Here is a 72,089-nt window from a genome sequence, read left to right as displayed (position 1 = left end):
CTTATTTGACATGGAGGTCATCAGAGGAAAGTGAGGCCATTAGGGTGGGCTCTACGACAACATGACTGGTGTCCTTACGAAAAGGAGAAATTCAGACGGAGACAGACGTGCATAGAGGGAAGACGATGTAAAGACACAAACCAAGGAGAGAGGCCTGGGACAGGTCCTCCCTCGCAGCCCTCGGAGGGAACCAGTGCTGCTGACACCTGCGTCTCAGACATCCAGCCTCCAGAGCTGTGAGACAGCACATTTCCATCCTGTAGGCCACCCAGCTGGTTAGAGCAGCCCTAGGAAACCCATGCACACGGCTTTCTCTCCCCCGAGACCAAGCAGGTCTGGGCCAGGGGAGCCAGTCTCCGTTCGAGCCCGTCTGATTCTGGGTGGGATTCCACAGGGGAGAGAGGGACATGGGCTCACCAAGGGCCACGCAGTGTTATTAGGGTCATAGGGGATCGAGTCCCTTGACCCCATATCTAAATGGAATAATGGGATGGACACAGCCTGTGTGTGTGTGTGTGTCTGTGTGTGTGTGATGGTTACCCAGAAGTGAGGGCCCAGCAGGAGCCCATGGCCTTGTTCAGGGAGGTGTACAGGTAGTATCATGACTTCCATGTTTCTGCCCCACAGGACAGTTCCTATTTATAATATATTTTTTAATTAAATTATTATTTTTGTGACAGTTCCTATTTAGCTTGGACTCCCGTCAGAAAGTAAACCTCCCTGCCAAAAAGTCAAATCCATATGTGCCCATAAAAATAAACCAATATAAAAAGATTCCCTGCCTTTACTTCAAATGGATAAAAGAAGTCTCAAGCCCTAATCGGTTTGGCTCAGTGGATAGAACGTCGGCCGGTGGACTCAAGGGTCCCAGGTTCGATTCCAGTCAAGAACATGTACCTTGGTTTTGGGCACATCCCCAGTAAGGAGTATGCAGGAGGCAGCTGATTGATGTTTCTCTCTCATCGATGTTTCTAACTCTCTATCTCTCTCCCTTCCTCTCTGTAAAAAAATCAATAATATATATTTAAAAAAAAAAAAAGAAGAAGTCTCAAAACTGTTATTCTCGAGAGCATTTAAGATCTCACTCCCCTGGCACATGTCATCAGTTTAGCTCAAATAAACTCATAAAAAATCAAAATATATTGACTAAGCTCCACGGAAGGAAAGGCTCCCCAGATGTAAAGGGCAGCTGTGTTAGCCGACGGCCATGATTGACATGATCCATTGCTTCTTTTAACTCTATTAAGAAAACTGATGGGCCCTACCTGGTTTGGCTCAGGGGATAGAGTTTCAGCTTTCGGAATGAAGGGTCCCGGGTTCAATTCCAATCAAGGGCACATGCCCAGGGGATTAAGCTGCAACCCAGGCATGTGCCCTTGATTGGATCTGCAGGAGACAGCTGATCAATGATTCTCTCTCATCATTGATGTTTCTATCTCTCTCTCCTTCTCCTCTAAAAATAAAAAAATATTAAAAAAAAAAATAAAACTGATGGCTTGGTTGTACATGAGTTTAACTAAAACAAAACAGAGAGACGTTGGATTTTTTTGTTAACGAGCTGGGTATTTATGAACGGAATTTAGGTAGATAGGAAGCCATCCAAAAGGCCCAACAGAACTGACTCTCTTATAAGGAGAGCTTCCTCCTCACTCCATAGAGTGTATCCATTCCTGGCTAGAGTTGCCAGAAAAAAATACAGGACCCTCAAGTCCAACTTGAATTTCAGATAAACAAGGAATATTTTGATTTCCCAAAATATATTTTCATATTTATATTTGATGTAAATATTGCATGGGGCGCACTCACACACTAAAACATAATTTGTTGTCTATCTGAAATTCACATTTCCCTCCGCATCCTTTTGTATGTGCTGCGTCTGGCAGCCCTGTTGTGCCTGGGACAGTGGCCGGAGGGGCTTGGGAGGCTGGGTCCTAGCCGATCCTTCAGACGGATGAACCCATTGAAATGGCAGGGCAGCCCCGGGGGCCGTGAAGAAGGCGCCAGTACTGACTGGGCGAGGGCCAAGGGGGCCTGGTCAGACTCGGGGTCGGTGAATCAGCGGGTGCCCGGGCCGCCCTGGCTCTAAGTGTCTGGGCCCGGTGAGCGGCAGAGGAGGGGGAAGGCGCCCCAGCCACACCCGCCAGGCAGCCGCCTGTCCTGTTCGCCGCCGGCCTGGTCCAGGCCCCCTCACGCCCCCTGGTGGTCACAACTGGAGACGCATCTGCCTCATTCAGTTCCAGGTTAGAATCCAGACACCGGGTCTGAGGGCTAGGACTTGGAGGAGAGGATGCGGGAGGGAGAGGGGTCCTGGGGGAACTAGTACTCACCTAAGACACCTCATTCACTATCTTCATGGACAAGAGAATCACAGGGATACACAGATGATGATGATGATAGATGACAGATAATAGATAGATAAATTGATAGATAGATAGATAGATAGATAGATAGATAGATGATAGATAGATAGATGATAGATAGATAGGTATAGGTAGATGATACCCTGTTTCCCCAAAACTAAGACAATGTTTTATATTAATTTTTTCTACCAAAGTTGCATTAGGTCTTATTTTCAGGGGATATCTTATCTTTCCATGCGCTAGGTCTTATTTTCAGAGGATGTCTTATTTTTGGGGAAACACGGTAGATGTAAAGGATAGACAGACAGATATAGGCTTAATAATCGGTTGTATAAATATAGATACAGCCCATTGATTCTGTTTCTCTGCAGAAACCTGAGTAACTCAGTAACCCTGGGGCCTGGGGCCCAACTCAGCCCAGACCCATCCTCCTCACTTACTCCAGAATCTGGCTCCGTCAATACAAACTCCTGTCTTGTCAGTCTTTCTTATCCAATACATGATTTCCTTCCACATAAGACACATTGCTGTTTCCTCCCATCTTAAAAAAAATAATAAAATCTTGATTTCAATGCTCATCCAGCTATCGCTAGGGTTTCTGGTCCTCTTTGCAGCAACATTCCTCTGAAGAGTTACCTATGCGATCTGTCTCCCAGTTCTCTCCTCCCGTTCTTTGTTTGCCTTTTTCTTGTGAAATGTAACACATATACAAAAAATAAAAAAATAAAAAAATAAAATAGGGGAGGAGCGTAAAAATAGAAGCAGGCAGCTTAATGATTTATCTCAAAAATACCTGTGCTACAACCATCCAGGTTGAGAAACAGCAGGTTAGCAAGAGCACAGAACCTTCTCCATGCCCCTCCCACTGCCTGCCCCTGTCTGCTCCAAAGGTAACCACCACCTTTTACAAAAATCACCTTCTGTCTTTATTGTTTTACCATCTAGGCATGCATTTCTAAAAAACAACAAGAAAACAAACAAAAAAACAAAACAAAAAGCAAAAAACAAACACTGTACTTTAATTTAACCTGTGTGGGGTTGTGTGTTTTTTTTTTAACTTAACTGGGATAACAAAAAACATTTTCTGTGGTTGGTTTATTTCACTGAATATTGTGTTGATAAAATCCACCCATGTTGACATACATAACTGCATTTCATTTATTTTCATTGCTTTATAGAATCGCATCCCAGCACTTGTTATCTAATTGCTGTGTAACAAATTATCCCAAAAGTTAGCAACTTAAAAATTACATTCATTTATTTTAATATATATTTTTATTGATTTCAGAAAGGAAGGGAGGAGAGATAGAAACATCAATGAGAAGAGAGAATCATTGATTGACTGCACACCCCACCCTGGGAATCAAGCCCGCAACCCCGAGCATGTGCCCTTACTGGGAATCGAACCTATTACCTCCTGGTTTATAGGTATATACTCAGCTACTGAACCATGCCAGCTGGGCAACACTGACATTTATTATATCACCTATACTCTGACAGTCAGGTGTCATTTGTGGCTTAGCTGCGTGTTCTGGCTTAGGATCTCTCATTGTAGTTGCAGTCAAGCTGTTGCCTGAGGTTGTCATCTCTGAAGATCTATCTAGGGCTGTAGAATCTACTTCCAAATTCACTCACACAGCTGTTCACAAGAAACTCGTTGCTCACCACATGGGCCACTCCATAGGGCTGCTCATGTCATAGAGTCCCCAGAGCCAATAGTCCAAGAGACAAAAAGAGAGAGCCCTCTCTCTTGTGACAGAGCTCCCCAGATGGAAGCTGCAATGCCTTTTGTATTTTACACTCACTTAATCTCAGAAGTGACACGCCATCCCTGGCTATCTGCGATTGATCACACAGACCTCCCTGGTCCAGTGTGGAAGGGAACCAGCCAAGGATGAGAGCACCAGGAGAAAGGGTTCATTGGAGACCATCTTGGAGGCTGCCAACCACACCCTTTGCATAAAGACAGAAGAAGGTATTTATCCATTGTCTTATCAGTCCACATTAGGTTGCTTCTAGTTTGGGGCTGTTATGAATACAACATCTGTGGACAGTATTGTACATGTCTATTGGTACACATGTGCATGCATTTCTGATGGATAAATACCTAGACGTGTCATTGCTAGGTCACTGACTATGCATTATGTCAACTTTAGTACCTAATGGCAAACTGTGTAACAAGTTAATATATAAATTGATAGCCCTCCCCGGAGTAGATGAAATTTCCAGAGGCTACGAATCCTCAGTACCATTTGGTATAGTCAATCTTTTCAACTTCTGCCACTCTGGTGAGCATGCAGTGATAACTCACTGTGATTTTAATTTGCATGTCCCTGATGAAGAACAAGCTTGAACAGCTTTTCATATTTTTTTTTTTTTTGCGGGGGGGGGGGGGGGGGGGCGGGCAGCTTAAGATATGTTTTGTGAAGTAGTAGACCTGGAAACACAGCAGTCAGATCCTCCTTCAAAGAAGTGGTCAGCGACAGCCTTAGGCAGCAGCTCCTTAGGGTCGGCCAGAGAACCACCTTGTTCAAGGTAACGCTGTTCCTAGGAGCCCCTGTCCCTTGCTCATGTCAGCCTGACACGGGGCATGTTAACAGCAGTATCACTCCTGAGCCACAGACTGGCCCAGACTTTGCTAGGCCTACATCAAAGTTCAACTCCTTCCTCGGCCCAATCCTGCTTCCTCCCCTCTTTGTTCAGAATTAATATCGTGCATCACAAACTCCTTCTCGGGGTCTGCTTCTGAATGACCCAGCCTATTGTTCATTTTCCTATCCAGTTGTCTTTTTTTTTTTTCTTCTTACCAATTTGTAGGTTATACTTAATATGGATTCAAGTGCTTTGTCAATTACATGTGTGGCAAATAGCTCCTGCTCTGGGGCTTGCCTTGCTCATTGCTTTATTATGTCTCTGAAAACCAGAAGCCCTTCATTTGGACGTAATTTAATTAATCACATTATTTTTTTTCCTTTTGAGACATGCCCTTTGTATCCTACTCTAAGCTCATGAAGAGATTGTCCTGTATTATATTCTAACGGCTTTTATTGTTTTGTCTTTTAAGCTTAGACTTACAAGCCACCTGGAATTAACTGTTGTGTAAGGCATGGGATGGGGCCATATGTCATTTCCCCCCAGATGGATACCCCATTGTCCCAGCACATTCTTCCCCCAACTGTTCTGTGTGCCAACGTGTCACATATATCAATATGTGCGTCTGTCCCCACGTGTGCGTTGGTTTCTGGATTCCCATTGGCCCCTTTGTCTGCTCTTGTCCCAACATCAGTCATAATTCCCATTCTCTTTCAAGCCCACCTGGAGTGGGAGTGGAGCTTTGTCTCCAGTTGTTCCACTAAAATTGCTCTTAGCAACACCTCCTCCTGGCAAATCCACTGGTCGATTCTCAGTTCCCAGATCGCTTGCCTTCTCAGCTGCAGGTAACACTTATACTCACTTCACGCTGTCACAGCGTCTTTTGGAACACCATTGGTTTTCCTCTGTGGGTGCAACTGGGAGTGCAATTCACTTCAAATCAGTTCTACACACACATACACACACACACACACACACACACACACACACACACACACTTAACTTCCCACAACAATTCTACCCAATGGAGATGTCTTACAGACTAAAACCCAGGAATTTTGTTACTGTCCCTACATTCCAGCTCTGCTGATACTAGACTGCGGAGCGGGGAGAGAGGCAGGCACTTGGTTCAATGGGATTGAAAGTACCTACTAGCAAAAGATTTCGTTCTCACTCTAAAAACTATTCTTTTTTTTTTTTTAAGCACACTAACACATTCACCACCTCGGTTTTGGTATGAGCAAACCGAAACGCCATCTGAAATGCACTGCGCTCGCAATGTCACTCCTGACATTTCGTGAGATACCCCGTCATTAAAAGTCAATGCCCTAGAGAAGGATGTGGGGGTTTCCGTGTGTAAAGAGATGATGCTCTGAATCCTAACACGACTGTCTCACTTCCAAGTCTCAAAAGCACTTCGCTGAAAAATCACATCAATCCTTATAATTTCCATGACAATAGGCCCAGATCAGTGTGCTGTGAAGAGGGCTGGGGGAGATGGGGCAAGATCCTCGGGATCCTGAGATGAGGAGGAAGTGCAGCATCTGAACCAAGAGTTGGGGGAGCTGCATCTTCACGACGCCAGGAAGGGTGTCTTGCCTCCCTTCAGCTCGGGACCCCTCCAGATGCTCCCCATCTCTCTCTCTCTAATGTGTCAAGAAGAGGAGTTGTAAGCTTTGGGAGAATTTGCAAAGTGAGGCACATCATAGCCAGTGGCTGGAGTCCCAAGGATGTGGCACAAAATAAATGAAGTTGGAGAAATTTGGGTGTGACTAGTAAAGGAAGCAGGCTACTTTTGCAAAGACACAGATGCAGACTGATGTAGAAATGAGAGAGGCTATTGTATTCCAGAAATATTAGTGAATATTACCTTGAGGATCTGCAATATGGCTTAGAGGTCGCGATTTTTATTTTTTTTTAATATATTTTATTGATTTCTTACAGAGAGGAAGAGAGAGTGATAGTTAGAAATATCGATGAGAGAGAATCATCAATCAGCTGCCTCTTGCACACCCCCTACCGGGGATATGCCCGCAACCAAGGTACATACCCTTGACTGGAATCAAACCTGGGACCTTCAATCCACAAGCCGATGCTCTGTCCACTGAGCCAAACCAATTTTGGCTCGAGGTCATGATTTTTAAAATCTCATTGAATTTTAGTCACATGCCTAATTGTTTATCAAAATATCAGCAAATTTGATTGTCTTCTCTATTCACCTGCATCATCTCTAAGTAAATAAATTAACACAGCTAGAAACAAATTTCCCCTCAGAGGATGGTCAGTTGCCAGCAAGACTGTTCAGAAAAAATATTTCAGAGGGTCCTCAATTATTTCAACCAATGGGGGTTCCAAACACTCCCTGGCTTGGCAGCGTCTCAGGAAGGACGGCGACTTTCCGACCAGGACTCAGACTCACTGGAGGCAGACAATCGGTTTGTTGGGAAGAGGGTGGAGGGTTGTTGTTTGGGGGAAGGACAGGCTTTGGGGTTGAGGTTTTGGGGAGAGATGCAGAGCAATAACAATAATCTTTTATGGTTACAATATACAACAGTGTTGACTTTTTAGACACCCTTTTTCCACTGTTATGCTGGACCAGTTTCAACTTGGAAAGTTCTGGGTATTTTTCAGTTGGTGAACTATCTTCATTTGTAATATAAAACTGTATTGACAACAAGGTAAAACATTCATAAGAGGCATTATTTTCCAGGACAATGACCTCGCTGGTCCTCATTTTCGCTAAAAAGAACTCACACCCTTTGAGAATAATAGCTTTGTAAATAGAGGTTCTATTTATTTTGAACACCAACTTTTGAGAGACAATTTCCCGTGGATAGCTCATGTTTCTGCACACAGCTTTGCCTGCAGATCCTTTAAAAGATTAGGTTTTTCTGAGCTCAAAATTCCTCAGCTGTGACACACACACACTGCATGTGCAGCACCCACCTGGACTAATCCACACACACACACCCCCATTGGAACCTGGGGACTAGAGGAGCAGATGGGGAATGAAGCTCCTCAACCTTCAGTGCCTCTGACCTGAGAGTCCCGTCTTCTGCCAGTGTCAATGGCCCTGCATTGGGTTAACTCATTAGCTTGCACAGTAAAAATCTCAAACCTCTCATAGCTCTTAAAAACATCCAAAAATTTAAATTTGTAGGAAAAAAAAAAAGATTTCTTTGTCCCACCTGACTTCCTACCTCTCTCAAGAAAACAATCTACGACAGTTCTGAGACAATGAACAAATATGGAGAGTCTCCTGTGGTTTGTGCAAAGGGACTTAATGTTTCCAGCCAGAAAACCGGGAAGTGAATTGAATGTATTAAAGGACACAAGTAGGAAATGGTTAGATAGGAATAACAGTTTAAAGGAAAAGGAAATAATCCCAGAATTCAGAAATATAAATTCACTAGAAAGCATGTCTTAATTGTGGTTCTTAGTCCCCAAAGTGCAAAGTGCAGGCATATCGCCCTCTACTGGAACCACACTTAGAACTACAGGTAACAATTTGCAATTGTTTTGTGGACTCTGTGACATCCATTGCTGCCATCAACCAGATTTAACCTCATGTAGCCAGACCTCGGAACCTTGGGCATTCAGAGGTGAGAGGAACATGGCTCTCTTTGCAGACCCAGCTTGACAGGATTTGCTGAACCACCTAGTGCTGAAGAGAGCGGATAGCCCTTACCACACTCACCTTTAATTTGTACCAATCACTGACTCTAGGGACCACTAACAGAGCTGCAGCCTTTGCTGGAAATCAACCCACCAGCCTTCTGCCCCCACCTGCCCCACTTCCATCCCATGGGCCCCTCCCCTCTTCCAGTAACCCCCATCACCAAACCGACTCAGTGCCATCTCCAGAAGCATCACTTTGATCCTGGGGCTACTGTAGGGCTTGACACAGTGAATGCCAACCCTTCAACTTCAGCCGAGTAGCACAACTGTGAACTCAAATGGTGATTTGCCAAAGGTCCAAACCTTAATTTTAGCTTAGATGTCACCCTACCAGTACTTTAAACACAGCGTTTCCAAATGTTTTTATCATGCATTGACATCAGAAGGAATATATAATACATCAATAAAATTTATTATTTATTTATAAATTATATAAGTGTACAATTGAACAATATATTGTGTACATTATAAAACACACAAAAATAGAAACTTTAAAGGATGAGATTAAATACAAATAGCCACTTGAACATTTCCCCAGTGGACTGACCATCCCATGCCCTGCAATGTGCACCCCCATCTGAGACCACCGCCCTCCAGCCTGCCAATGACCGCTGCATTTGGATTTTTAGCTCAGGTTACAAAAATGTACAAGATCACAGCTTTTACTTTATTTTTTAAGTTTTGCAAAATAGCCCTAGCATCAAGTTTCAATATGTGAAGATGCTTAATGCAAATTTCGTAAGATGTATTTGAATTAATCACAACACAGCTGGCAAAATGTCACATTATGGTTCACTGTTAGGCTGTTTCACTTTAAGGCAGAATATAATAGGGGATTTCAAAGAGTTGAGTACGAATATTTGGGAAGAAAAATGCTTTAAAGAAACACACACAAAAAAAGGTCAAGGATTTTCTTTCTTTTTTAAGCCAATAAATAGCTAGCACCTAAAAATATAACCCCTCTGCCTACAGTGGAAAGACTGAAGAAGAAAAAAAAGGAAAAAAAAAAAAAAGACATTCCAAACAGATATTAGCTAATGCTAAAGGATTAAAATAGATTGCCACACATCTGCTCCGATACTAGTGAGTCCTTAGGAACACAAATTCTTGCCCTGACTGGTTAGAGCTTTGTCCTACACACCAAGGTCGAGGGTTTGATCCCTGGTTACGGGATATACTGGAATCAACCAATGAATACATCAGTGGAATAACAAATCAATGTTTCTCTTTCTCTCTAAAATCAATCAATAAATAATGTTTTTAAAAAAAGAAAATATAAATTATCTTCTTTTCATAGCCCCAGTATCCAATCACAGACCCAGGAACACAGACACTCAGTAAACAGACAATGAATGACGATCAACAATCCTCAAAAACTATTTGAAGTGAATTACATTTGAAAGAAAAATTGTTTCTAAAGAACATTCCAGTATCTGGTTTTGGGTGGCTAAAGCAAATAACTGGGAAAAGATTGTGGTCAAGAATAATATGCTCAGCCCCGACTGAGTGGCTGTACACCAAAAAGGTTGTGGGTTTGATGCCTGATCAGGGCATATTCCGAGGCTACCAGTTAAAACCCTGAAAGGGGTTTGTACGGGAGCCAGCTGATTGATGTTTCTCTCTCAAATCAATGCACATATCCTGGGATGAGGAATAAGAATAATAATATGCTGAGCCTCATTACATTCAACACCTTCCTTCCCTTCCCCTCACTCTTCCTGCTCTGCTTCCTCCCAGGGCCTGAGCTTCCCACCACACTGACAGGCTGATCCTTCACCCCTCAGTGCAAGCAGGAGAAATATAACAGAATATTTGTTCTATACAACCTCATTCAATGTGCCCCTTCATTTTTAAAAATTGATCCAAAAATTTAAAGGACATGAACATCTGACTTTGAGATTGAGTTATACACAGAGGAGACAGCGTGGGGCCTCGAGTTTTATAATCCAAACATTTACAACTGCTAGACTTTTGTGGTTTCCTCCTGGGAGAGTTTAATAGGTACTTCACCAATTACAAAGATAAGAATATTATGCAACTTAATTTTGTAATGTTTCACTTTGTATACACACACTGAGTGCTTTCATCTGTAAGTTTATGTATCCTGATGACAAAAGGTCACTTTGACGGGAACTACACTCAATAAGGGTTTTCATTAGATTAAATGCAAACCAGGGTAAGTTTAAGTTGGTTCTTAAATCTCAGTCAAGAGAAAGAAAAATGGGAAGCAGTTTCCAGACTTGCTGGGAAGATGAGAACCATAACCCGAAGGCTCAAGCCTTTCATTACTGTGGTATGGACTCATTAGAGGAAAATGTACTTATTTTATTGGGAAGTACAAATACAGGGTGGGGCAAAAGCAGGTTTATAGCCGTGAGAACATGGAACAGAGTTATTGTTGTATTATTTATTAATTATTGCATTATTTTCCACATGAACAACTGTAAGCCTACTTTTGCCCCATCAGAAGGGCAAAGGAATACCGAGTGGTGGGTTGAGGTGATGATGCTGTTTTGGTAAGCACTGTGGGGAGTTACTGGGTTGTGAAATCATCCTTACTAGAGTCAAACAGAAAGAAGCCAGTTATTTAAATAAACTGATAAAGCCTCTTTAAGAGAAAATAGCCACTGGAATAGAAATCCCTTTCTCGGAAAGAATTTTTCAAGAGAACCATGACATACGCATGTTACGGTTTGGTGCGCTCGCTTTGCCTTCATGCCACAGGCCTTCTCTGGCCTCCCCTTCATTGCTCACTCCCTCCCACCCCACCAGCTGCCTCCCCTGACACCGGAGCTCCCCAGGAAAACCTGACTCAAAAAGAAACAAATCCTCAATGGCACTCCTGCCTGCCAAGGAAGGGTCTCACACCTTTTTCTTTAAAAAGAAAAACAGGTGATGGAAGTTCCAATGGGAAAGCTACTTTCACTGTATCTCAGTTTAGAACCCAAAATAACATTCATGTTTCTGGTAATTTTCAAGTTTTATTTCCAATTACTCAAGTAACAAAATACCAGTACTAATTCTGCATGAAAGTGGCAAACTTTTAAATACACAAGGTTGCAAATTAGTATCCTGATAGTACTTTGGCCTATGAAGATTTTTGATAGGAGAGTATTATTACAATCAGTACTGTAATATCAGGAACTTAAGCTGCCTCCATACCTAGTCATAAAAATATTCGTCTTCCTTCAACGATTCATCACATATATATTCATACTCTTTATAAGCACTCTCCTTCTAGGATGCAGTGTGAGAGGAAAAATCCTCCCATTCATGGTTTTTTCTATGGTCTATAGAAAGAGCAGTCACTTCAGCAGTAATGTACAATATTAAATTTTTAGTTAGAAAATAAAAGAATTATCCTATCATATCCTTTCTCTGGGAGTAAAAAGACACACACCATTACAAACGTAAAACGAGTCAAACTTCTATTTTATTGACAGGAGTCCAAAATGAATACAAAAAATGCCTCCTTTGCATTTATATATTTTTTTTCCTTAAAAGGCTTGTGATAGAATCAGGTAGATTAAAAGCTAAGAATGTGTTTCAGCTTTTATAATGAACCTTTTAAAAAAAGGTTTATTAACGTAAGTCACCACATCAGAGAACATATGGTCCCACATCATTTTTAGATCTATAGCTTACAAAAAGAACTAGATCCTGCATTGATCTGCTCAGAGGCTTAAAAATGTTTTAAGCCATTAAAAGCCATTTTTATAATCTGTCTGTTAACTCTGGGAAATTAAGAAAGGAAAATCCCAAAATGTAGCCCTCTATTTAATGTGGAATGTGAGCGAATGCCAACTTATGATGACAGCTAAAAATAAAAAGTTTAAAGCTATAAATGGAACTGTGATAAATAATCTTGTATCACTGCAAAATGTCAATAAATGAATGATAGTGCTTACCAAGATTAAAATTTGAGCAGATGTTACTTAAAACATAGTTGTGATGTTTATCATACTTTAATGTTTGCTAAAACTAAAACTGAACAAAGAAGTTGCTCATTTATAGACTGTTTTTCATGTACTTTTTCTTTTACTGGGACCATAAATTGATCAGATAATACATAGCCCACACTTCTGGACGTTACAACAAAGGGTTTATTATCGTTTGCAGATGAAGTAAATGCACCCTCCCATACTTGAAAGGCTTCACAAGCCTTACGCATTTTTCAGACTGTACCAAGGCACCAGCACTGCCTAAGTTATATTATGCACCCATTTCTAGGAAAGAATACCTCCCTCAACATCAGTTCTGCACTGTTTCTGGTTTATTATACACTTCCAAAACAGCAAAAATTTGCAAACATGTGCAAATATGGTCCATTTGTAGTCCTGCTTAGTCATCATCTTCCTCTTCTTCTTCCTCTTCCTCAAAGCTATCTTCAAAGCCCTCGCTGTCCTCCTGGTCTTCATCCCCCTCTATTGCTGTATCCCACTGTGGGTGATTTTCTGGCACAGGCTTAGCCTCATGAACTTCCAACTATAAAGAAGAATTAAATGTAGTCAACAGAAATGTTGATAGGCATAACTGGTAAAAAGAAATCTTTGACCAAAGCATTTATAAATAACTAGAAGCCCAATGCATGAATTCATGCACCACTGGGGTCCCTTGGCCTAGCCTGAGAGACAGGGCCAAACCAAGCTATTCAACATCCCCCAAGGGGTCTCGGATTGCAAGAGGGTATAGGCCTGGCCAAGGGACCCCACCGATGCATGATCAGAGCTGGAGAGGGACACAAGAAGTTGGCCAAACAGGGAGGGACCACAAGAGGACTCCAGGGCATGTCCAGCCCATCTCGCTCAATCCCAATCGACTGGACCCCAGCAGCAAGCTATCCTACCAGTCAAGAGCATCTGCCCCCTGGTGGTCAGTGTACATCATACTGACTGGTTGACAAGTCAACTATCTGCCCTCTGGTGGTCATAGATCATAGCCAGTGGTTGAGCAGCCTCAGCATATTATTAGCATATCACATTAAGATTGGTTGAATGGACCAATATATTTAACATATTAGGCTTTTATTATATAGGACTAGATTTTATGGTCATAGCTCTAAATTTGAAGTATTCATTTAGAACATTCATTCATCCCAAAAATAAGAAGGTAAGTCCACTAACATGTAAATGTAGTTAAATTTCTAACTGTTTGATAGTTTGATTTTATAAAAGCTATACTATTTATTCTGTGGCATGAAAGATTAATAATTGTGATTCCTGAGCAAGAACAATGCGTGATGTCTTCATGTTTTTTGCTGAGAGGAAAAAACTCAAATGTGACTTTCAAAGATGTATTTTGTAGCCGCCAGACTCATGAAGTTAAAGTCTACAGCCAATGGAAAGACATATGGTACCCTGTGGGAAAAGAAGCGTGCCTTTACTGGCTCCCTGTACTCTGGGACTCTAGTCCATATGAAATGATATGCAGCACAATCTTCCTAAGCCAACAGAATGCTTTCAAAAAAACCTGCAGTGAAATAGTAAAGACTAAGGGGAGTGTGGTTCAAATGACACTTACACAGAGTGTACGCTCTAAAATGCTAAAGAATAAATTACTTTCAAAATTAATAAACACCATTTTTATATAACAATTATGAATCATCAGAAAGGGAAACTAAGGAAACAATTCCATTTACAATTGCATAAAAAAATAAAAAAAAATAAAAAAACACCTAGGAATAAATTTAACCAAGGATGTAAAAGACCTGACTCAGAAAATTAATAAGAAACTAAAGATACAAATTAAGTGGAAGCATATACTATGTTCATAAATAGGAAGAATTAACATCATTAAAATGTCCATACAAAAAAAATCTATAGAATCAATGCAATTCCTATCAAGATATCAATGGCATATTTCACAGAACTAGAATATTCAAAAAATGGATATGGAACAGCTGTCCATGAGGAAACTCCTAGTGATGGAGTCTTTAAAGGGTAGCTTTTACTGTTCTGTTTATTCCTCACAATTGCTGTCACTTAGAAGTTGCCACTATGAGCTCTAAGTCTCTGTGCTAAATGTTTTACATACTTTATTTTGACAATGTTGAACTTTATCTGAGCAACCCAGTTGAGAAATTTCCCTTCTTTTGTGTTCTGGGAGATGGCTAAGTGTAAAGGATCTGCTGCCCTCTCAGAGCCAAGGTAGGACTATCTCCACCTCTCCTCATCACCTCCATAAAACTCAAGGATGACACCCTTGTGTATTGAGATCCCCTTCCTTTTGATAAAATGAGCATTTTCCCTATTACAGTAACCTAAATAACCTTTAAAACAAAGAAAATTAATAAACAGGCCAAGAGAATCTGCAGGAAAACACATACCATTTTTCTAAAGAAAACAGAACCCCTATAAAGTTACAGCACATTAAAAGGTATCACTTAAGTAATTTATAGTCAAGATTCTAAATTACTACAGTAAATAATATCTAACTTCTAAATCATTAACATCCCTTTAACTCATCAAATTCGGTTTATTACTGAAAAAATAGTCCATCAAATGTATCATATATAAAGTATGAGATGAACTCTTTTTCCATTACTCTAAATTTTAAAACTAGAAATGCTTCCCTAGTATATTAAGCACTTCTTCAAATAAACAACCACATTTACTGAAGAGTCACTATTCTTACCTTCAAAGGTTTTATCTGATCCAAACCCATATAGGAGTCTGATCTCAAAAACACTGTATACTGATAATTTCCAGGCTTGCCTGGTGCGGGAAACTTCAGTTCCACCTGGAAGAAAAATTAGCACTTAAAATCTGTATCTTGAGGAATGGAAAAAACACCACGGCACTCCTAAAATTCCTTCACCAGAGTATTTAATAGCTAGGTGTGTACTCACATGACAGCCTAAAAAATGCTACAAAAGTTCTAATAGCAAATATATATATACTTATGTCATACATTATATATACACTATATAAAAGGAAATAAAATTAGACAAATAGGGTTAATTTGTATCGCCATAATTTAAGAAAGTATATTTAAAGCAACAAAGTTCTTTGTTGACCATCACACCCTGACAACTTGAAGAAATGAAGTAGGTAGGATATAAAAGTAAAATTAATGAAATGCTGAAATAAAGACTTCACCAGAAAGGTAATAATTCTTGCCAAATTTACTTATTTCTAAGATAAATGTTGTAAAATAATAGAATATATAAATATATTGGTCCCTGCTGTTGGTTCCTAGCACAGAGCTCCTCAAATCCCTATAATTTACTAAGTGACAAGCATAGTAGGAATATCTTTTGTTCTAATATTTGCTCTCTGATCCTGGATCGTAAATCCCTTGGAATTTCCTGGGTGATCACAATGTTTTGTTCTAATGAGGTGACTTCTGGCGGACTCCTAGGTAAGAAGTGGTCACCGGAAAGACAAGCCATGATTAGAGAAGCTTGAAACTTTCAGTCCTCCACCCCATTCTCCAGAGAAGGGCTGGAAATGGAGTTAATGATCAATCACACATACATGATATGAAGCCTACATAAAAATTCCCAAACAAGAAGTTCAGAGACCTTCCGAGATTGTCAACACATGGAGGTGCTGGGAGAGTGTATACTCAGAAAGAGCTTGAAAGCTCCTTTCTTCCCACAAACCTTTCTTATGTAACTCTTGCATATGGACGTCCATTTATATTCTTTATCATATTTTTTTATAACAAAATGGTCCACGTGTTTCCTTGAGTTCTGTGAGCCATTCTGGAAAATTACTGAACCTAGGGAGGGAGTAATGCGACCCTGATTTTTAGCCATTTGGTGAGAAGTGCAGGTGACAACTTGGGACTTATGAGTGGCACCTGAAGTGGGAAAGTGGGGGGCAGCAGTCTTGTGGGACTGAGCTTAGCCTGTGAGATCTGACACTATCCAGCTAGATAGTGTCAGCATTTAGTTAAACTATAGGACACTTAGCAGCTATGACAAAGAATTGTTTGGTGTTGGGGGCAAACCAACACATCTGTGTCAGAAGTGTTGTGAGGTTGTTAGTAAAGTGATTGAGTAAAGTAGAAACACAGAAGTTGTGTTTTTCCTTTACAAATGCTCAATGCCTTAAAAGTCAAGAAGATATTTTATTTCCTATCAAATCATAAACTTCAAAAACAGAGTTACAAAGTCTTAGAAGTTTCAATTCTATTTGGACAAAGGAAGTATATTTAAAATAACATTTGGGATTTCTGGCTATCTGCCTCCAATCTCCAAAATTCAGATTTTGTAGGCAAGATTATATATGAAATGTGCCATCAAGCCCCAACTGGGTAGCTCAGTTGGTTAGAACATCATGAGGATACATCAAGGTTGTGGGTTCGATCTCTTGTTAGCGCACATACAAGAATCGACCAATGAATGCTTAAATAAATGAAACAACAAACTGATGTCTATGTCTCCCTTTCCCTCTCTCTCTCTAAAAATCTACTTAAAAATTATTTTTAAAATCTTTAACAATATGCCATTAATACAAACTAGAAAAATATGATGGGAGAATCTTTTATTTTTATTTTTTTATTGACCTCACAGTTAGGTCTTCCTAGCAACTAAAATACAAAAACCTAAAAAGAAAAATTATTCAATCTCATTATTTAAAAATTCCAAATAAATAAATGGGTAAGCAAATATGTATAATTTTGCTTGGTAAAAACAATCGTAAAAGTAAAACAAACTGGGGAGAAACATTTGCAATACATATAAAAAGAGCTGTTTTCATAACATTAAAAAAAAAATCTAAAACCAATTAAAAGACCAATAACCTGACAAAAAAGAATAGTCACAAACAGATACAAAATGAAATACAATTCAAACACCCTGATTTTCAATCTTCAGATTCACTCATTAAAACTACACTGAATACAACCAGCATAGTAAAAATTGATGCATGCAAGAATCATCAATGTATGTTGGAGAACAGGATAGTAACATGGTACCCAAGTATCACGCCCCCAGGTTAAAGAAAGGAAAAAAAAAAAAAATAGCTTTCACAAGAGAGAAAAACCTTAACTAAATGATCAACCATAATATCAGCAGTATGGGAAGTACTGATACATTTGTGCCCCTAATGTGATGCACTAAGATTACAGCATCTGAGTACTAGTATTTTGGCCAAAAATATTTAAAATGAATATAACCATGAGTAATTAATGAGACAAATTCAACGAAGGGATAGTATACAAAATGCCTTGTCTAAACTCTTCAAAAATATCAATGGCAAAAAAAACTGAAAAAGAAAAAGGCCAAGGAAGTGTTCTAAAGAAGAATGACAACCAAACATATTACATGATCCTTGACTATATCCTGAATTTAAAAACAAAACTAGCCCTAGCCCACGTGGTTCAGTAGTTAGAACTCCAGCCTGCATACCATAGGGCCTCAGGCTCAATTCCCAGTCAAGGGCATGTACCCGAGTTGCAGGTTTCATTCCAGACCCCAGTTAAGGTGTGTGCAGGAGGCAACCAATCAATGTGTCTTTCTCACATCGATGTTACTCTTTACTCTCTCTATTCCCTCTGCCCTCCCTTCTACTCTCTAAAAAGCAATGGAAAAATATTCTCACTCCATGGGTGAGGAGTAGAGGGGAAAAATGAAGAATAAAAAAGAAAAGCATTCCCAAGAGGTAAAACAGGTTCATCACAACATTGGCCAATGCTATATAATCAAAAATTCCACACTAAAAATCTAATCACCCATTCTTACATTTGTTTCAAGGAAAGGTATATATCTTAGCACTAATCCAATGAGAATAAAAAAAATCATACATTTTTGTACAATACAATGAAATCTAGAGAGAAGAAAAAGTATACATTCTTAGACACAGTGAAAACTTCCAAAAATAAGTTGAAAACAAGTTTTTTCAAAGACTGACCAAGTTGTCTACCTTAGCCATTCAAACTTTATACATTTTAAATGACCTTCCCTCAGTAGACATCAGAGAATAGTTTAAAATATCTTAAAATGCAATAAGCCAAATATGATAAACTGTTTTCTAAAAACAAGTTTTATGAAGCAGCATGATGATGAGATGCTGTACATTTATAAAAACTAAAATACTATTGTTGGATTGTTACCTCTTCTGTATCTTTTAGTGTACACACATGATATGGCATAGATATTAATGTCTGCTCCTTCCTATCTGCAATATAAAGCCACCACCATTCTTGTTTTTCCTGCAGAACAAAAAAAAAAGAATATAAATAATCAGAAAGAACTAGAGTTTTGCCTTGTTTCAATTAAGAGGCATTATCCTTATTTTATTCATTGCTGTACTGTACAAAATAGATGTATAACAAATATTTACTGAACAAAAAAATTTTTTATTATTCATTTGTAGATCTGCTCTCCAAAAGAATTATGTATCGAAGTTTGGGATTTCCAATGGCCCCTTATGCCCTATCAATGGGCCTCTGTATTAAAAACCCCTGATTAATCTTAAGAAAACTAAAAAAAGAAAATATTCTAAAAAAGGAAACAGTATAAACTATTACAAAAGCATCTAGCAAATAATCTTAGAAATCTCAGCTAATAATAAGCAAAAGTCAGAAAGTAGGAGTGAAAGAGACTTTGGCAACCAAATGAGAAATCAATAAATTGAAATACGTTACTCATAAGAGACCACCTTGAAATCTAAGAGTCTACTTATACCTTTCACTGCACATGACTTCATATTAATAAGTTCAGCATTTTTAGTGTACTTCATAAAAGATTAGGAACAGAAAAGGAACTGGGGGGGAAAAAAAACACCTGGCACCAGAAAGCATAGCAGGGACATCAGAGAGAACCAACAGAGATAGAAAAACTTAAAAAAAAAAAGGACGACAAAGCAGCCTGGAAGTACTGAACTCCAGTCTGCTCAGTTACCATCACTATATTACAGTACATCAGTGATTGTTTAGTCATCTGCTTAGGAAAGATATCTTTATAAAATAGCTTTAAACATTTTGGAGCCAACAATAAAATAAATTATAGAATATTCTAAATATATAACCAAAACAACAACAGACTATTCTAAATTCTCAATCATCCAAAGGAAGGCTAAAAAAATAACCTTTGACTAGTACTGAAGTATCATAGGAAAAATGTTTGTGTTTAAGCCAAAATCACTTGCACTTTCCATTTTATTTTAACCATGAGGCATTAAAATTAAAAGCTCTTTTGTTTAAATGATTTTAACAACAAAGTAATTCAACATTAGTAAGCAGAATAAATAAATCACAAGTACATGATTAACCCATCCTCAGCTTAACCTGAGGGTTAGGATGACCACAACAGGTAGATGTGTATGTATAAAGGTTTGTCTGTGTGTTCTGCACACACAAAGTGGGTAAAAACATAATTGCCTGAAAGTGGAGTGTTAATTCCTGGGCTTTGTGGGCCACAGAGTCTGTTTTAACTACTCAACTCTTCCATTGTAGCAGGACAAGAATGAACGTGGTTGTGTTCCAGTAAAACATTTAAAATAAAATTTCATTCACAAGAGTGGGAGGGAAGTAGATCTGTCTGCACACTGCAGTTTGTCAATTATATTTTAAAGCCACACAGACCTGAATTATTTCTTCTCTAACCATTGCCTTTCTCTTCTGTTAAATGATGAGTGCCTACCTCAGGCTGTGTAGTCAAGATGAACTGAGATTATACAAGTAAAATATGTTAGAATGTCTAGCATTAAGACTGCAATAAATAAGTTATGATTATTAATGAAGTGAAGTAAAGGCCTCTGTTATTTAGGTAGTTGTGACAATTCACTGTCAGAACATGCATGTAACATAAGAAGCACAGAGATATGTTCAAGAACATGCATTTCTTCTTTACTTCTCCACTTGGAGAATGCCTATCCAAGGCTACTTATTAAAACGAGACTCATTTCAGAATATTTATTAAGAAGTAAGGGAATGTCAATCTGTGGCAAGGCACCTGTGCCTAAACTCTGATGCTCAAGGTGAAAGTGGAAAAGATACTCTACTCAGAGTTATTTGCATCTTAAACAAAATTGTTGTATGTGATTCCCAACCATTCTTAACATATTAAATATAGGAAATGAGTTTCAATAACATGTAAGTCAATTACTAATATAAATCTTTCAGTGGGTAGTGTGGTAGTTAGGGTAGTTGGGTAGATACTTGGGAAGTAGACAGGTAAACATTAGAAAAGTCCTAAATAAATTTTATTTGATAAATGGTACTTTGAGGTGCTTAACATGCAGATGCAGATTAAATTGGGAAAAAGGTATTTTTACTGCTAAAATGTTCTAAGAAAGTGAAATGAATATTTTGCTTGTTAACTAAGCATGGTCTAAAATGAAACTGTTACAAGGATAAAAATTATGCAGCTTATAGAATCCCATGAAAAATGAATCACTGAGTGAATTTATTCACTTGATTTCAGGAGCCTTGTGGTTGGCAGACGACCAGTGCAATGGGAAAAATGCCCTAACAGTTCAGGACATGCCATGGATCAGCGTGCCCATTAAAATGGAATCCTGGGCTGACATCTCACCAAGCCATAAGAAAAGTCTGTCCGAGCGACAAGTTTATTACTTAGGAATTTGCTTTCAGCAGCCCCCAGCAACTCTGCATTGACATTCTAGAGCAGAAAGCAAAGTTAACATGCTTCTGCTGTTAATCACCTGCCAAACATGGTTGGTAAATCAAAGGCTCTGTGGCAAAGCTGTGAGGCAGTCTGTGGAACAGCCTTCATGACTGAGGCAACTAGTTCTTGACCTCAAGCCACAGACAGAATCATCCACAGCAGTGAAATGTCAAGCACATTTGAAAGGCAAATATAGCCTATTAAGGAGATCAAAAGTTGAGCAAGCCTCAAGCACAAAGTAAACAAGAACAAGGGAACAAGCTGCACTGCAATGACCTGTCCAGAGCCAGGGGCTCAGCCACACTCACAATTACTGACCTTTAGCTGGTCCCACAACTGCCAAAGACTGAGGCAATTACTGGGACCACAGCAAATCTAGTAGCTCCAGGTGGCCAGTAAAGGACTGACAGAGAAAGCCCATGAGAAAACTTTAAGAACCTTCATCCTACTTAAAACTTGATAGAAGCGAAAGATTTACAATAGCCACATAGTTAGAGCCAAAATTTGAATTTGTATTAGTAGCTGCCTGAACTGCTAATGAGAAATCATCATAAAGCACAACCCTTAGTAATCTGCACACATGCACAGTAAACCACAAAAATTCTTAAAAAGTTAACAATCCTGTTTTTAAATACAGAATTCATATAGAGATATATCCTTCATAGTTCAATACCCTGTCAGGGCATATGCCTGGGGTCCAGGTTTGATCCCCAATAGGAGGTGTGCAGGAGGTGGCCGATCAATGGTTCTCTCATCACTGATGTTTCTCTCTCTCTCTCCCTCTCCCATCCTCTCTCTGTAATCAATAAAAACATACCTAAAAAAAAGAAATATATGCCTCAGAAATGAGGCCTATCAAGAATAGACTGCATTTAGCACATCTGACTATTACCCACCACAAAAGGATAAATGGCAACTGAAAAATATATGAAGAGTAAGTGAATGGAGTAAGGAGCATTAGACCATGTGTAACTCACCTCAGGAAAGTAAAGACTATAAACAGGATGTGTTATCTTTGATTTGGTTTCCAGTAGAGCTCTCTCCTTTCGCTGTATACTTTGTTGTAATTCTTGCCACTCCTAGTAAAATAAAAATTAAATGAAATCAAGTATGTTTTCAATCATTTTGAGGAGCTTCCATCTTATTCTAAACTAGAGGCCCGGTGCATGAATTCATGCACAAGTGGTGTCTGGACATCTGCCCCAATCAGGGCCAAGATCGGGCCGGGCTGGCCGAGGAAAGGGCCACAGGGGGTTGGCTAGCCAGCTTCACCCCCTGGTTGAACTCCTGGTTGAGGGGACAATTTACATGTTAGCCTTTTATTACATAGGATTATTCCTGAAAACACTAACTACTGCTAAGTTCAATCAGACAAATCTGATCATTTCCATGCTCAAAACTTACAATACTATTTTTCATGCAACAAATCTAACCCATTTAGCTTTTGACTACAGTTCCGTTCACAATCTGGCCTGGCCCATCTCTACAGTCTCCTATCACTGCCTTCCCCCTGGCACTCTTTATTACAGTCATTTCAAACTACCTAGACTTCTCTGAACTCACAAAGCTACTTCACGTCTCCTACACCGTTTCCATTTTTGTTTTCCCCTTTCTCTACCTGGCAAATCCCTACTCGTTATTCTTTCAGGAGCATCTAAAGCCTAAAGTATGAGTCCCTGAATTTCACAAATTTCTCTCTGCTCTCTCCTTGCTGCTATAACTGCACCCTGCTCTAAATGTGCATAATCTCTTTTGCACTCTAATGTCTGTTTACCTGCCTTGCCCACTACCCTACTCTCATTCAAGGGCAGAAACTTTCACATTTGACTTTGCCCTCCTGTCATCTAATGTAGTGCTTGGAATATGACATAATAAATAATTATTTATTTGTATCATTTTTGTCAAGTAAATGAATGTATTTTTGGTCATCTGAAGAGACTCGAATCCTAAGAATTAACTCTTCTAACCTTTATAGACTCAGAAAGGAATATATAAACTCTTTCTCAAAGCAAGGCTAGGGATAATTTCTTTGCTAGGTTTTAATTTTCTGACCATCAGCTTAATTCCCTAAGTATGGCCCGTCCTGTGTTGTTCAGTGATTGAGTGTCGACCTGTGAACTAGGGGGTCACAGTTTGATTCCCTATCAGGGCACATGTTTGAGTTGCAGGCTCCGTCACCAGTGGGGGGCGTGCAGGAGGCAGCCCATCCTCTCTGATATCAATAAAAATATGTGTTTTTTAAAAAACAAAAAACAATCATCCTTATTTTTTTCCACCACTCCCAAGAGCAAATACATTATTTCCGTTACTTTTACCCTTGCCCTTTATTTTTGCCTTCAGGGAATCTCTTTTTCTCTCCTAAACCACTTATTTTAGATAAATGGCCAGATCAAAAAGAACAACACAAACATAAAGAAAACAGCTGATCTGTTAGAGATCATTTAAAGGCAACTTGTAATGACCATTATGTGTCCACCAAATATTCTTTCCTATTGTCCTCCCATAAATTAAGTGGAACTTAATGCCATGCCATGAGATTTTGTTTTCTGTTCTCTATAACCTCACAATCTTAATAAATTGCTTAGAAACTCCCCTTTCCTTAATGCCTAATATACCTCTTCAAATAAAGTGGCTTTCTATAAATGTTAGCATTTCCCTTAACCAACCTCTTGACTTTAGAGTTCACAGTAATGTTTCTTTACCCTAAACATTACATTGAACTTCTGAGAGACTCTTCCAAGTAAGCTACCTATTTTATAACCCACTTTTCTTTACTCACACTTGTAGTCATCTCCAGCACTGAAAATTGCTTTAAGAGAAAAAACTAAAGTCACTTCAGACTCAGATCCTAATCTACTTAGCAATCTAAGCTTTAAGAAAATTAGCCAGCTGGTATGGCTCAGCTGGTTGAGCATCATGCCACAGAAGGTCGCTGGTTCTATTCCTGGTCAGGGCACATGCCTGGGTTGCAAACTCAATCCCCAGTGTGGGGTGTGCAGGAGGCAGCCGAGATGTTTCTATCTATCCCTCTCCTTTTCTCTTTGATATCTTTATAATTCTGATCACTATTCCTCAAATACATTCCTACAAAACAATACAGGATTATAAAATATACTGGAAGCAAACTGACAAGTAAAGAAGCAAGCAAATAAACAATAACAAAAACCAAAATTATCATCTGAATTATAATTCCAATTATTTAAACCCCTAAGTCTTACTGCTTCATCATCTTTGTTTTGTTTTTCATCTTGCTCTCTATCAGAGTCTCTGTCACTACCATCCTCTTTTTCACTCTGGGAGTCTCTATTTTCTTCTTCTTCAGAATCACTGCCTTTGTCAGAAACTTCTTCTTCATCTTCCTTTACTGCAGCTTCCTAAAGGGAAAAAGCAAACACAAAAATCCTGAGTGTCTCAATGTCACTTATTTAAATTAGCTCAAAACACAATTTCACTACTTATAAAATTTTAGAGAATTATAAACATTCTTATTTATAAGTATGTGGGAGTCAGACTGAAAGGCTTTAACATTTGGCTTATCTATTGTTAGACATTTTATTCATTCTTCATACTTAGTAAAATAAAAATATTTTATTCCTATTTGCAAAGCATACCACCACAATGGCTAAGAAGGATCATACTTCAAAAACATATATTATGCAATATATTTATTTGAAGAGGGGAAATAGGAAGTTCATAGAAAAGTACTGTTTTAGTAGTTCAATATTATCTTCTATAACTGATAAAGTATCATGTAGTAAAAAAAGCTAATGTCCCAAACAAAATACTTACTAGTCTATTTCAAGAAGCAAAAGAAAGAACAGCAAAATTAAATGCAAAAAAGTAGAAATAAAACAGATTAGAAATCAATTAAAGAGGAAGCAGATATACAGAAGGGGAACCCAAACAAAACCAAGTTAGCTCTTTGAAAATATTAATAAAATTGATAGGTGGGAAGAGGGGGTGTGCTTAGAAGGGGGCAACGGGAAACTATGGGGGATATATGTAATATTTTCAATAATAAAAATTTTTTTAAAAAAGAAAAGACTTACAAAAAAAAATTTCCTTGGATAATCTGTAACATGAATAAGTCAAATACAGATAAACAAGAGTTGGCAATATATATCAGTGATAATTTTTTATTTTTCAAAAAGAAAGGAAAGTTCTCTTAAAAATAATAGTAAATAAATAAAATTGATAGGTGTTATTAGGCAAGACTGACCAGAGGGAAAAAAAGATAAAGAATACAAATTACCAATATTAGGAACAAGAGACATAACTACAGGTCAAAAAGACATTAAAAATAAAGGATATTATTAGCTTTATGTCAATAAAGTTGATAACTCAAGAAGAAATGGACAAATTCCTTGAAAAAACTATTTTTTCATAAAAACAGATTTAGGAATCCTAAACAAATATTATCAAATCCAGATAAATATTTTAAAAAGATACTATGTTATGACAAATGAGATTTGTTCCAGTAATGCAATGATGGCTTAAATTTTTTTAATACATCAATATAATTCACCATAATAACAGGAAGGAGAAAAATCATAAAATTGTCTCATTAGATGGAGTTTAAAAAGCATTTAATAAAGTTCAGTATCTGTTTATAAAAATTCTCAGCATGGGAAGAGAGGGGAACACTTTCTTAAACTGATAAAGAATTATCTACAAAAACCCTAGAGCTAATATCACACTTAATAGTGAAATAATGCTTGCTTTCTCCCCGAGATTGTAAGACATGGATAACCAACCATCTTCACATCTAATTAACATTATACTGAAAGTTCTAGCCAGTATATTAAGAGAAAAAGGAAGAGAATACAGATTTAAAAAGAAAAAAAAAAGCTAAACTATTTTTATTTCCAGGTGGCATAATTGTGTACGTAGAAAATCTTTTTAAAAACATCTACAAATGGTGAGAATTGTTGTCAATTCATCAAGACTCCTTAATATAAGGTCAATATTTAGAAAGCAACTATATTTCTATACATCAACAATTAAACATTGCAGAATAACTTTTTTAATGTTATGTGAAGCAATAGAACCAGAAAGCCTCAGATGCATCAGAGTAAATCTAATGAAAAATGTGCTATATCTCTGACACTGGCAGTTACTAAAAAACTGCTGAGAAAAATTAAGGAAGATCCAAATTAATAAAGTTAAACCATGATTATGAATAAAAAGACTCACTATTGTTAACAAGTGAATTCTCCACATATTAAATCATAGATTCAATGCAATAACAGTCTAAATCCCAGCAGCTTTGTGTGTGTGTGTGTGTGTGTGTGTGTGTGAAAATTGTTTCAGCTTAAAATGCAAAGGATCTAAATAGTCAAAAACATTTTGAAGAAGTGAAGAGTTTGAGGACTTATTAGGTCTAGTAATAATTAATGTCGTTTTCTAATACTTTAAATCGAATTTATTTAAACAATACAACAAAATTTTAATCAACAATATAGTTGCCGTTGTTTTCTACTACTTGTGCCCAACGCTCAGGAAGCATTTTAATCCCTCTGTTGTAAAATTCTTGTGATTTTGATGCAAAAAATTCGGTCAATGCATTTTTGAGGCATTCTTCATTATTAAATTTTTTTCCAAGAAGAAAGTTTTGCAAAGAACGAAACAAATGGTAATCGGAAGGGGCAATATCAGGAGAATATGCAGGTTGAGGGAGAACTTCCCATTCCAACTGGCGCAGTTTTTCAGCAGTGATTCTTGCAGTATGCGGTCGTGCGTTATCGTGGTGAAGAATTACGCTCTTCCGATTAATCAGCGCGGGTTCTTTTTCTCTTAAAGCTTGGGCTAACCTTTCCAATTGGGCACTATACACTGCACTTGTAATGGTTTGGTTAGATGGTAAAAGTTCATAATGAAGAATTCCTTTAAAATTCCACCAAACACACAACATAACTTTTTTCCCATGCAAGTCAGGTTTTGGCGTGGGCTGTGGAGCCTCACTTTTGTCCAACCATTGAGGCCGCCTTTTCAAATTAACATACAGTACCCATTCTTGCCGGGACCGGTTTGGCTCAGTGGACAGAGCGTCGGCTTGGGGACTGAAGGGTCCCGGGTTCGATTCCGGTCAAGGGCATGTACCTTGGTTGCGGGCATATCCCCAGTGGGGGGTGTGCAAGAGGCAGCTGATCGATGACACTCTCTCATCGATGTTTCTAACTTTCTATCTCTCTCCCTTCCTCTCTGTATAAAATCAATAAAATATATTTAAAAAAAAAAAAAAAAAAAAAAAAAAAAAAAAAAAAACATACAGTACCCATTCTTCATCTCCGGTAACAATTTGCTCTAAAAACAGCAAACGGTTTTGATGAGAGAGGAGCGAACTGCAAATTGTGACTCTTTGATTACGGTTGTCAACTCATGAGGAACCCATTTTCCAAACTTTTGGACTTTGCCAAGTACACGCAATTGATTGGAAATTGTTTTTTGTGAACAATTTAAAGTTGTCACAAGCTCTTGTTGGGTAATTTGAGGATTTTGCACCAAAAGAGCTTGAAGAGCTTCTTGATCAAAATTGGACACACGGCCTCGACCACTCTTGTCATCTAACAAAAAATTTCCCTCGCGAAATTTCTCAAACCAACGCTGGCATTTTGTGGCGCTAACTGCATCTTGACCAAGAGCACTACAGATGTTTTTTGCAGCCTCACTTGCTTTTCTTCCTAATTGGAACTCGTAAAGCATGCAGTGCCGAATATGCTCTTCATCCGCCATCTTCTTAGTCCTAGTTTTGCAACAAAAACCAAACCAAACACAAACTTTTTCAAGCAAAACTTGTTAATTGCACTTCACACATTCTGTAGATATCACGTGTTTGAAGGTTATGTCAATACAAGTCAACGCCAAGCAAGATTTTAAACGAATGTTTAAAAACGACATTAATTATTACTAGACCCGATACAATACCATATTTCAAGACTTAACATAAAGCCACCATAATTAATTAATTGATAGTGTGGCACTGGCACAAGAATAGACAAATAACTAATGAAATTATTTGAGAGTCCATAAATAGATCTGCACATACATTGTTACAACCCTTTGTTCTACAATAAATCACCATTGCAATTCAGACAAGAAAGGACGATCTTTTTAACAGATGGTGCTAGAATAACTGGTCCATAATCCTATCTCACTCTACTCACAAAAAATTAAGATGTATCACAGTGCTAAATATAACAAGTAAAATAATAATACTTTTAAAAGAGAACAAAGATGTTTCCATATTCTTTGGATAGGCAGAAATGTCTTAAACAAGACACAAAAGAACTAACCCTAAAAGACCGATGAAAATAGACTTCATTAGTTCTTAAGCTACCATGAAGGGTAAAAAATGACTAATATCTAGAATATAGAAAGGAATCCTACAAATCCATAAGAAGACAAACAACCCACTAGAAAAAGGATATCCAAAATGACCAGTAAGCATATGAACAGGTGCTCATTATCATTAATCAAATAAATACAAATATAATAAAAACCGCACACAAGGATACTACAACAGATCTACCACAGGTGGTTAAATTTTTTCAAAAGACTGGTAAAGCCAAATACTGGTGAGGATGTGAAAGAACTGGACTCATTATTTGCTGGCAGTAGCATAAAATGGTACAGCTTTGGAAGACAGGTTCTTTCAACGAGTTAAAACACACACCAATTTTATGGTCCAATAATTCCACCACTAGGTACATATCCAAGAAAAATGAATGCCCACAAAATGAAATGTATAAGAATAAGCATACCACCTTTATTCATAATAAGCAAATACAGAAACAATCAATATGTCTACCAACTAGAGAAGAGATAAATTGTAGTATATCCATGCAATGGAATAACACACAGATACATACATGAATGAACTACTGCTACACACAATACAAATGAGTATCACAACTATGATGTTAAATCAAAGCAACCAAACATAAGTCCACTTACATGAAGTTTAAGTATAGGCAAAACTGATCGATAGTAATAGAATAGGGGGGAAGAGTGCGGAGGTGGGTGGAAGGGTCATTGATTGAAAATGGGCACAAGGGAGCTTTCTAGGATGGTGGTTAAGATTTTATATCTTGATGTGGGTATCAGGAATACATACATATGTAAAATTTCAGGAGTTGCTCATATAAGATTTGAACATTTTAGTTTATACCTCAATAATTATATAATAACAATAATAAACTTACATTCCCAATGACTCCATTCGCTTGCTTTTGTTTCTGTTGCTTTGATTGTGATAAGGGAGGAATAGGTATAGGTTTTTTTTTTACAGTTTTCTTTTTTTTTGATTTAGTGGTTTTCTTGGGTCCTTTACTCTTCTGTTGCCATCCTCCTTTTGTCCTGTTCTTGTTAGGATCGCCTTGCTGTAAATCACATACACACTCAGAAATTATAGCTAGCAATAGCTTCATTTGGGAGTCATGATAATTTTTAAATGGGAATGGCTAAAGTAAAGTTTTCGTAAACTGAATGATTCTTCCACAGAAATGTAAATCAGTCAGAAAACTAAATAAAACATTTCTATCAACAGGAAAAAAAAACCTGAAGTTTTTACCACATCTTCTGCTGGCTGTTCCTCTGCAGCACAGATGGATTGCTCCTTTTCAAATACTTCCTAGAGGTAGCGAGAAGAAAAATATAATATGTCAACCTGCATTCATCTTTCAGATAAGCAAAACAATCTTTCAAAATATATTACCAGTAAGTTTTTAAACTGGTGACACTGGAGCAGAGGAAAGAACAGGAAAATTAGCAATCACTAAATAATACTTCATACATTACCTTCTGAAATATCTCACACATCTATCTGACTTGAATATTTTTTTAAAGTACACTGTACTGAAATTTATAAATGCAATGACTTAAGATATGTAAACTCATTATAAACTCAAAAATATTTTAGTTTAAATTTTCATTTTTATTCTAATAGTAATCAGACATGACTATTTTAATGTTATGAAAATTTTAATATATTACATTATTTTCCAACATGAAAACTTTATGAGACTACTAGTGATATTAGTTTATTCTTTGTCAGTGATACTGCTCATTGGGTCCATAACCAAGAAAATCCACATACCCTAAAGACATCCATCCACCATACAATCCATTTAGAATCAGTACATTTAGCATTTAAATTCCAGTAAGAATCTACATGAGATGACAAGTGATGTGGGTTGTATTTAATAAAGTCCTTGAAATTATTAAAGCTGACAATTGTTAGGCTCAAACTGTTTGCCTTATTTAGGGGTCTGCTTTTTAAACAAAGTTTATTGGAACACAATCAATGCCCATTTGTGAGTTCAGTAGTTGCTACAGAGACTACATAGGCTATATCACCAAAAATATTTACTAACGGGACCTTTATAGAAAGATTTGCCAACTTCTTATCTAATTCTATCATCTCTGGTTAATTTCATTTCTTCTCTTACTACTGGGTTCTAATAATTACTCTGAGGTACAGTTCACACAAAAACTGAACAATAAATACTTGAGACTTTCCTTCCTCCGAGGCAGACTTGTTTTTTCTTCTACCAATTACTCCAGGTTATCAACAACCCAAGGCCAATATTTTGTTTATTCTCAAGCTTGGAATTCCAAAGTATGTAGGTAGTATAAATTTGGATTCTAAAACCAATCCTGACCACTGGCTTAGTTTCCTCTTCTCCCAGAAGGCACCTCTTATCGAGAATATATAACACAAATACTTCCTTACCACTTGCTACTATAAAATCCACATATTTTGATTTGATATATACTACTACAAAAGATGATTCTCCTACCAGAGGTTTTAGACAGAGTTTAAATGCAGCAAATGTTTCCTACAGATGCTCACAGACCCCAGAGCAAAACAGGCTAAAATCTACCACTAGTTGAATAAACTGAGTTGAAATACTATAGTCTATTAAAAACAAATTACAACTAAAGTTATAACTTGGGTAGTAACATAAATGTAATAGAAAATGAGAAAAACAAGATGCAGGAAACATATAATATGATCAGATTTAATAAAAAAGAATGAGAAAAAATACTAGTGTATTTTTGAAATACACACGCTCGCACTGTAAAGATCCAAATAGTAAATACAAATGCAACCAATAAAGAAGCATATGAAAGGATAGGCACAAGACTGAATTCTGGTCATTGGAGACGAACAAGGGGTTTCCTGAGAAAAGTAAGTGAGAGAAGGGATCTGTGATAAAATATCACTTAAGCCCTGGCCAGTGACTCTCAAAGGTTAGAACATCAGCCTGCACACCAAGGGGTAGCAGGTTAAATTCCCAGTCAAAGGCATATACCTGGGTTGCAGGTTTAATCTCTGGCCCCGATCAGGGTGCCTGTAGGAGGCAACCAATAGATGTGTGTCTCTCACATTGTTGTTTCTCTCTCTCCCTCTCCCTCTCTCTCTCTCTCTCTCTCTCTCTCTCTCTCTCTCTCTCTCAAAATCAATGGGAAAAATATCCTCGGGTGAGGATTATAAAAAATACTTTAACTTTACAGATACTCATGCATTAGGATACCTAAAGGGGTGAACTTCAAAACCGATACTATCAGATGGGTAGGATTTTAGGTAATATTCACTTCTTCCTAAACTTCTTGCAGTGCCTGAACTTTTTCTCAGACAGCATGACTTTTTCACATGTAAAATCGAGTATTTTCATTATAATTTTTAAAAATTTTTATTTAAAAAATTTAAAGGGAATAAATTCTCTAAAGCAGCAGTCACCAACTGGTGGTCCGTGGACTACTGGTGGTCTGTGAGTTCCAAAAGGTTGGCGACTGCTGGTTTAAGAAAACCTTTGGAGCAGTGGTCGCCAGCCAGTAGTTGGCGGACCAGTAGTGGTCCAAAAGGTTGGCGACCACTGCTCTAAAGAATGGGCTGAAAAAGAATAGGTGACAAAATTCTCAACAATAATCAATAGTAAACTCTGTATAGCACTGAAAAATTCAAGAATTATACCCATATTACCGTTATTATGTTTTATAAGGAATTAAACCATCACATACATAATTAATTTATTTTCCAAAGTTTTCTTATGTGAAAACTAATATGAAAAACCAAGAGTTAATTTAATATTTCAAAACAGCTAACATAATTTGCAAAGTTAGATTTTGCTACTCAATAGATTTGATTTGAGAATATATAACTTAAAAAGAGAAATTAAGTGGAAAAACATTAACACATAACTTTTTTTTTCTTTTTTTATTATATTTATTAGGGTGATATAACATAACTTAAAGCATAAAAATACAAATAGATTACTTACTGCCATTGTTTGTCTTGTCAATTTAACCAACACTGTAACTAGGGATCCTACTGTGATGTTGTTGCTGTCTTCATCATCCAATACTGTAAGATGAAAGGAAAAATTTGAGTAAAAAATGAAAATTAAGCTTTATGTCAATATAAACAACAGAACTTAAATACCTACCCAAATGAAGTTGATACTTCAATATTTCAAATATGTTACATTTTAAACTTGCTCAAAAAAAATAATTTGACTGTCTACTTTGTATAAGGCTCCCCAATAGATGCCTTCAACAATGTGCTCATTTAAATCCTTGAACTAGCTCTATGATGGATTATTGTTACTTCTACTTTAAAGAAACTGAGGTTCAGAAATAAAGTAAAATGCTTAAGGTCACATAATGCCTAAACTGGTACTGCTACATTTCAAAGCCAGGTTTTTTTTAAAACAAAGTATAATGTGAGGACTACCATACCATAGCTTTCTCTCACAGTAATATTAAAAATAGTTATGTTACTCTACTGAATTGTGCAAACCTTGTAGTCACAAGATTTTACCAGTATGATCAGTGCCTGCCTATCAGGATAAATTAAAACTAGTATTATAAACCACATAAAAAGAATTAATTTTTAAGGGAAGAACTTCAAGATATTTAAAAATACAGTTTGCAATTTAATTTTTTATTTATTTTTTTATTTCAGAGAAGAAGGGAGAGGAAGGGAGGGAGGGACGGATAGAAACATCAATGATGAGAGAGAAACATCCATCAGCTCCCTCCTGCCCAACCCATACTAGGGATCGAGCCCCACCACCCGGCATGTGTCCTAACTGGACTCACAGCATAATGTTCTGCAGTGAGACAGAATAATCGTACCTTACACATCTAATAAAGAGTTTCTCCCATTGGCCCATGGAACAGAGAGCCACGGGTTTGATTCCTGGTTGAGGGCATGTACCTCAGCTGCAGGCTCGATTCCCAGCCTGGGTTAGGGTGGATGTGGGAGGCAACCAATCAATGTGTCTCTGTCACATCAATGTTTCTCTCTCTCCCATTCCTCCCTCTCTTTCACTCTCTCTAAAAATCAATGGAAAAATATCCTTGAGTGAAGATGAAAAAAAAAAATCTCTCCAACATTCATTTTTTTTAAAGCAGGATGTACTTTTTATCACACTTGATTATTATCAAAGAGTATCTCTTCAGTCTCAAACTAGATTAATAGCTTCTAATTAAATTATTATGGTCCTGAATGAAGCTTTATATTTTTAATGTTTGAAAAGTCATGGGCCCACAAGGAAATCTTAACACCCCCTCCCAATCAAAGCAGCACTAGTCTTCACTATATGTATCCTATATGCCAGCCAAATTGAAACCAGATTGCAATTTTGCTTCCTTTCTCAAACACCCAATCTTTGAGAGCCTTCTACCTCAATTCCAATTAGAATGTAAACTCAGTAAGGCAGAGGCTTTGTATTACCACTGCTTCCCCAGCACCCAGTAGTAGTGTTATTCAATATTTGTTGAGAGAATAAATATACTAAGTCTGTGCCATTCACTTAATACCCCATGATTCCTTATTTTAGCCCATGATTCCTTATTTTAATCCTATGTTTATGACCTATTTCCCCCAATCCTATATAATAAAAGTATAGTATGCAAACTGTCCCCTTGACCAGGAGTTTGTCCCAGGGCCGGCCAGGGGAAGGGAGGGAGGGAGTACCTGGCTGGCAGCCAGCAGCCGCTAGAGATTCCACCAATGCACCAATTTTGTGCACTGGGCCTCTAGTTAGACTAAAAGCCCTTTAAAGGCAGAAACCATTCCTAATGCATGTTTGTATTCTTGGCCCAAAAAGAATGTTACCACAACAGTAGCTTACTAAATGTCAAAGCTCAGAACAATGTCATAATGAAGGAATGGAGCAGATAATCTCTAATTCGGTAATTCCACTATATTATTCAGCTATTGAAATGGGAACAAACAAGGCAATCAGGTAGCTGAAATAAACAATCTCTATTTTTTTCACTCCAAGCAAACACAGAGTTTAAGTCAAGAAAAACACGTGCAATGTGGCACAGAATATGGTAATTTTCAAGGATTCATGAACATAAATAAGTTGGGGTTTTTAAATTAATTTTTGAACTAAGCAGCTATGTTTTTCACACTAATGGATACATTTTAAGTTTCTTTCATTACATCTGGAACTCTTTCATTTCCATTACAAGGATAAAACCAGGACTCTATTAGTGTTCTCAAAACTATAAAGTGTACATCATTTGCCATCATAGTAAATCTGACAGGTAAAAAGGAAATTAGACTCGGTAAGTCTAATTACAAGTTACATTATTAAATGAAGTATTTGGAGAATCCTGAGTCAAGCAAACAAGAGCCATTCTAACAAAAGGAAAGCAATATTCCACAAAGAAACCTCCCACTTACCCTGTGATTTTATATCCATAGTTATATGTGGAAAACTCCCAAGGACAGCCATAACCTCCTCATATTTTTCATCTTCTAGGAAGTGCAATAGATAGTGACGATCTGTTTCTTTTAAACTCACCAAATCCTGAATAGTCTTAATTTTGTACTGAATTTTAAAAAAAGAAAATCCTAAAGTCATAAAACTTTTCATAAAAGAAAACTATAAGCATGTTAACTAAAACACAATCCAAGAACTTGTAGAAAAATGTTAAGATTATATATACTTCAAAGCAGCAAATAACAGCTTTACAGCATTTCATGGCCTTTTGCTCCAAGGAAATTTAAATTTAGGATTTTTTTTATTACAGAGTTAATATAGGGTTATATTTTTTAATTAGAAAAAATAAAATTATAGGGGAAAATTAGTATTCATATAGAATCTTGACCCACAAGAACTGTCATTTCATGTGCTGTTTTTTTACCTTTATTCAATTTTAATGCTAAGAATATGACTTTACCTCCAAGCACAGCTGTATCCTATGGAATATTCTCATTTTTTGTTATTGCCTAAATATAGTTATCTGTTATTACAGTAATATCTATCTTATCTAAATGAATACATAGGAGAGTGTTCTTTAATTTTCAAGTATTTGGTGTTAGTTATTAATTTTTATTTTCACAGACATGGATTAGATCACGAGGTATGTGAAATGCCTGCTTTTGGATTCTGAAATCTTCAATTGAAACCTAAAATGTGACAGAATTTATAAGCATAATAACACAATTACTTAAAAGGAGAACTCTAATGCAAATTTCTAATATATATTAGTTTTACCTTACTATACTATCAATCTAATATCCATCTTCTGCCTACTTTGTCTAATGCAAAGTAATCTTTAAAATGTACAAAATTAAGATTTTGTTCAGTATTTTCTTGTGTTTCCTCAAGTTTTTCATTTATCTTAAGATTTATTATCATGTCTTTACTATAAACCATGTTTTCTAAATAAGAATTATCTTGCTCAGCTTGTGTGTCTCAATGATTTAGCGTTGACTTATGAACCAGGAGTTCATGGTCAGGGCACATGCCCAGGTTTCGGGCTCAATCCCCAGTAGAGGGTGTGCAGTAGGCAGCCAATCAATGCTTCTCTCTCATCACTGATGTTTCTATCTCTCTCTCCCTATTTCTTCCTCTCTGAAATCAATAAATATATTTAAAATACATATATATGTACATGTTTTTAAAGCATTATCTTCATTTGATCTACTTATTTTTTAATATTTACTCTGTTCATACTAAACTAATAAACCACTGTCAACATTTAACCCACAAATAAAATTATTAGAAAGTATACAGTGCATTTTTACTTAGTGCATTTATTTTTAGTAATGTAATATAAAGAACAATGTGTTAACTGCTAAAAATGCACCATCCCTTACTAAAATCACTTACACTAGTAAGATATTAAACAGCTGGGGGAATAAGAACACATGTAACACCTTAATCAATAAAGAATTTTTTTAAAAAAGATATTAAGCAGCTACCTAACAGAACCACTTAAGGGAGTTTTAGAATGTTTAAGATATTTTAAATCTAAGAAATTAATAGTAACAATTTCTAGAAAACTTTCATTCATGTTATCTTTAAGTGACATGACTAACTGCTTAAAACTGGTGTTTTAAAGTACCAAAGAATTACCTTTTTATGATTAGAAACCCTTCTAAGATTGTCCTCTTCAATATGAGGGAGCTGCAGAAGGGGAGACTTAAACTGCTGAAGGCCTTGCACAGCCATCTGAGAAAGCTTCATGCAGTTTTCTAGGGATGCCAAAGTTGGAGCACGGAACTCCCTTTCTTAGAAAGAATAGGAGGAAAAGAAAAGACAGAGCTGGACTTTTTACATGTTCAGGAGCATACAATTTATGACAAACACAAGATTCTCATGACTATCTCTAGCCCCTCAAATTTTAGAATCAGTATTGATTTTCCTTTAAAAGTTATTGGATAAAATACTACACACACACACACACACACACACACACACACACACACGTCAAATGCATATTATCTAGCAACAACCATTGATTTAATAGAAAAATCCTTTACATTACCTCCAAATACAGCAAATTAATCAGTATCAAAAACATACTAACACCATGTCAATAACTGATATCCATAATAACAAATAATAACCACTACCTCCTTTTTTAAGGCTTCTCTCTCTCCCTTCCTATTTCTGACCACAAACTCCCTCATTCTTTTTCCCTTCATGCAAAAAAAGCAGTACATATCAGATAAATCATCATTACATCACTTAAAGAATTATTTTAAACTCATTGTTAAAATACCGAATAACCTAACTTTAACAAAATCAGAAGGATATTTTAAAACTTTGCAAACAGCTGAAACCGGTTTGGCTCAGTGGATAGAGCGTCGGTCTGCGGACTGAAAGGTCCCAGGTTCGATTCCGGTCAAGGGCATGTATGTATATTGGTTGCGGGCACATCCCCGGTAGGGGGTGTGCAAGAGGCAGCTGGTCGATGTTTCTCATCGACGTTTCTAGCTCTCTATCCCTCTCTCCTCCTCTCTGTAAAAAAATCAATAAAACATATATTTAAAAAATAATAATAATAAATAAATAAATAAATAAAACTTTGCAAACAATAAATAACAATAAAACATAAAAAAAAGTTTCAAATTTAAACAAAGTTGTGATAAACACTTTACATAGTGGAAAATATAAGGGGGAAAAATAAGAAAAACCATAAATAAATGTGGGAAAGTTCATTTAATTTATAGACAGAATTACGGTAAGTACCCATAAAATCTTAAAACTATGAAGAATAATCTGCATATGCTTGCAAGAAAAAGTACGACATAATTAATTACATCTCCTCCTCACCTTCACGGCTCCGGGCCATTATTATTAGTTGGCAGATTACATTAACCATTTCTTGAAGTAGAGCAGGGCATTTTTTCAGCATAAATTGCTGATCTGCAAAACAATAAAAAACCTGAAAAATCATTCTATCTTTATAATTAAAACATCTTTATCACCTATAGTCCAACACTGATACAAATTTAAGGTATTCTACGAATATTTCCCATAACTTCAGAATTTTACAGGTTGAACCCAATAGTACCTACTCAATATATTATCACCATCAGTCAGAAAACCCTAACTCAGCTTAGAGGTTTCAAAGGCTAAATTTTAATATTATGGTATTAGTCTTTATCAATCAACTCCCTACCCAGTTAATCTTTAGCTTAATCTTACTATATTTAAGAACTTTAAGAATTTTGTTCTTGTGCATTAAAGTTTCTATATGTAGAATTATGATAAATCCAAAGGCTAAGATTGAGAATAAATGCAGAGAGAAAGAGGAGGAATGAGGGGGGGACACTTTCATTTATCCTATATAAACCTAATATGCAAACAGACTGAACAGTGTAATGACCAGTGGCTATGATATGCACTGACCATCAGGGAGCAGATGCTCACACAGGAGCTACCCCCAGCCCAGAGACCTCTACCTGCAACAGCTGCAGGGGGTGGGGCCAGTAAGTGGGTGGGGCCAGGCCAGCCAAGGCGGGTGCTAGCAGGGGCCCTCCCAATCACCCAGCCAGTCACTCTGCAGAAGATGATTGGCAGCATCAGTGGAGGGCGGAGCCAATGAGCAGGCAGCATCAGGGCAGCCAAGGTGTGTCCCCTCCCCCCATCATCCCGCTGGTCACCCCACAGATTGGCCCTAATCACTGGCCAGGCCTAGGGATCCTATCCATGCATGACTATCGTGCACTAGACTTCTAGTACTGCATATAAGAGTTAACCATTAAGATCATCCATTGGATTAATACTCAACATAAAAAACTTTTGTTCCCTACTTCTTAGGTATTTTGTAAAAATGAAGATGGTTTCATATCTGTACAAAACATTAGAAACATAATTATTATTTAAATTGCAACTCTAATAACAATGCTTAAATAGTGCTCCATCATTCCATCATAAGTAAACTATCCTATCACCAATCACTGAACATCAACTGGCCTTGTTTTCAGAGGCATTTGATTGCATTACTGGCTTAAAAGAGTCATTCAGAAAGAACATATATTCCCTGAGAATAACTTTCTTTTAAAACTTCAACTGAAATGATACAAGTAAAAAAGAAATGACACTCTAGTCCATGACAGCCCTGGAAACACAACTGTTTCAATCTATTGCTTTTCTTTTAAATAGAATAGATGGCTTCAAGTACTTATGAAGTTTTAACTAGAGATTAAACATTTTTTTGGTAACCATGCCTAAAGAGTGGTGGGTGGAGTATGGAGTTGAGATATTTGTTGTGAAATCGATGTTTTTCTCACCCCCTCCCTGCAAAACCTTACAAAATCTTTTTTTTTTTTAAGTCATTAGGAATTATTACAGTCTGCAACTGACTAAACATTTCTCATAAGAGTATTCTCTCACTTTCACATTTTAACATTTGCTATAACATCTGACTTACTTAAACCTTCAAAGTATTTATAGTTATTATGCAGCATATAGATTTCTTTTTAAAAAGCCCTTGAACAATTATTTGAGCAAAAAAATAACAGTGACTAAAACAGTGCACCATGAAGTCTAATTAAATCCACATATCACTAAAACCCTGCAGAGAGTAGAATCACAAATACCTTCTTCAAGGGTCTCAGGAATTTTCATTCTAGCAAGATGACATAGTAAAAGAACTCTCGCCTTCAGGCTATATGGACATGTAAGTGGAGGTTCATTCTTCTTTAAATTAATGCTGCCAATTTCTCTGATTAGCTAGAGTAAATAAAATAATTATTCAAAAATACACATCTAAAAAAATCATTAACTTTAATATGTAAATAAATATTGCCTATCAGGGGATGTTGGCGATAGGACTAACCTGAGGTATTAGAATATTGTCTGTTGGTCTGCTTGTGGCATCTTTATTATACTGAGGATCAAATTCAGAGGCTCCAGCCAAAACCATGATAAGACCTAAGGAAACAAAAGAAATATGAAGGTAAGTACACATATTTGTTCACCTATTAATTTTCCTGCCATGATATCTCATTAATCCTAGGGTGAGGCAATTTTCCAACCACACACAATGCTTAAAAGCCGCGTGAACTCCACTACTAACAAGTATTAATTTATTCCATAAAATAGCCTCACTTTTTAAAAAATGCACAATGTTACCTATAGCAAGTGAATAAAAATATAAATCAAGGGCCCCAAAGCAACTAGATGCATTAAAATCACTTCAAATAATACCTGTTTCTATACCTAAACATGTGTTCCACAGAAATTTTCTATAGAGCATTAAATATTTCATGTGATATTAATGAACATTATGTGAAAAAAAGGGGGCTCTATGGTTAAATAAAATATGGCTGAGAAACTGAGTTAAAAAAAAGTTATAGGTTTCTTTGCTTTATAACTTCTCAGAGTTCAATTAACTAAAATATACTGTCATTTACAGAAACATCTATTGTATTATAGAACTCTGGAGGGTTTGGGGTAATAGTGTTCCTTGAAATACACATGATTTGCAACCTCATACAGGGTGGGGCAAAAGTAGGTTTACTGTTGTGAGTAGGTGGAACATTATTAATTATTGTATTTTCCATGCAAACAACTATAAACCTACTTTTGCCCTATCCGTATATTAGCATTATTCTTGTTAGCATTATATACAAGCTCTTTCATGACTGGCACTAGAGTTATGAATCTCACCTTACAGCAGAAAACACATGCAACGTGTACATAAAAAGCAGTACAACACAGAGGTTAAGCATAAAACCCTAGAGTTTCCGCTTCTTAGCTAAATGTCCTAAATAATAGTCTTCACCTCTATGGACCCTAGACCCTAGCTTCTTCACATGAGCCTGACCCAAAAATAAACACAGTAATATGTGAACTATTAACCTTACTACCTCCAAATTTTTTCATGAAATTGTTCCTAAGATGGCCGTATAAACGGTGCCAATGATAAAGTCACAAAAGATATATAACCAAACCCACCAGCTAAATAATGCTTTTTTTAAAAAAATATATATTTTATTGATATTTCACAGAGAGGAGGAAGGGAGAGAGATAGAGAGTTAGAAACGTTGATGAGAGAGAAACATCGACCAGCGGCCTCTTGCACACCCCCTACCGGGGAGGTGCCCGCAACCAATGTACATGCCCTTGACAGGAATCGAACCCGGCACCTTTCAGTCCGCAGACCAACGCTCTACCACTGAGCCAAACCGGCTTCGGCTAAATAATGCTTTTTAACAGAACTAATTGTATAAGTTTAAATACCACCCTCAGAAATGAAACAGAAATAAGATCACTGATGCAAAAACAAATTAAAATAGATAAAACATGAAACATCGACATAAGGAAATAGTTCTATATTAATATTTCAAGCCAGCATAAGGAAGAGTGGCATGTGTGCATAACAGAGAGTAATGTTCACCTGCTCCTCAGAAATAAAAGATCTGCTCTGTGATTAGATTCAGGAATATAATCACACAGTCACATGAGGAGTCTCTTTCTGATTATCAAGAACAGACAGTAAAATGGCAAACCCAAAATACAGAAAAGTCCACTTAGGTTTGAAACAAACTAACAAACAAAAAATGCATTTTCCAGTGAGGCACAATTTAAAACTTTTATCTCCTTTTTCCTTTTTAAGAAGGGGAAGCAGGATGCCTATGACTTCTGCATAGCAGTGATTGTGAAAGACAGCACTACATATTGCAGGGATAAAATTTACAATGTTAATTTTATGAGATCACAGAAAGTATTTTGAATAGTATTTCTTTTTTTTTCTTTTTTTTTTAATATAAGAAACTAGAGGCCAGGTGCATGAAATTCATGCACTCAAGCGGGGGAGGGGTCCCCTCAGCCCGGCCTACGTCCTCTTGCAGTGCGGGAAATGTCCCATGGGAAGCAGGCTAAGCCATCAGTCGGACATCCTTAGTGCTGCCTGGGAGGCGGAAGAAGTTCCCACCACTGCTGATGCTGCGCTCACCAGCCATTAGCCCAGCTTCTGGCTGAGCAGAACGCCCCTGTGCACTGACGACCAAAGGGCAGCTCCTGCATTGAGCATCTACCCCCCGGTGGACAGTGCACATCACAGCAACCGGTTGTTCTGCAGTTCAGTCAATTTGCATATTAGCCTTTTATTATATAGGATTATTATATAGGACTAGAGGCCCAGTGCACAAAATTCGTGCATTGGGGGGTGTCCTCAGCCCAGCCTGCACCCTCGTCAACCTGGGACCCCTTAGGGGATGTCTAACTGCTGGTTTAGGCCCGATCCCTAAACCAGCAGTTGGGCATTCCTATCACAATCCAGGACTACTGGCTCCTAACCGCTCACCGGCCTGCCAGCCTGATCACCCCCTAACCACTCCCCTGCCAGGCTGATCGACGCCTAAATGCTCCCCTACCAGCCTGATTGCCCCTGACTGCCTTCCCTTGCCAGCCCAGGAACCCCCAACTGCCCTCCCCTGCCAGCCAGGTAGCCCCCAACTGCTGTCCTCTGCTGACCCAGTCGCCTCCAACTGCCCTCTCCTGCCAGCCTGGTCACCCCTAACTATCCTCCCCTACAGGCCCGGTTGTCCCCAATTGCCCTTCACTGCTAATCTGGTTGCCCCTAACTGCCCTCCCCTGCTGGCCTCATCACCCCCAAATGCCCTCCTCTGCCAACCTGGTGACTCCCAACTGCCCTTCCCTGCAGGCCTGGTTGCCCCCAACTGCCCTCCCTTGCTGGCCTGGTCATTCCTAACTGCCCTCCCCTGCCAACCATCTTGTGTGACCATCTTTAACCACATGGGGGTGGCCGCGTGGGGGGTGGGGGTCAATTTGCATATTACCTCTTTTTTTATATAGAATTTTAAAGTAAGACTCTGAGAATGAACTATCCTGACAGTTTTCTTTCAACACATCCAAGATCTCTACTTATTTTATTATAATTAATACAGGATAATGTAATGGTTTATGGCTCAGAAACAAGATTGCCTGGGTTCGATGCTGACTCTGTCATCTACTGTTCATCCTTGGGTTCAGTTTCCTCATCTATAAAATGTGCTTAGAAACAGCACACACTTACAGAGGCACAGCAAATACTAAATGAGTTAATACATGCCTGGCACTTAACAAATACTCAAAAAAATGTTAGCTGGTATTATTACAAAATTAGTCCACAAGAAGCTTTAACATAAAATTTCTAAGAAAAAAAAATACATATATAGCAGAATAGATGGAAATAATAGCAATAGATCAAGAAATGTGGTAAGATGTTAACATTTCCTCCAGCTTTAGGTACACGAACTAAATATCTATAAATATAAAATAGAATTTCTCCAGTAGAATGTATATCAATTCCACATAAGTGACTCAGAAAATAATCTACTGTCATGGTTACTTAAATTTACTTACGTTTCATATCCATATTTCGGGTTTTATAAACAAAATATGTATAAATCTGTGTGGTGCGTATTAGAATCTGGTCTCCACTATAGCGTATTGAGCGATACCACCAAGATCCCTAAAACACAAATAAAATTAAATAAGAAATAAAGCATAAAAATTATAATGAATGCTAGTTTAATAAGGAATATGTTTGTGGTCAAATTTTCTAAATGCTCATAAATCAATAAAAACTCCTCAGCTTTAGAATACCCTCAATACATATTTTAAATTAGCTATTTTGCAAACATTTATACTGCCTGATGACTACCTCACTACAATTATACCATTAAGACATTTAATTTTTAGCTCGGAATTGTTTGAAGACAAAATAGAAATAAACCAACCCACTACTATAAAATATAAGCTGGTTCCTGATACATAGTATGTCTTTAATAAATAAATGAAGAAGCAATTTTACTATTTTAATTCACATTATTCTACACAATTTTATCTCACACAAAAATCCTATGAAGGCACACAGGATAATTATTAGCCTCACATAGGACTCAAGAACTATAAGAGCAAATAAAACACCAGACATAAAAGTAATAAACAGTAAAATCATAAACTTTATGGTATCTACATATTGAAGTACCATATGGAGCCGTTTTAAAAATGAGATCGCTCTAAATCTCATGCCCCTAATATTTAAAGCAAAAATATCATAGAACAATACATATATTTTGTAATGTGTGTACAGAAAAATACAGGCTGGGGCAAAAGTAGATTTATAGATGTTTGTATGGAAAATAATACAATTAATAAATAATAAATCAAGAATAAATTATGTTACTGTAAACCTACTTTTGCCTGACACTGTATTTAAAAGGGAAGTCACCAAACTTAAGTAGCGATTATCTCTAACAGAGAAATGGAGGGAGGTAGTGAAGGAAGACTCATTTTAAACTCTATAAATAGTACTGTAGTATTATCAGTTGTGTCTAACTTTTGAATTGGGAGAAAATATACTTTAGCATACTCAAGTGATGTCACCTTCAGAAGAACTTTAAAATATAGTTGAATATAAGATTCTTAGAATTCAAGGATCAATGGATTATATTCTAATACAAATTACAATCTAATAAGGAGACTCCAAAGCATACCAACAATTCCCTTTCCAAAAATATGTTCATAAAAAAGAGCTAGAACTTACCACAACAACTGGAAGGATGACCATGAATGCCAATCCATATACAAGTAAAACCTAGAATTAAAGAGAAAAAAATTATGGTCTTCATCAGGCAAATTATAATATCCATGAATACTTATTTTGAGGAGGCAAAATAAGTGCCTTACATGGAGGAGGCACTATTAAAAGCACTCCTCGTGAATTATTTTGCTTAATTCTTATTTTCAAGTCCTCTGAGGAAGGTACCATATTATTTTCCTTTTGCAGATAACCTGCAGCATATATATGTTTCATAGCTTGTCCTAGGTCACACAGCTAGTAAGTAGGTGGGAACCAGGATTGGCATTCCACCTGCAGAAACTGTTCTTTGCCACTACAATAAATTACCTTTTCATTTGTCTATAGAAAACACCAGCAAAACAGAAATTATATTTCCCTTCCAGTCAAGTACTTATATATCCACAACTTGACAACAGATTAATGCCTTGGAAATAAATAATAATAGAACCCTGTTTGGTTCTTTTGTCTATATATTGAGGAGTAACTTCATAATGTTCTGTTTGAAGTCTATTGGCCTCAGATTTTTCTCCTACTGCTTGATCCCTAATCTCGTAGCTAACTATGTTTCTCTTCTTTAGTATTCCCAGAATAAGCCTAAGCATGATAAACATACTTACATACAGCAATTATATATCATTGAAAAAAACAAATGTTAATATGCCATAAAATAACATTAAATAGCCATTTCAAAACAAATTACAGACTACATGGATTTTGGTTTTTATTACTTCAAAGATAGCTCCTAGATAATTATTTTCAAGAAATCATCTGTTTCTAAACAATAGGAATTCCTGACATTTTAGAGTTCAGCATCTATGGGATTGAAGTCATATCCTACGACCTCCTGAAGTCCCATATGGAATATATACCACTAATGTAGCATATATTATAATTAATTTAACCTGGGTAAATGTGAAATGAAGGGTAATTTAACACTGAGTACAACTTGGGATAAACACAGAGACCATAAAAAAAGAGTAGTTCCAGGACCTCAGTTAAGGCAGCGGCATAGATAAAGGCAGTATTTGAATCCTCCAACTAAACTACAGAATAACCATCATTCAGAACCACCTAAAATCTAGCTGAATCGAAGTCCTAAAACTAGGGACTTAAAGAAGCTACATAGAGACTGGTTAGAGGGGCCGAAACTTGAAATGGGCTAGTCCCACACCCACGTGTGCTAGACAAAAATCAGGACTATCTCAGCCTTGGTGGTCTCCCTAAGGAGCAAGGAATCTCAGCCCCATACCAGGTCCCCCAGCCCAAGTTTCCAATGTCAGGAGGATAAGTCTCCCATAACTTCTGTCTGTAAAAAATAGTGGGGATTATGGTTGAGTGATAATGAGGGCCACTGGAGTCCCATGCAGTTCCTCTTAAAGGGCCTGCACATGGATTTATGTGGACTCACTCCCTCAGAGCTCCAGCAGCCCAAAAGGCACCAGGGACATACAGGGAGGAACTGAATTACCTGGCATCAGAGCAAAAGCTGGAGGAACAGAGAAATGTGTTGGCCAAAGCCACTGTTCTTTTTCTGAGACCCCCTCCAACCTCAAAGAGCCAGCAAGTGGGTGTCATATCTGAATCTCCATCACCTGGCTCACACTGTTCACCATACTCTGATAATTGCCTAAGACCCCATTCCACCCAACTTGAGGGCCCACCCAAGCTGTTTCCAGTGGTTTTTTCCACACAAACTGCCTTTCTTGGCACCTGCTACAGACTTTCCTAAAATCTCTCAAACAAGCAGCATCTGGTCTTAGCATGTCCCTAGCACTAGTGGCAGCTGGCCTTGGTTTGCAGCATGGCCTCTCCTGGGCACCTCCAAACTTAGCACAAGGAGGACAATTTCTTCCTTCTTTTCAGTTGGGTCAAATTTCTAAGCTTTCTAAATCTGTTTTCTGGCTAATGAAAAGAAAACAGGATTCCACTGAGTCTCTTATCTACCTACTCCAGGACTTCTGTGAGGATCAAATGAGATAAGGCCTGGAAAAATGCTTCACAGACATTTGGTTAAAGTATAAAATGTTTCCACCTGGCTATAAAGCAAGTCGTGTTCCTAAGCTGAAAAAACTCCAAGAGGGCTAGTCACTAGGGAGAGGAAGCCAGATGTTGCTACATGACATTATTACCCAGCGCCCATAGCCACCGATTCCGGGCCGGGCTGGGCTATGGGTCGCATTTTGCACCATGGGGTCTCAGAAGCGTCAACTGCAATTTGGTGGGGTGTAGCTCCAGCGTGGTGGCAAGGCCCGTGTCACACTTGGTAGAAGCCAAGTGTTGCTTTGTGGGCACCAGGTCCAAGGTGTCATTTCTCTGTAAATGGCCAGTGCATATCACGACAGCTCCTGCATTGAGCAGCTGCCTCCTGGTGGTCAGTGCACATCATAGCGACTGGTCAGAGGGACATTTAGTATATTAGCCTTTTATATAGAGAGATATTAAAGGGTCTTCTTTAAGGAGGGATAAAAAAGATTAAAAATATGAACAATAAATTGGCAATTAATGCATACCTATCAACAACTGGATATAAAAACCAAAATAAGCGAACAAGCAGAACAGAAATAGACTCATAGATGCAGAGAATATTTTGACGGCTGCCAGATAGGAAGGGGTTGACGGAATGGGTGAAAAAGGTGAAGGGATTAAGAAGTACAAATGGGTTGTTACAGAATAATCATGGGGATGTAAAGCACAGCACAGGGAATATAGTCAATAGTATCCTAATAACTCTAACGTCAGATTGGTATGAGTTTTACTGGATGAGGTCTAAGTTATATGTCTAATCACTGGGTGTACACTTGAAACTAGTATAATATTGTATGTCAACTGAACCGGAATATAAAAAAATGATTAATGGTAAATAAAACTTAAAAAGCAGTAGTTCCTCAGACCAAGGGTATGACTTGATCTGAAACTACCTCCAAAAGAAAATCACAACTTTGTTGTAAGACTACATTTAGAACACACTACCCCAAACCAGCAACCTAACCATGGGAAAGAATTCTTTTCTCCATCACATAAAAAGTTTCATAATACACAGTTAAATTAAAAATAGCATTCCAGTATTTCATTGTAATAGCTCTCTTTATGTCAAACATATTATAATGTGATTTAAATAGACTCACCAAAATTGAATTTTTCTGGTCAACTATCCAAGCTGGCAGGGCTATTCCGAAGCTTGTGGCTAAAATAGAAAGAACATTTCTGTATTTCCAGAATTTATATCCCAAAATTCTGACTCTCATCCCCATCCCCCCTTCCAAAAAAAAAAAAATCATCTTATTACATGTGTTCTCATAACACAAATTAATGGAAATAGTCTATATCTGAAACTAAATCTTTCCAGAAAGGAAAAAAAAAATTGCAAAGTACATGAATTTCTTCCTTAAAAATATCTAAATCCTTTTATATTTCCTGAGTTTATGTAAACACTGTGAATATGTGAGAAAATAAAGTCAGAAAAGAAAATGTTTTTGTCACTCAATTTTTATAAACTACTAACTGGAAATATGAATAACAGTGACTACTCTTCTCATCAAATCAATCTAAGTTTTATCTTCCAAACTATTCTCAAGAAAGAAAAATAAAGTTAAAAATGAATTAAAGGGAACTCATTTTACATCCCTGTGGATGTGATTTTTCTACTAGTAAACTAAGATAATCAAAATATTTTTTCTATCTAATTAATATTTTACTAATATATACCATATCCCCAGTATTTTTTAATAATTATTTACCCCACCTTGAGGTCCATCTGGATTTCCAAACTCTTCCCAATTTTTCCGGGACTCTTCATCAGTTAAACTAGCATCAAAAGAACAAAGTTTAATAGTTAGAAAGCCCCACCTGAAAAAAGTACTCATATATACTATAGAGAGCATCTGGGAAGGCACATGAGCATTTCTTTAATTATTGTCAGCTGAATCCAGTGGCGTTGGCAGAGTCCTGGAAACATGCTTTGCCAAAAGGCAGGAGTGTTGTCAGCTGGACCATCAGCCCCCCGTGCCAGGGGGGTAGGTTTTGTTATTTAAATCCAGCCAAGCACCAGGAATGAATAAGACTCAGGCCCACCCAAGAATGCACATAATCTCCTTTGTCTTGACTTTTAGTAAAAGTTCCTGTTTCTTTGCTGTGTAAAATAAACACACTGTATTGACTCTGTCCCTTTCCCTGTCAAAGGACAGTGGTCCCACCTGGCCCCAGCTTTTTCCTTCTATCTCTGTGTCTGTCTTTCTTTCATTTTCTCAATCCCCAGCAGACCCTACTCAGGAACCAGACCGCTCTCTAGCTGCGTTGGAGGCGGAAAAGAGAAATATCCACATATACAAATTCCATTAACCAACCAACTAATTTTTTAAAGATATTAATTTCAGAGATTCAAGAAAGCCTCTTTAAATCAGAAAAACAGGAAAGCAGGAAATTCTGGATTAACAGAAAATGTCAACTATTGAGCCTTGATACTAATTCCTGGTTCCCCATGGGTCTTCAAGTTTAGCTACTTTAAGCCAGGAAGTGAAACTTTAAAAGCGAAAACATTTTCTGTGAGAAGGCAAGGAGGATTATAGGTGTCTTTTTTTTTCTTATATGCTCATACACTTCCAAAATTTCTTCAATGAGCATGCTCACACTTCAATAATAATATAACCTATTTTCTAAATATAAAATTAATTCATAATAATCCCTCAAAACTGGTACCATATTCTCAACAACAAAAAAAAGAAAAAGAAAAGAAAAACACCTATAAAACTCCATTGCTGTGAAAAAGGTCATTTGCACTGTGCTGAGATCACAATTTTCTTCCTAAACCAGGCAATATGAAGTGACAGTGAATATATTTTTTAACACCTAAATATAAATATTACCTATGACCTGGGCTATAACTAAAGGCACAGAGTGAGAGTGGTTTTATTCCAGGTCCCAGCATAGATGGTAAGAAAACATTAAAATAAAAATTTATTTCCTTCAAACACTTCACAATGTTGTTAAGGGGAGAAGGCAGAAATGCACCAAAAAATAATAATAATTATTATTAATAATAAAATAAGAAAGGCTTTCTTGTAGATTAGTTGGCAAAAGATTGTTTATGTCCAAATCCAATTTTGGTCATATTTCTATTTCCCAGAATATATGTACTTAAGATACAATGTAAGTTCTATTCAACCACATTCCAAGTTGAAAGAGAGAATGCAAAAGTACCTTTATAAAATGGCAAAAATTTCAACCATTTGAAAAATATTTTAAAACTTATCAATTTGATAATTTATAAAAATAAGTATCTTGACATCTCTAATCCTTATTTAACTGTATCTCTACTTTACACTAATTGAACTAAGGTCACAGTAAAATACAGGAGCCAATGGAAAGCATAATTAGAGAGATTTCAAGTTAATAAGAAAATGTATGCTAAGATTCTTTTCTGTTGAGGGATGTTTCTCAGGAGTTTGCACTATTTTCCTTGTACAACTGTACACCCCACCCAAAGCTTCAACTATTATTTCTCTCAATATTCTGACTTCTAACTAGATTCTTTTCCACAAAATAATTCTCTCGGTCCCTTCTGCCTTTCTGTTGATGGCAGCACAATAAACTGCTCTGTTCTCTATATGATGCCCTCAGATTTTGCAAAATAAAGCACAACTCACAACATAGAAGCACTTGATTTTTAACCTGCAACCATACCTGATTGTAATTCTATTAACTCATTCACTAAATCAATTTGTACAACCACTGTGTGATAGGCGCCAAGCTGGATACTCAAATGAAAGGATTCACCAACTTTTCAAAAACTCAGGATTTCTTTGCCATTTACTAGTGCTTTAGTATACCATTCCTAAAACTTAAAGTACTTAAAATCTAGGTGATTTATTAATTCATATATAAGTTTAAACAAGTCCAATAATCCTATACAATAGAGCACATGTGTCAAACACAAGGCCCGCGGGCCAAATCCATCCCGCCAGGCCTTGCAATGAGGCCCGCACCGCGCTGTCATCACTGCACTCCGCTGCGTTTCCATCACAATGACAGTTTATGACTGTTCAGTAAACCATTCGGCCCGCGATTTAGGCTGGATTTTAGATTTTGGCCCCTTCTCTGATTGAGTTCGACACCCCTACAATAGAGGTAATACACAAATTGACCATCACAACCTTGCATCACAAGATGGCCACCCCCACATCCTCACAAGATGGGCACCCTCATGTCATCACAAGATGGCTTCCCCCACATCAACATAATATGGCCACCAGAAGATGGCCACCCCCATACTGTCACAAGATGGCTGGCAGGAGAGGGCAGTTGGGAGTGACCAGGCCTACAGAGGAGGACAGTTGGGGGTGACCAGGCCTGCAGAGGAGGGCAATTGGGGACAATAGGGCCAGGAAGAGAGCAGCTCCAGGCCAGAGCGAAAAGGCAGCTCTGGCCGGAGCAAAGGCAGTTCCGGCAGCCAGGGGAAGAAAGGACCATTCTTGCAGAATCTTTGTGCATTGGGCCTCGTGTGTGTGTGTGTGTGTGTGTGTGTGTGTGTGTGTGTGTGTGTGATTCTGTATACAATTGCAAGGACCCCAGATTATAAACCTGATCTAGAGGATGCTTTCACTAAATTATATATTCGTGACCCTGACTTGGCTATGTAAATCTAAGTTACATACTCATGTGTACAAACACATGAAAAAATATTTTTAAAAATTGAAATAGCTTGAAGGTTACATCTCTGCTGCCCACTTGTTAGAAAGTAGCTTGAGCCTAGGTTTTATACCTGAAAGTCAAACCCCAACTGTATCAGAAGAACCAGAAAATTGAATAGTTGCTGAAACCGGTTTGGCTCAGTGGATAGAGCGTCAGACTGCAGACCGAAAGGTCCCAGGTTCGATTCCGGTCAAGGGCATGTACATTGGTTGCGGGCACATCCCCAGTGAGGGGTGTGCAGGAGGCAGCTGGTCGATGTATCTCTCTCATCAATGTTTCTAGCTCTCTATCTCTCTCCTTTCCTCTCTGTGAAAAATCAATAAAATATATATTTTTTTAAAAGAAAATTGAATAGTTGATCTAACTCCTCAAAAATAACCAGACCTCCTTTTTTCCTCTAAGTTAAAAATCTGATATGAAGAAATAGGAATGACCCAACCAGTTTATTATAATGGGCAGAAAAGGAAGAGAAAATATCCTGAATAACCAAAGCAAATTCTAAAAAGCTTTAGAGGTCAAAAGCTGTTTGAGTTACATTTAGGCTGCTAGAGTTACACATAAGATGGGAGCTTCAATTAAATCATTCAGAACTTATATTTAGTAAAATGTGCAATTTTATCAAATCTAGTTATACTAGTACAAGTCACAGATCTCAAAGTCTGGGTCCCATAATCATTTACTTCTCAATTTGTGTGATATAGACCATCAACTAAGACATCTTACGTACATACAAAACATTCTATATCTCGATCATGTAACTGAGTTAAAATGAAAGGCTACATTATATTCTTCTGTACTTTTTAGAAAAGTGATACATCCTAAAGAGTCAGATTTCCAGTAACCTCAGAACAAACTTGTAAATTTGAACATGTTACAATGCCTGAACACTAGGACAGAAAAAAATAACTGGACTAAAATTAGAACTACCAATTAAGTAACATTGTCTATCTGATTTCCTCTGAAATCTTCAGTTCTTCTTAAATTACCTGAAAACAGCAACTAAAGTACTGCAATACTTGTACAATTAGAGTAAATTCTTGGAGACACATTAAAAGGGGGGGGGAAAGAAGACACCATTAGAAAGACAGTAATTTGAAAGGCATCAGCTATACAGAAAAAAAAAAAAGTGGTATGGATTTCAGATGCTCCTGAATTACAAAATCATATTCATTTAGATAATAAGCAATCCACAGGAAAGGGAGAAGAGGAGACACAGTCACTGTATTTTTATTAAAAACATAATAAGATAGTTATTTCCCCAACTTTTGTCATTCAGTTTGTTATTATATCTAAGTATCCTATTATTACTTATATTTTTAAATTAACTCACAAATTTATCATTAAATCCTCAAATAACAAACATCTTGTTTGTTTTATTCTTTAACTCAACATAAGAGCGATGTAGAGATATACCTATCACAAATCCTAAAGAATCTAGCTAGCCTTTATTTCTTGTAATAGTAATGCTCAAGGAATAACTACTTCTAATTTATATACTCTATCCTGTTTCCCCAATATTAAACTGGTCTTGTAAAGAATTTAAATGAGACAAGCTACACTGCCAAAACAAGAGAAATGGATCTTGCCTAATTAGAAAAAAAAAAAAATTAGAAATGAAAATGGTAATAAATATATCCTCTTCTAATTAGGATGAGGATGCTTAGAAAAAGCTCAATTAACATCACTAAATCTAACCAACTTCATATGGCAAATACTCTACCCTAAGTTACTTAAATTAAGGTTTTAGTTAGATGACCATTTTAGGTCTGCCAGGCAGTTCTAGAAATGACAGACTCTGCATGTGAGGTCAACATTTAATAAAAGTGTATGACAACTATTTTACTTCCTATTTTATTCAAATAGAAAACTATCTTTACCAGTCTTAAAAATATGTAATGAGTCCTATGATACTTACGCTGCATAAGCTTTTGCTATCCTCATGAACATAACTTCATCACCCCCTTTATCTGGATGATATTTAAGTGACAGCAAACGATATTGTTTCTTAATTTCTGTTACTGTTGCTCCCTAAAAGGAAAAGGTTTATTTTAGTAAAAATAAGCACAATGCTCTAACAAAACCCATCCCATTTTGAACTCAATTTTCAGAAAGAGAAAATGAATATTTATCCTATATATTTTGTGCCATAAATTCCACCCCATGTACTTTTTAAATAAAAATATACTTATTTTGTCCAATATATTTATTTTATTGAGCACCTAGGCACTGATGATATGAGAAAGAAACCATGAACCTCACAGGTTTGAACTATACAAGTCCATTTATTTATACATGGATTTTTTTTTTTTTATATTCACAGATTTCGCATCATGGAATCAATTAACCGCAGACTGAAAATCCTGTGATGTGAAGGACTAGAGTCCAAAGCTATACTAGAATTTTTGACCAGGCAAGAGCAGAACCTCAACCCCCTGCTGTCAGGCATCAACTGTAATGATGTACTTAAATAAAATAAAAGTATAGTCACATTTAAATATCAAAGAATTGCCCTGACTGGTTTGGCTCAGTGGATAGAGCATTGGCCTGCAGACTGAAGGGTCCCAGATTCGATCCCAGTCAAGGGCATGTACCGATGTTTCTAACTCTACCCCTTTCCCTTTCTCTCTTTAAAAAATCAATAAAATATATTTAAAAATAAATAAACATCAAAGAATGATCACTATAAATTAAGTCTGGCTGAAAAAGACCTCCAATCAAAGCTTAACTTACTAAGAAATAATCTAAAGCACATGTGTCAAACACAAGGCCCACGGGCCAAATCCGTCCCGCCAGGCCTTGCAATGTGGCCCGCACCGCGCTGTCATCACTGCACTCCGCTGCGTTTCCATCACAATGACAGTTTATGACTGTTCAGTAAACCATTCGGCCCGCAATTTAGGCTGGATTTTAGATTTTGGCCCCTTCTCTGATTGAGTTTGACACCCCTAATCTAAAGAATATCTAGTTTTATCTGTTTGTCAATATTTTAAAATTAAGTAATTACTTAATAAGCTTACTTTAGTCATTTCCTGTTAGACTCACTTTCTATTAATAAGTTTTTCAAGACTCTCATGGCATCAAATTGCCCCCAAACATTTTAATTTTTAAAACTTCTTGATGACCATAATCATTACAATGAAAGAAAAACAAATTCTAGGAATATTTTCTTCTAACAAAGCAGAAAACCAGAAGATAAACACATTCCTTACTTTGTATTATATGATTCTCGGGGTTAAGTCATCTACTGAGCAGAGACTTGAAATAAAAGAATTGGTTTGGGGGAAACATTGGAAAGAGCACTAGATTTAGCTAGACTACTAAGAAGTTATGGGGCCCTGGCTGGTTTTGGCTCAGTGGATAGAACGTGGTCTGCAGACAGAAAGGTCTCAGGTTTGATTCTGATCAGGGGCACATGCCTGGGTTGCAGGCTCGATCCCCAGTGGGGGGCATTCGGGAGGCACTGATTGGTGATTCTCTATCATTGATGTTTCTCTCTCTCTCCCTTCCTCTCTGAAATTAATAAAAATATATTTAAAAAAAGAAGTTATGGGATCCAGGACAAATTACAAATTTTCCAGGTCTCATTTTCACCATCAGGAAAAAAGACTAGCTGACCTCTAGCATTGATTTCAGTTCTAACTTTCCACTGGGATACCTAAAGACTAATTTTCTGGGTCACCCAAGGTTAATGTGAATTTCTATGACAATGATACCAGTTCTTTAAAATATATAATGTTAACACTCTATCTTAGTGTCAACTAACACAGGGACATAAGATTTTAATCATCCAACCAACATATATAAATTTCCTGGTTTTAATTTTGCATTAAACCCATCTTATACATGTCTTTTAAAAATATACCCACTCACTAACTTTCCATTTGATATTCAAATATTCTTACATTTTAGTAATTATAAATCAATTCTTAATAGGGTGGCAATCATCTGTAGCTTAAAAAACATATGTACATTAGAATAATAATGGATTAAATAAGTCATTTTAATAAAAATTTTAACTGATCAGTTTTATTTTTAGGCACAGTCTAATTTCTTTTAGAACGTGGACTTACAGTGTTTTCATGGGATCATTAAACTAATGTGCATTATATAAAAACTAGAGGCCCAGTGCATGAAATTCATGCATGGAGAGGGGTGTCCCTCAGTGCTCCCTCTCCAATCTGCTGGCTCCCACTGCTTGCCTGCCTGATCATCCCCTAACCACTCCCCTGCCAGCCTAACTGATGCCTAACTGCTCCCCTGCCAGCCCGATTGCACCTAACTGCCCTCCCCTGCCAGCCTGGTTCCCCTCACAATTGCTCTTCTCTGCAGGCCTGGGTCCCCAACAACTACCTTTCCCTGCAGGCCTGGTCGCCCCAACTTCCCTCCTCTGCCAACCTGGTCACCCCTAACTGCCCACCCCTGCCAGCTTGATCGTCCCCAACTGCCCTCCTTTGCAGGCCTGGTCCCTCCCAACTATTCTTCCCTGATGGCTATCTTGTGGCAGCCATCTTGTGTGTTGAAGTGACAGTCAATTTTCATATTACTCTTTTATTAGATAGCATACTACTTACAGGATCCAAATTTAATACTTCATAAGGATTGTATTCCTGATATTCTCGGTCAGTTTTGGAAACTTTGTACGCAAGGAATAAAAATAATGCCCATCCTGCAAGCAGAATTATTTTCCTGTTTAGAAAAAAGATAAGTGAAAGTATAAATAAATACACCTATATGGTTTTCCTTTAAGAGTCATTATGGCAAGATCAAGGCATAAAACAATCTAAAGTGGTCTCATATCACTATGCCACTGACTCAAATTCTAAACTCCAGTTATTTTTCACCTTTGAATTCTCTAGAATATTGTATAATGCCTGGCATTTCATATTCTCAATTACTACTTGCAAAACTATAGTAATTCTGCAATTACTATAATAATTCTGCAATTACTAATAATAAACTTATTAGTTTATTGGACTATTACATTCAATGAAAATATATTAATATTCAAGAATTCAGTAAACCATTTAATGTAAAAGAGAATTGTTTTGACCTTACAATAACACTTTTAGAAAGGCAAACTACAGAAATTAATGGGCCAATTGTGCAAAGATGAATAAATAGCCATGTTTATAATAGTAAAACTCTGGAAACAATTTAAGTGTCCTTTTATAGGAAACTAATTAAATAAACAAAGATAGAACTACACAATGGAACATTTTTTAGCCAATAAAGATATAAAAAAGATGTACATACTAGTTTTTAAAAAGATATAAAGTAACATTTAATTTGGGGAAAAAAACTAATTTATTCTCTCCAATATGTTCTGTTTAGTAAAAATATTTTAAAGATTATCACCTGTGTTGGAGAGACTAAAGAAAAAAGGAACTCTCACACACTCTATACTCTGAAGGAATATGTAGCAATAAGGTATCAAAAGACCTAAAGAAGTATATATTGTAGTAACACTTTTAACTATCCATCTACTTTACTTCAAGAAACTTAAAAGGAAATAAACTAGAATTACATATATAAAGTATAAAAGGGTGGCTACAGATATAAATAACAGCAGAAAACATATATGCACATAAATGTCTATCAACAGAGTACTAGACAAATAAATTAATATTATATCCATACAGTGAAACACTACCTGGCCACTAAAAATTTGTGCACTTTAAGATTATCTACCTTGTGTTATTAAATTTAAAAAAACCAGCAACACAAAGCTGTATGTACATGTAATATAATCCTATTTTTGTAAATAAGTTTATTGTAAATAAAAATATAGAAAGGTAAATAATCTTAATAGTGGTTGTCTTTAAGTGAAGAAATTGAAAGATTTATGAAATATCACTACCTGTTGCACTGAATAGAAATTTTTAAACAAAAACAAAAGAATCATAGGAGGTTTAAACAAAAAAAATTGGGGCGGCCTGTCTTCAAAGACAAAGAAAATGTCCCATTTCTATTGTTAGGAACCTAGCTTTGGAATGAGACTCTAGAATCTAGTTCCAACCCACCTGCTTACCTCTATCATGCTGATTTTTCAAACAAAGTCCCGTAAGCTTGTCCCACCATTATTATGCTTATGTTCTCTTGGATCTTTTTACCCAGAATTCCCATTTCACATCTCAGCCTATCCAAACTCTATTTCATCCTTCAAAGCTCAGCCAAAGGGAGGAGAGCAGAGGCTCAAGACAGAACCCCCCATGCTGATGAAAAAAATTACTACAACCAATAAAACCATGGTCTAATTTCCCGAGAGCCAAAGCAAAGGTGGAAATAATAAATTGCATCATGCTCTATGACCAATTTTTTTTTTTAGAAACATGTTTGGTTCCTCTAAAAAGATAAGCATTTTCACTAAACATAGAGTCAGTAATTAGTTAACTTGTTAAGTCCTGTATTTTTCTTAAGCACACTTTAAAAGTTATTTTGGAAGCAACTTTCAGAAATTAAAGTATTACACAATGATTGCTTAATTTTGAAAGAATATTTCAGGGTTAAGTAGCCAAAAAGGTTTTGTTTCTAACCTTATCTAAATTGTTACCAGTATCAATGTAACCCTTCCTTACTTGGATATCCTTTAATCTGTACTGCCAGTTAAGTAAATCAGTTTATTATTCACTGAAGAGAACTTCAGAGTTAGTCTACTGGTTTGTTTGGTTTTTTTTTTTTAATTGATTTTTCACAGAGAGGAAGAGAGAGGGATAGAGAGTCAGAAACATCGATGAGCGAGAATCATCGATCAGCTGCCTCTTGCACACCCCCTACTGGGGATGTGCCCGCAACCACGGTACATGCCCTTGACCGGAATCGAACCCGGGACCCTTCAGTCCGCAGGCCGACACTCTATCCACTGAGCCAAACCGGTCCCGGCAGTCTACTGGTTTTTTTTTCTTGAAAACTAAGGTTCAAATACCTACAAAGTGTTGACCAAAGTCCAGAAAAGAGATTGGTAGGTTAAAAATATCTGCCTTTTAGTTTCACATCATTGAAGAATTCAACACCAAAGCCAAGATTTCCGTCCCTCTACAAAGGAACTAAACCAGGCAAAGTTTTAAAAAACAAAATTTATTTAAACCTCCTGAAGTTACACAAGTAAAAATTATCATCATCATTTTAAACAAGATTAAAACCTGGCCAGCATGGCTCAGTGGGTGAGCGTAGACCTACGAACCAGGAGGTCAAGGTTCAATTCCCTGTCAGAACACTTGCCCAGTTTGCAGTCTCCATCCCCAGCGTGAGGGGTGCAGGAGGCAGCTGATCAATGATTCTCTCTCATCATTAATGTTTCTCTTTCTCTCTTTCTCTCTCTCTTCTTCCCTCCCTTCCTCTCCCTTACTCTATGAAATCAATAAAAACATATTTATTTAAAAAGAAATAACTGATTCGACTTTTACTTATTTTCTCTTAGGTTTTCCCCTCCTATCTACTGGATAGATAAATGTAGGCAATTTACAAGATACAGTCTCCAACAATGGCAACTCTTTCACCTCCTATCAGTTTCATGTATTATTACCTCTAAATTAATGACTTAGGGTGAAGATCCAAAGCCTGTGCTCTAAACCAGCATATACCATAGCCTCACAAAATCAAATAAACCAACTCCAATTAAACATGGTAATGGCCTGTTTAAGCAGATGGGCCTGCCAAAACAAAAGGTAACTAGGTCTCCAATCCTCCTCTTCTAGATGTATGATCTCATTCAAGTTACCTCATTTTCTTAGTCTTAGTTTCCTCATCTGAGAAAAAGCAAAACCATCTACCCTGAAGTTAATATAAAACTAATGAGATAACTTATAAAGCCTTACACAGTACCTGACATACAGTATGTGCTCAATAAACTTTATCACATGAAATTCAAACTTGATCATGTCCCCTCCCTGCTTTTTTTTTTTTACAATCTTTTAAAGATTTCTCTGTCTTTAAGACAAAAATTCAAATACTGACAAAATGCACAAGGTTTTTGTTTAAGATCTGACTTCTATTTCTCCCCTTCTCCTTTGAGTGAGAAGCACACTCTCTCCTTTGAATTTGTAAAACACTGTTCAGACAGCTCTCAACTTTATTATTCACAGCTTAACCATCCTAAGATCATAATTTCTTTACAGATAAATGTTTTATTCATTATTATACACCTATTTTACATGATACCTAGCAAAAAATAAACACTAAATTTTTTTTATTAAAACCAATTACTTACTTTATTGTAGGAATAATATTTGGCTGGGGCTTTAATAATCGTAAACGATACCACATACATCTTCCATATACTTTTCTGATATTCTTTAATCGAATTTGCTCTGTCAAAAAAATAATAAGTTAAACTATTTTTCACAGTAAAGGCAAAACCAGAGTTAATAACATACTAACCTTCATTACCATGCTAATACTTTATTGGCAAATGAAAGCACAGCCTACTAAAATAACGTTTAAAAAAATTTCACAAGATAAGGTAAATTTTTGCAACTTGAACAAATGATCTATTTGGGAAATTTTATTCAACTACCAGGGAAGCATTTTGCATATGAGACTTAAACACTTCTAACTGAAATATGTAAAAACTAACTTGAACCCAAATACTTAGTCATATAATCAGTAACTTCTAAGACATTCTCTCCTCCTTTCCTTCTACTATAAAAACAATAAAAAGTATAAAGTAGTTGAAGTATGTGGTTTATTAAAGAAGCTAAGCACAAATTATATTCTTCAAACATGAAAATAATTGTATTAAATTAGAAAAGCCACTCAAATCCATAAAATGTTAAAATGAGTTCATGCATATAAGTACAACCAATGGACATAAAACTCTGGAGAAGGAGGGGGGCAAAAAAAAAAATCAATAAAATATATTAAAAAAATAATAATAATAAAAAATAAAATGAGTTCATATAAGTTATGACAAAAGGCATTATTTTAGTCCCCAGGGGAAAAAAAATCAATTGAAAAGAAATTAAACCAAGGCCAAAATATCATATAGAGTTTTACTATAATCCTATATATAAAAGTTTAATGTGCTAAGTGTACGATTGTCTGTTTAACCAATCAAAGCATAAAATGCTAATGACATGCTAAGGCCACTCAACTGCTCGCTATGACATGCACCGACCACCAGAGGACAGATAGTCAACTGATTGGCCAGTTGCTATGACATGCACTGACTACCAGGGGGCAGACACTCAGACCAGTAGGCTAGCTTGCTGCTGGGGTACAGCCAATCAGGACTGAGCGAGATGGGCCCAACATGCCCTGAAGCCCTCCCCAGCCCCGATCGTGCACTGGTGGGGTCCCTCAGCCTGGCCTCCACCCTCTTGTAATCCAGGACCTTGGGGAATGTTAGAGAGCTGGTTTCAGTCTGATCCTGCTCAAAGCAGGAGCTGCAACCTGGTGGTCAGTGCATTCCCACAAGGACAGTGCCTCTCAGCCAGAAGCTGGGCTCACAGCTGGCAAGCACAGCAGTGGTAGTGGGAGCCTCTCCTGCCTCCACGGCAGCACTAAGGATGTCCAACTGCCCTGGGGGGGGTGAGCCTAAGCCATCAGTCGAACATCCACCAAGGGCTCCCGGACTGCGAGAGGGAGCAGGCCAGGCTAAGGGACCCTCCCCGAGTGCATGAATTTCGTGCACCAGGCCTCTAGTAAAACTATAATCACTTTGAATAATGCTCCCAACTTAAAAAAAAAAGTTTTAAATTTTAAAATAAAATACCCTTTCACAAAGATGGCAAGCAGAAAGCAAAGAAAGAAGCCAAGGCCAAGAAGGCAGGTGCTAGAAGGCATCCACAGCCACACACAAAACAATGATCCACATGTTATTCACCTTCTGGTAGCTAGCCCAAGACATTCTAAAGGCAGCCCAAATATCCTCAAAAGAGGAACAAGCTTGACCACTATGTCATCACTGAGTTCCCTCTTAGTACTGAAGTCAACTATGAAAATAGAAGACAAAAATACACTTGGGTTCATTGCCAATGCCAAGGCCAACAAGCACCAGACCAAACAGACTGTGAAGAAGCTCTATGACAGTCCTGGCTGGGTGGCTCATAAAGTTAGTTGGTTGGAGCATCATCTCACACATCAAAAGGTTGCAGGTTCAATTGCCGATTGGGGCACATATAAGAGTCAAACAGTAGATGTTTCTCAGTAGATGTTTCTCTCTCACATTGATATTTCTCCCTCTCTCTGCCTTCCTCTCTCTCTAAAATCAATAAAAACATCCTCGAGGATTTAAAAAAAAAAATTTAAAGCTCTATGACAATGACATGGCTAACGTCACACACTACTCAGGTCTATTAGAGAGAAGGCATATGTTCAACTGGGTCCTAACTATTTATGATGCTTTGGATGTTGCCAATAAAACCAAGGTCATTTAAACTAAGTCCATTGGCTAATGCTAAATATTTTTTTTCATAATACTAGGAAAGTACAAAACCACAGCCCTTAAATGAGATGTCAAATAAGTAAAAGAACAATAGATAATAGAACGCTTCAAAGCCACCATGTAAGAAGTCCAACTATCCTGTTAGCACCATGCTTTTTTTTTTTAATATATATTTTATTGATTTTTTACAGAGAGAAACATCAATGAGATAGAATCATCAATCAGCTGCCTCTTTGCACACCCCCTACTGGGGATGTGCCCACAACAAAGGTACGTGCCTTTGACCGGAATCAAACCTGGGACCTTTCAGTCTACAGGCCGATGCTCTATCCCCTGAGCCAAACCAGTTTTGGCCGCACCATGCTTTGAGAAAAGTATTCACAAGGCAGCTATATGGGAGGAGCTACCAGAACCAGAAACGGTAAAGAAGGATTCACGTAGGGGAAAGGGAGGTGGCAGAAAGGGAGACTGATCAAATAATACAGGGTTAAGCAAAAGTAGGTTTACAGCTGCTAGTATACAAAACAGTTTATCCTTGTACTAGAGGCCCGGTACATGAAATTCGTGCAAGGAGGTGTGTGTCCCTCAGGCCAGCCTGCACCCTCTCACAATCCAGGACTCCTGGCTCCCAACTGCTCACCTGCCTGCCTTCCTGATTGCCCCTAACTGCTTCTGCCTGCCAGCCTGATCACCTCCTAACCACTCCCCTGCCAGCCTGATTGATGCCTAACTGCTCCCCTGTCAGTCTGTTTGCCCCTAACTGCCCACCCCTCCAGGCGTGGTCACTTCTAATTGCCCTCCCCTGCAGGCCTGGTCCCCCACAACTGCTCTCCCCTGCAGGCCTGGGTCCCCTGCAACTACCCTTTCCTGCAGACCCAGTCACCCCCAACTTCCCTCCTCTGCCAGCTGGTCACCCCTTACTGCCCTCCCCTGCACCAGCCCTCTAGTAAAACTATAATCACTTTGTTTGAATAATGTTCCCAACTTAATCACAGACATCAAGACATTACACCTGTAAATCACTGTAAAAACTGTAGGTGCACAGATTCATACACCAGTGGGATCCCTCAGTCTAGCCTGCGGGAATCAGTGGACCTCCGTGCTGGCGCAGCCCAGCCTTACCCGCCAGCTCATTGGGCTCCAGCCCACTGTCCACGTTGATTCCACACAGCACAAAGTAGTATGCACCTCAGTGACAGGTGACTGGGGAGGAGCCCAAGCCCAGGCTGGCCACTGGTCATGCTCATCCCGGCCCGCTGTGCCTGCCTCCACTACTGCTCAGGCACACAGGGAGTGTCTGCGGGAGACGCTAGCAACTCCCCAGCTGCACTCACCAGCCATCTGCCCAGGTTAGCCCAGCGTCTAGCACCCATCTGAGTGGCAGTCCCAGTGGGAGAGCACTGACCACCAGGGGGCAGATGCTCAATGCAGGAGTTGCCCCCTGGTGGTCAGCTACCAGCTGGTCATCTGATCACTTAGACTTTTATATATAAAGATATACTGTGTAACCTAACTGGCAAAAGCAATTTTATAGGAATAAAACTACTTTAAAGTACTATATCTGATCGTATGTAATTTTTAGATATGCAACTAAAATTTATAAGTTAAATATTTCAAGTAGATAGGACTTCGTTCTTAAAACAATATATGTTCAAGCTGGCCAAAGAATGTTTTCATCTCATTAAGAAATAGAGTAGTAAGTCAGACCTTGTCACTTCTCTGCTTATAAACCTTCAATAGTTTCCTATTGCATCTAAAATAAAATCCAAGCCTCTTACCCTGGCTTACAGATATGATGCTTCCCAGCTCCCTCTCTGACTTTATCCCAGATTATTCTTCTCACCTGCCACATTCCTTCTACTTTGGTCTCCTTTGTTCCTGGAATATGTACTGTTTTTTTCTTTACTAGTAAAAGTTTTGTCCAGTCTGAAATAAGCTTTTCCCATCCAATTCATGTCTTTGAATGGCTGACTCTCCTTTGTCACTCAGCTTGAAGACATGTTCTCAGGAAGATTCTCTGAAAACTCTACTTCTCTACATATTATTTATCACTATTTGATATTTTTTATTATTTATATGTAGTATGTCTCCCCCACATTAAGATGTAAGCTTCAAGAGAACAGGAATCTCATCTATATTGTTCATCCCATATTCCAGTGCCTAACACAATATCTGGCAAATAGGAGGTGCTAATTTGTTAAATGTATGAATTTTCTCATTTAGAACACTCCCCTATCATGTATTATACTTTTTTTTAGTATTATACTAAAAAAAGTATGTATTATACTTTTTTTTAAATGCTCCAAGAGGTTCAATAACTTAGCAAAGTTACAGATGGTATCAGAAGAATAGCAAATAACCACTAAAGAAAAAAGACTGGAATTGTGCCTAGGTTTAAACTCATAGGCCTTTATGATTAATCACTTATTTTAACTGCCTTCCTCTATTAAAAGAATAACTAGATTGCCTAAAATACAGTGTCCCTGTTCTCATTAATTTAATTATACCTATCCTAACTGTATACCCAAAGCAAAAAATGTAATATGTAAGAAATCCAAGTCAAAAATTTTAAGAATGAGATGTAACTAAAAACAACTTATCAGATGATACCTCTAATAAAAAGTCTGGTAAAATAGAATTTTACAAAAAATAATGTGCAACAAATAAAACTGCTGCAAAGACTTCAATTCTACATGTGTAGGACAAGGCAACACAGCACATAAATTTGAGGGAGGGATGATGGTGGTGGTGGTGGTGGTGGAGTGGGAGAGGGGACACCCAAAAAGAATTTTTAAAAAGTATTAAAAAGAAATGAAAAAAATAAAAATTAAAAATAAAATAAATTGGGGGGGGGGGGGTGGCGGCAAACAAATTCATTTTTGTTTCTTTTTTCTCAATTTGCTATAAAATGTCAAAGTCCAAAAGAAAACCAAACACTCAGTTTATTACAAAAGGACTGTATCCTCAGAAGAGTTCCAGAAGTAGAATTAAGTTTAAATTTTAAAATATTTTTATAGCTTACTAAAAAAAAAGAACTATACATTCTGTTATGCTCTGAATATAATAATTTGTGTACTTAGCTAATTATAATCCTACCACTCCACCCAGATTGCAGACTTATCAAAACAGGACTATACTGCATTCATCTCTGTAGGTGTCTGCTGCTCCTAGTGCAGGCAAACAGTGAAATGTTCAACCAATAACTTATAGATTTAACTAAACAGGCAAAAATCTAAAGTCAAATGATCTGAAATCTATATGAGAAAATTCTTCCATCCATATTGACACAAACAAATCCCACAATGTTAAGAGAATGAACATCACTTTTCAAAAAAGCAATGTGATGGTGAAATGGTAACATTTCTTATCAATAGTCTGTTAATAGGGAACATTTTTAAAAAGGAAGTCCAAGTACAATAAGGATATATTTGTTATTACCTTTATGTCTGAATAAAAAGTATGATTAAGAGAACATCTGCAAAAACAAAAATAAGCTATCTTTGTTTTTTAGATTCTCCAAGATCAAGCAAGTATGCAATATGACCTTTAAATATATTTTATTGATTTTTTTACAGAGAGGAAGGAGAGAGATAGTTAGAAACATTGATGGGAGAGAAACATCGACCAGCTGCCTCCTGCATGCCCCCTACTGGGGATGTGCCCACAGCCAAGGTACATGCCCTTGACCGGAATTGAACCTGGGACTTTTCAGTCCACAGGCTGACATTCTATCCACTGAGCCAAACCGGTTTTGACACAATATGACCTTTAAATAAAAACAATTTTATACAATGCATTTTACAAATCCAATGTTTGTCACCACATCTATAAAGCCTAAATGCTGTAATGTAATTCATACTGCCAAGTACCCAGCTGGTTTCCTCTACTGTGTAGGACTTAAGTGTGTCTATGCTACCAGTCTAATACATACTCATTTCTATCAAGATGGAACACAGTGGGAATGACTTTATTTTAGAACAACTCAAACTTCTCAGATCTCTAATATCCTTTTGAGATCTAAAGTCTTAGGAAAACTATATGCTCTAAATCAGTGGTCGCCAACTGGTGGTCCATGGACCACTGGTGGTCTGTGAGGTCTGAAAGGTTGGCAACTGCTGCTCTAAATTAAATATGCACACTCATAAAATATATTTCTTTGAACATAAAGCTGATACTAGCCAGTTTTTTCCCTTTGTTTGCAAAGTCCCATTTTCCTTCATCCAGTCCTGAAAGGGGTGCAGCTGGAGATTCAACAGAGATAGAAACAAAACTAGTGTCCAATTTCCAGTCCATGGTAGTGCTGGGTCAGGTTAGTTACATTCCATCAGTCCATGGTGGAGGGGTATACATGGCAGTGGACCATGTGGGCAAATGCAGGAGCATGAGAGTTCCACAAACCAGGAGAGGAGCAAGCAGGAGAGAGAACTCCGCTGTCTAGGAGCTTAAGTATCTTAAATCGTCCCACACTTGCAGGAGCCACACCTACTCTAGCCAATGAGCTGTTCCTAGGTGTGACTAACAGACAAGTACCTTCCCTATTTCACCCAGACTGTATTGGGCATGCCTATAATATTTGGCCTTCCCTTTGCTCCTTCCCAATTATTAATAACAGGGTTCATTACAATATTGTCACCTTCAACTAGTAAAAGGGGTACTAATTATAAGCCCACTTAACCCAAAATGATATTAGACAAAACATCAAGGCAAAAGGATCCTACTGATAATGTTTTGGATAACAGACTAATTTCAATTAACATGCCAAATATGTCAATGACTAAGCTATTTCTATTTCTCAAACCCTAGATTTTACAATCTGTGAAATGGTGCCATATTTTCTGAGAGCCCAATAATTCCAAATGACCTACACTAAAACAACTATTAACCATGAAACTGAGAGCCCCAAATATGTCATCTTTTAAAAAATAAGTAAATAAACAAAGATTACTTAAACTAAACTTTATGGTTGTATAATTGCTGGCAAATCTTTTCATGCTTTCATACAGAGGATATCCCTGAAAAGTCAAGACTGACATAAGAACTCTGAAACTCTAGTCTAAAGATACACACCAATTTTAATGATGATTAGAATAGCATTTAAGTATCCACCTTAATTTTTATAATGCAATTTTAGGCAAAACCAAACAAATACATCAACATATGCACACTTACTGGCTAAGGCAAATCTGAAGCAGAGAGCCATGTGTGAAGAAGGGGCAGATAAACACCTAACTTTGTATCTAGCAATATGAAAGTAACAGAGGGATTGGAAGCTAAACTGACTTGACTCCACCACACCACATAGGAAAGTTACTTAAGCTCTCTAAATTCCAGTTCCTTCATGGACAAATAAAGGTGATAATAATAGTACCTACTTCTTTGTATATTTTTGAGGATTAAATAAAGTAACATTTGAAGTATGTATTGACCACTTCCAAAGACCAAACTATATGAAGGGGCTCAAGTGTGACCTGCCTATGATACTCATCAGGCAAATTTTATCACATGAAACCCATCATGAAAATATAACTTTCAAGCCCTAGCTAGTTTGGCTCAGTATCAGCCTGGGGACTGAAGGGCACCAGGTTCGATTCCAGTCAAGGACACATGCGAGGCAGCCATTCAATGATTTTCTCTCTCATCATTGATGTTTATATCTCTCTCTCCCTCTTCCTTCCTCTGAAATCAATAAAAATATATTTTAAAAATAACGATTTTAATATATGTAACTTTCAAATTTCAAAAATTCAGTGTAGACTAAAATGACTAATTTCTGAAATCAGGGCAGCTTCTTGCAACACTCAAACCAAACCTACCTAATCTCCCAATACCCTTTTGTCTTCCACACAACCAACTATACATACAAATGGTTGATAAGTAAAAATAAACTCTATATGAAAAATGTACTCTTTCTAACTGAAACAAAATTACCAAAATGGCCTAGGATTTGCAGATAAAGGGAAGCAATAGACTTTATCACTTATACACAACTACTATCCAAAGAACCCAGACAATTTAAATAAACTTAGGAAAGAAAAAGGCACAAAAGATCAAAATCCAATTTTCATAAACTATAATACCCACTGTATGAGAAAACTGGTAACTCTGATCACTATTCTGCACCTAATGGGTATTTTAACTCTGCTAAATGTGCAAAAAAAAAAAAAATGGAATCCTTTATTTATCCTACATTCAATTTTAGCTTATATAACTCTCCCTCTTCCTTTGATCTTGCAAAGCAATAATCAGTTTTAAAGCATGAAGTTCTGAACATATTCAAATGTTTGTGTTAACATTTACCCCAAAGTACAGTATAGAACCTGGACAATCTAGACCTCCCACACCCAACTTACGAGTAAATTTAATCAAAAAGGCAAAGCTGCCGAAACCGATTTGGCTCAGTAGATAGAGCGTCGTCTGCGGACTGAAAGGTCCCAGGTTCAATTCTGGTCAAGGGCATGTACCTTGGTTGTGGGCACATCCCCAATAGGGGGTGTGCAGGAGGCAGCTGATGGATGATTCTCTCTCATCGATGTTTCTAACTCTCTATCCCTCTCCTTTCCTCTCTGTAAAAAAGTCAATAAAATATATATATTTTTAAAAAAAGGAAAAGCTCTTGTGAAGTAGAAACTTCCCCTAAATGTTAATACTCAAAACCTACTAGTCACTGTTAACGCCTCCACAAATAACCTATTAGGGCCTTACAGTTCCATCTGCAGGAAGAACAGCACCTGCCATATGTCCTAGGAAGAGTGCAACAAATGGAATCCAAGCATTACCCACGCATGAAATCCCTTGACAAGAATCTATATTCTGTGTTCTAGCCCACTGTTATTTCATGTGGAAAGATTTGGGACTAACAGCAAATGAACCAGCTACCTCATCACTACCTCCTCCAAGATGAACTACCTTCAAGACTTAATCCTTCGCACTCGCACTTTTTCCGTCATAAACAGGATACGCCAAAGAAAAGGAAATAGAGAAAAAGAAAAAAAGAAAAAAAGCCTATTTTTGCTAAGGGGAATGAATAACCACCACAAGTACGAGTTAACAAATGGAAAAGCGAGGGGGGGCATGGGCCGGCTGGTGAGCTCAGTTGGAATCCTAAACACGCCACCCAGCTCCGACGGCACCTATCGATAAAACATCTGTAACGACAGCTGCCACTGGGAACCGGGGGGTGGGAGTGGAGGAATATGGCTTAGGGACTGAGAGTTGTGCCTGCACCTTCAGCTGCCTCCTCCTTGCCAACTCTCCTCTCACTCCCAATCCCCACCCTCTCATCCCACCCTGCTCCCTCCGTAAAGCCAGAGGCAGAGGAGACAAAGAGACAGGGGGAGGCTGCAGAGTGCCCAGAACAATGGGGAGAGAGGGGGTGAGAAGCCACACTCCCCAAGGCAGGAGGAGACAATGAAGGCTGGAGGAGAGGAGCCCGGAGCCGCACCGAGATGAGCACCGCCGCGCCCGGGGCCCGCCGCCGGCGGACGCCTGGACGCAAGACCGGGCCGCGCGGTGCTATCACCGGGACGCAGGGAGCCGGGCCGGGCCCGATCGTGGCGGGAGCCGGAGCGGCGGGGCCCGGCCCGGCCCGGAGGGGCCCCGGGGGGGAAGCCAGAGCAGGTCCGCCGGCAGCTGCAAGAGGAACTTACCGGCATTCTGGTCTCGGGGCCAGAGGTAGTAGGTGGCCGGGATCACGATGAGCCCCACGAAGGAGGTGAGGAAGTAGAAGAAGGTGTTCCCGCTGTCATCGTACTGGAACTGCTGCCCCGCCATGGCCCACCTTCCTCTGCCTCCCTCTTCTCCCCGCCGCCCCCCACGACCCCGCTCGGCGCTCGGACTCCCAGCGCTCCGGCCCGGTGTGGCGTAGCTCAGACGCCGCCGCCGCCGCCGCCGCTCCTCCCCGCCCCCACGCTACTTTCACGGACACGCCGCCGCCGCTGCCGCCGCTGCCGCCGCCGGGGCCGTCGCCTACTCTCGCGAGAAGAGATAGTTCCTGCCCCACTCGGCTTTCCCCGCCCCCTGGCTCGGCTTCTCACGCTCTCTAAGGGAGACGTGGCGCGCGCAGCCGTGGAATTCCGCGAGGCCCCGCCCCCGAAGCTACAAGCCCCGCCCCTCGAGCTCCCGAAGGCCCGCCCCTAGGCCCCGGCTGGCTCCCGGTCCTAGAGTGCCTTTTCCGGGCTCCTCCGTGACCTCCTGTCCCGGTGACCCACTCCCGGCCTGGGGGGGTCGGTGAGCGGAGCCCCGGCAAAGGCTTCCGCGCCGAGCAGTGGGTGCGGGCTTTTCCCGTGGCTGGGATTGGGGGCACGGAACTTTCTTGTCTCTCCCTCTCTCCTATCCCTACCCCACCTGTTCTGCCTTCTCGCTTTTCAATTTCCGTGGCTGGTGATAATGTCCTTTAGGTTCCGGATCCGCTCCTCCAAGCCCCAACATTTTGGAAACAAAGGTCACCCAGAACAGGGCGACACAAGGTTGTGTTTGCAGCGCAATGTTTGTTACTAAGAGGCTGATGAGGTCTACGGTGCGCCCGTTTGACAGCTGGACAGTCCCCAAGCCGGTGGAGAGGGTGACCTTCCCATCCCAGTGCCAATGGGCGCAGCCGCCGCGCCAACAGCGTCTGCTCTGCTTCCACCCAGGCAGTGGGCTAATACCGCAATTACTTTATGTCATGTTACATATTACACTGAATTTTTATTTTTTAAAATATATTTTATTGATTTTTTTACAGAGAGGAAGGGAGAAGGATAGAGAGCTAGAAACATCGACCAGCTGCCTCTTGCACACCCCCTACCGGGGATGTGCCCGCAACCAAGGTACATGCCCTTGACCGGAATCAAACCTGGAACCTTTCACTCCGCAGGCCGACGCTCTATCCATTGAGCCAAACTAGTTTCGGCTTACACTGCATTTTTAGAAAGACATTTTAAGACTTTATATTCTATTTACTAAGCTCCTTTCAATATATTTTCCGTTGTTGGAAGAGAAATCTACTCATAGGTCATCTTTTATATCATGTCCTCAAAAGTAGTATTATCATCAGTCATGCTTTCCTTTGTAATAAACTATGTTCACAGGTATTCTGGCTTCCCTTTGAAATGCCCTATTTTGAAAGGAAATGTCAGAAAATCAGTTTCTTTGTGTTTCCCTCCTCACTTTTGTCTGTATAAAGTGATCAAAGATTCTATTAGATGGGGGCAGTCGAGGGGGGGTTGAGGGGTGGGGAGAGAAACAGACATGCGAGGAAGAGGACTGGACTATGAAGTCAGAACAGTATTGTGATCACCCAGTGCTGAGATGCTCAGAACTATTTGCCTTGCTTCAGAAACAAAAGTTGGCTCAGCTGATATAGGTAGGATCCCAGTTTCTTTTGATTATGTTGAATTTGTTATTAAGTCTTCCCATATATTAATAATGCTGAACTGGTTATTTTTTATCACTCTGATTACATGTTTTACTCAGCATTTACATAAAGCTAACACATCAGTTTTATAATCTCGTGGCAACATAAATTGTTGATAAATATTTCACTTCTGACTTTTTTTCTGCAGTAGTAATCTTTTCATTGCGGCTTTGGGGTCATGTATAAGCGTGGCTTGAATAAAACTGAACCATGAAACAACATTTTGAACAAATCAAATTTATTTACTAGCATCCAGACCAGTCTAAAATATGATTTTTTTTTACCAAAGCAGATTAAAGATTTGAAAATGTATTCTATTTCCAAAAGTATAAACACTTTCACCCTAACACTTAACCTTATTGAACTTAGATAAACTCAAATCATCCAAATATTCTCCAAAGAAAATCTGAGTTATACCTTTAATTAGTCACAATTTCTGATTCATTGTGATGCTTTTAAGCCAACACAATAGTTTCTTTCAAGAGATCATTTTAATGAAATACAATATTTAAAAGTAAATGAGTATGGTAGAACCAGAGCTACAACCACATTTTCTTCTCATTCTAATGGAACATGTTAAAAGGCATTTTTGCGTTGTCTATATACGTGTCTATAAATGAATATTTAATTGCTAGGTAGATACTTCCTCTCAAGTGTAGAAAGCCTAACTATTTTTAGGTTCCTTTTAATAATTTGCTTTTTCTTTAGACTGACTCTTCGTTGCAAGTCATCCTTGTAGTACTGGTATTGACTTACATTTATACCTACCAAAATTCATTTGTGTAGCCATAATCAACATTATTTAATTTTCTACTTAATGGAATTAGCCTCAAAAAGACTGGAAAGATTGGAATTACTAAGTAGATACATACAGTATTTCCAGCCCTTTCCCCCTTCCCCAACCTTATAATAACCTTCACTGCCAAAGCCTAGCAAATCACCCTTATTATTTTGTTTCAGAGTCAGGATTTTTTCCCATTAAAAGCTAAATCTGCCCAGCTGGTATTGCTCAGTGGTTGAGCATCGACCCATGAACCAAGAGGTTATGGGTCAGGGCACACACCTCCCAGT

At 37.9% G+C, this 72,089-nt stretch overlaps 1 protein-coding gene across 3 annotated transcripts; it reads right to left on the bottom strand.

The window, feature by feature from the left end:
- Positions 1–12,044: 12,044 nt before the first annotated feature.
- SEC63 (SEC63 homolog, protein translocation regulator) lies at positions 12,045–69,604 on the bottom strand. Of its 3 annotated transcripts, XM_036415448.2 has the most exons (21): positions 69,271–69,604; positions 59,450–59,549; positions 55,815–55,929; positions 53,159–53,271; positions 48,299–48,360; positions 47,682–47,740; positions 44,521–44,571; positions 43,335–43,443; positions 39,802–39,896; positions 39,563–39,695; positions 37,791–37,883; positions 36,588–36,742; positions 34,907–35,054; positions 32,490–32,572; positions 29,777–29,836; positions 29,409–29,585; positions 24,426–24,581; positions 22,185–22,286; positions 18,690–18,788; positions 15,264–15,368; positions 12,045–13,115 (listed from the first exon to the last, which is right to left on the bottom strand). In XM_036415448.2, exons 1-21 carry the CDS (start codon positions 69,392–69,394, stop codon positions 12,972–12,974), a joined length of 2,283 nt encoding a protein of 760 aa, XP_036271341.1. In that variant the 5' UTR covers positions 69,395–69,604; the 3' UTR covers positions 12,045–12,971. The 3 variants fall into 3 exon arrangements, with proteins under 3 accessions (XP_036271341.1, XP_036271342.1, XP_036271343.1); XM_036415449.2 differs by lacking the exon at positions 15,264–15,368 and having other exon boundaries at positions 69,271–69,574; XM_036415450.2 differs by lacking the exon at positions 55,815–55,929 and having other exon boundaries at positions 69,271–69,411.
- Positions 69,605–72,089: the final 2,485 nt, after the last annotated feature.

This window comes from Pipistrellus kuhlii, unplaced genomic scaffold, assembly GCF_014108245.1.
Source record: "Pipistrellus kuhlii isolate mPipKuh1 unplaced genomic scaffold, mPipKuh1.p scaffold_m20_p_5, whole genome shotgun sequence".
Classification (NCBI taxonomy): domain Eukaryota; kingdom Metazoa; phylum Chordata; class Mammalia; order Chiroptera; family Vespertilionidae; genus Pipistrellus; species Pipistrellus kuhlii.
The sequence above is the reverse complement of the archived record's forward strand: the minus strand, read 5'-3'. Positions and strand labels throughout refer to the sequence as shown.

Coding starts and splice junctions, on each gene's coding strand:
- SEC63 (XM_036415448.2), bottom strand. CDS start 69,394: ATGGCGGGGCAGCAGTTCCAGTACGATGACAGCGGGAACACCTTCTTC. Junction 32,573..34,906: donor TATGGATATAAAATCACAGG/GTAAGTGGGAGG, acceptor TTCATCTTACAG/TATTGGATGATGAAGACAGC. Junction 22,287..24,425: donor AAAACAAAGATGATGAAGCA/GTAAGACTTAGG, acceptor TTATTTTACTAG/GAGTGGCAAGAATTACAACA.